The 70424-nt window shown below is 41.0% G+C and overlaps 8 protein-coding genes across 9 annotated transcripts; 4 read left to right on the forward strand and 4 right to left on the reverse strand.

Moving 5' to 3' along the window:
- The first annotated feature begins 5484 nt into the window (after nt 1-5484).
- LOC135639527 (cyclin-D6-1-like) lies at nt 5485-7118 on the forward strand. The gene is made up of 6 exons (XM_065153306.1): nt 5485-5773; nt 5866-5952; nt 6033-6128; nt 6239-6440; nt 6552-6682; nt 6806-7118. The coding sequence occupies exons 1-6, from the start codon at nt 5612-5614 to the stop codon at nt 7040-7042; spliced, it is 915 nt and encodes a 304-aa protein (XP_065009378.1). The 5' UTR covers nt 5485-5611; the 3' UTR covers nt 7043-7118.
- A 5108-nt stretch (nt 7119-12226) lies between these two features.
- On the forward strand, nt 12227-13617 carry LOC103988986 (uncharacterized). The gene is made up of 3 exons (XM_009407689.3): nt 12227-12985; nt 13085-13180; nt 13275-13617. The coding sequence occupies exons 1-3, from the start codon at nt 12251-12253 to the stop codon at nt 13485-13487; spliced, it is 1044 nt and encodes a 347-aa protein (XP_009405964.3). The 5' UTR covers nt 12227-12250; the 3' UTR covers nt 13488-13617.
- A 1472-nt stretch (nt 13618-15089) lies between these two features.
- LOC135639846 (transcription factor bHLH112-like) lies at nt 15090-17039 on the reverse strand. Its single transcript, XM_065153812.1, has 6 exons — nt 16618-17039; nt 16008-16527; nt 15807-15923; nt 15636-15701; nt 15482-15547; nt 15090-15390 (listed from the first exon to the last, which is right to left on the reverse strand). The coding sequence occupies exons 1-6, from the start codon at nt 16926-16928 to the stop codon at nt 15217-15219; spliced, it is 1254 nt and encodes a 417-aa protein (XP_065009884.1). The 5' UTR covers nt 16929-17039; the 3' UTR covers nt 15090-15216.
- Nucleotides 17040-29155: 12116 nt separating this feature from the next.
- On the forward strand, nt 29156-30501 carry LOC135640218 (uncharacterized). The gene is made up of 2 exons (XM_065154455.1): nt 29156-29713; nt 30233-30501. Exons 1-2 carry the CDS (start codon nt 29221-29223, stop codon nt 30271-30273), a joined length of 534 nt encoding a protein of 177 aa, XP_065010527.1. The 5' UTR covers nt 29156-29220; the 3' UTR covers nt 30274-30501.
- Nucleotides 30502-31942: 1441 nt separating this feature from the next.
- On the reverse strand, nt 31943-33807 carry LOC135640005 (scarecrow-like protein 32). Its single transcript, XM_065154079.1, has one exon. It carries the CDS (start codon nt 33540-33542, stop codon nt 32211-32213), a length of 1332 nt encoding a protein of 443 aa, XP_065010151.1. The 5' UTR covers nt 33543-33807; the 3' UTR covers nt 31943-32210.
- Nucleotides 33808-36973: 3166 nt separating this feature from the next.
- Nucleotides 36974-38190, forward strand: LOC135639898 (histone H1-like). The gene is made up of 2 exons (XM_065153893.1): nt 36974-37391; nt 37752-38190. The coding sequence occupies exons 1-2, from the start codon at nt 37078-37080 to the stop codon at nt 37798-37800; spliced, it is 363 nt and encodes a 120-aa protein (XP_065009965.1). The 5' UTR covers nt 36974-37077; the 3' UTR covers nt 37801-38190.
- Nucleotides 38191-38456: 266 nt separating this feature from the next.
- On the reverse strand, nt 38457-43474 carry LOC135639897 (chitin-inducible gibberellin-responsive protein 1-like). Its single transcript, XM_065153892.1, has 2 exons — nt 43387-43474; nt 38457-40458 (listed from the first exon to the last, which is right to left on the reverse strand). The coding sequence occupies exon 2, from the start codon at nt 40421-40423 to the stop codon at nt 38705-38707; it is 1719 nt and encodes a 572-aa protein (XP_065009964.1). The 5' UTR covers nt 40424-40458; nt 43387-43474; the 3' UTR covers nt 38457-38704.
- Nucleotides 43475-49511: 6037 nt separating this feature from the next.
- LOC135585277 (uncharacterized) lies at nt 49512-51552 on the reverse strand. 2 transcript variants are annotated; one of them, XM_065153589.1, is made up of 2 exons: nt 50550-51552; nt 49512-50329 (listed from the first exon to the last, which is right to left on the reverse strand). In XM_065153589.1, exons 1-2 carry the CDS (start codon nt 51220-51222, stop codon nt 49692-49694), a joined length of 1311 nt encoding a protein of 436 aa, XP_065009661.1. In that variant the 5' UTR covers nt 51223-51552; the 3' UTR covers nt 49512-49691. The 2 variants fall into 2 exon arrangements, 1 of the variants encoding a protein (XP_065009661.1); XR_010497020.1 differs by having other exon boundaries at nt 50197-50457; nt 50550-50688.
- Nucleotides 51553-70424: the final 18872 nt, after the last annotated feature.

A 70424-nucleotide genomic window follows, 5' to 3' on the forward strand; every position in this document is an offset into this window, starting at 1 on the left:
ATGGGACGTACCGAGGAATATCTTGGTACGGGTTTTGGGTGGCGCGTAGGAGTGCTCCTAATGCTGATCTGGCGGTGGCATGGCCAGAACCCAAAATATATCTTATCAGAACTCACTCGACATATTAGACCTCCGAATCATTTATCTCTCATGAGTATCTTGTCAACTCTCCATGTTTCAAATTCCTACTCAAATAGATGTAAAAAATACTTTCTTACATGGTAATCTTCACTATATATATATATATATATATATATATATATATATATATATATATATATATATATATATATATATATATATATATATATATATATATATGTTTTCCTCCAAGAGTATAATCAGATTCAAAAACTCACGTTTGTCGTCTACAATGTTCTCTTTAAGGGTTGAAATATGTTCCCTGTTCATGGTCTAAAAAATTTAGTCAAAAGCTTCATGAGTTGAGTTTGAATGATCCTTTTATGTTTCTTTATGATTTAGTTACCGGCATCATTATTATTCTAGTTTATATAGATGATATTATTATTAGTGGGTCCGACTCATGTGGTATAAAGCCACTATAATATTCTTTGTATTTTTCTTTCTATGTAAAGGATGTTGGAATTCTTATTGTTTAGGATTGGAAGTTAATCGTTCAACTCAAGGTACATTCATTAATGAGCATAAATATATCAAAGATTTGATTGCTTTGGTTGGAGAACTACTTTCTAAACCTATTATATATCAACAGCTTGTCGGAAGCCTGATTTATTTAATAATTACTTGATCGGATATTTCTTATACAGTGAACCTAATGAGTCAGTTCATGCATCAGCTTAGATATTTATATAAAGTAGCAGTGAAAAAGATAATTGGCTATTTACTTGAGACTTGTAATCGTGGATTATTTTACAAGGTTGGATCTTCACTGACCCTCCAAGCTTACAGCGATGTTGATTGGGCAAGGTGTCCGAATTTTGTGTCGGAGTTAGTATATGTATCCTGGTGATGCTCTTATTTCAAGAAAATACAAAAAACATGAGAGGGAGTATCTAAATCTTCTACTCAAGTTGAATATAGAGCTATGTCCTCAGCTTATTCTGAAATTGTTTGGCTTCAATGAGTTTTCTTTGAGTTGGGTTTTTGCAGATAACATGAGTGCCATTCGAATTGCTGTTAATCCTATGTTCACGAAAGAACAACATATATAGAGGTGGATTATCACTATATTCAAGATGCATAGTCTGATTATATCATCACATTACCTCATGTCTCAAGAAAATTTCAATCTATAGATATTTTTAGGGTCATTGACGAAGACACGGCATCAAATTCTTAGTCAACAAATTTATGCTTATTGATTTAGCACCAACATCAACTTGAGGGAGGATGTCAAATCTAACCAAATGGCGAGATTTCAACAATCAATTAGCAGATTCTCAGCGATTACAATACTAATAATAATAATAATAATTTGTGATTGACTGTAAATACTCGGTCATTGGGATTCTTTGTAACAGTTTGTTCGTAGGGAAACTTTGCAGATGATTACGTACAGATCCATCTCTGATAGGAGGGACTAAGTTTTGTCAGAAAACCAAGTTGCTACTTTCTTTGACATCAATCACATTTCTAAGAAATTGTACATGATACCGAGGGCTTTGATCCAAGTGAAGTCTCGGGTTCTTCCAGCAGGGTGGATGCCGATGAAGTATCGGGTTTGTCAGGTTTCAGCACCGAGGCCAACAAGCTAGGAATTCACGTCAAAGTTGGGGTTGGGGTTGGGGTTGGGGTTGGCGTTACCTCCCTTGCAAGGCTTTCAGCAAGGACCTAATAGGTACTCCCTTGCAGTCAACCAACAAAAAGTGCAGGACTATGGTGTCATTGATACAGGATGTGCCAGCTCCCTTGAGTACAAATTCTTCTCGACATGAACTTGGGTCATTTAATTCCATTACTTCATGTTGCATATGTTGCTTTTAACGATGTGGAAATGAAGTTGGGATGATGGAATGAACATGTTGAGAATATTATTCATGTGTGAGAGCTGAAAGGAGATGAATAAAATGATGGTTTCATGTTGTTAAGGATCAAAATAATCTAATTATATCTTAGATAATGGCTCATAACCTATAGGCTTAAACTTTTAAATTAAATTGAGAACAAACATAATCTTCTTGATATGGACTTTTATTATTTGATTTGTCGTTTCATGTTGAATACGTTGCTCTTAAGGATGAAATAAGAGGATAGTTTTGTATCATCGCTAAGGATCGAAATAATCTAATTACATCCCACGACCTATAATAATATAGGCTTGAACTTTTAAGTTGAATCGGTGTCCAATATAATTTATCCAGTTTAATTTGAACTTTTTATTAGTCAATTTTTGATATGATATCATAGTTGGTGAGCAAAAATTTGATGTGTCAAAAACAAAAATTTAAAAGATCGAGTTAGATTAGCAAGTATGGTCGAGCTACGACTAAATGAAGATAAATCATACAACTTGGTAGTATAAGAAAATGAAATAAAAAAAGATAATCTCACGTAATTACCAATTTGGCTTAAAATTTATTATTATTATTATTATTATTATTATTATTATTATTATTATTATTATTATCATTATATGTATATACTTAATGCTTTTCACTTATCATTTGTTTCGACACATAGACAGACCATACACAACAAGCACCAATAGGTACAATTCTACGTACGTGCATTATGGTCCGTCCACAGGCGTACAAGGCTGAGATCAGTACGGTCCTATGACTAACGGTAGCATCTGTGTGTCCATCCGGTGCGGGAAAGCCATAGGCATGGTGTAATAATTTTGCTGCCGGTCTGCGTGGGGCGAAGGCGTGAGAACATGCGCTTCCACGCACTCATATTTCCTGACCGCTTACGACGGAAAATAATGGCTGCCCACCACCCCGTATCATTCCCGGCGTGCAAAGCCTGCCTCTTTTTGACTCCCAGAATTGGCCCTGGCAATGCCACTCTGCTAAAGAAAGACACATCCTTCAGCTGGAATTTAATAAGCACGCAAACAAAGGAAGAAAGAAAGAAATGAACGAGATAAAGCAGCAAAATCAAAAAGCTTCTTCCCTCCCATTCAAACGCAGCGGCGATGGAGATTTCTCGCTTTGCCCTTTTCCTCTTTCTCTTGCATCGATGCATGCAGCAGAGAACCCACAAAAGAGATGTTCGTAAGGAGATGAGCATCTATCTATAACACGTAAAGAAATATTAAGCCTCTTTGCCACTTGGGATGCCTTGTCGAGGAGCAACCAGCAGTAAGCAGGATTTCCTCTCCTATATATATATATCGTCGAGAGGACACATGAAACCCAAACATCATAATTAGCATGTTGTAATAACTGCAGTTCGTGAACGAGGAAGACAAAAACGATTGAATCGGGGTTTCGTGTACGTCGCTCATATATTTTGGGATTCGTTGGAGATCATGAAAACAACATAAAGAGGATTTGGGGACCCATATAAAGAGGAAAAGCTACGTGGAAGGTTCTCTGGGGCCGAGACGTTTGCTCTTGTTGAAACAGTAATCAGTGTGATTCCTCGATGGGATGGGACACCCGCGACAGTTTTCATTTGGCATCCTCCAAACTACACATGTTGTTGGATCATATCAAAGGACGTGGGTTTTCCGAGAGGTATAATAGCATGCTTGAATAAGGAAAGATGGCATGGTCTCTGTCGACAGCGAAATGATCCTCCATCATGCGTGGTAAAACATGAACACGCTATCCAGTGCGAGGACTAATGAGAACCAGAGGCTAATCATCTTCTATTTCTGACGAAAACCAAGTCTTGAAGATAATTACAGGTTCACGACGATGAGGACAAAAATTCACGGATGTGGATGACCAGACTCCTAATCTTTTTCTTCATCTACCTAGAAAATGAAATGACAAGTGGCTTCTCGACAAGTGCTTTCAGGAGGTACCATCCTAGTCAGCGCATAGGATAATAGAATAGGACCATTCTTGTTGTTAACCTTGAATAAAAATTAGGGAGGGGAAAAGATCAAGAGGTTCTCATCGATTCCTAAATGTTCTTTTTCCGATTTGCATACAGAAGAGAGGAGGACAGTTCTACAAGATGTGTTACTTGAGAAACATAAGAAAAGGATGTGTATATATAGCAATTCCAGTTCACTACACCTAACCTACGCGTGGGCAGACGAACTTAGGGTCGATAGCCACAGAGCAAGCAGAGGATTCGGCGCAGGCGACACGGCCCTGGAAACAGAGTACGTACCGCGGTGGTCGTCGTTAGCAAATATTAACAGGTGACGTAGGGTAACTGTGATGGAGACGGAGGCTTTAAAAGCATCGGGTCGGTAAATCTACTGGTTGAGGGCTTCGTGGGAGAGGGCGAAGATAGTTTACGCGGCCCAAAGATTCAGGCTGGAAATTTTCCGGAAATTAAGGGGAAAAAAAAAAAGGAGGTGAAAAATTAGGAGGTCAACCACGTGAGCGTGAGTGGACCTCCATGCCAGTTGTCTGTACTCCGTGGATCACCTCACCGCATTTATTGGTGCTTCTGATGTTGCCGGTTTTGGGTTTTTTCCTCTTCTTTTTCGCGAGGATGGAAAGAGGGATGTCAGCGGCGAGTAGAGAGGCGGAGAAGGGCTTAATTGCGAATTGGAGAAACAGGTGCCGAGTGTATTGGAACGGAACGGAACGGAACGGGGTTCACCAAACCATCATCCAAGTCAAAACGGAGTCTGAAAGGAACAGTCCCCAATTTTCGGAGCCGTCCGATATCCTCATTTGTTAACGGCGATCGAGGTTTATCGCACCCTTAAAAGATCCAAGTCACGCTCGGTGATCACAACGGCAGGACCACATTATTCATTCAACGTCGCTGTCGACGTTCCTGAGTCCAAAAGATTTAACTACTCCCAACAAATCACACCAACGAGGGCGATCATAGGTAACCAAACCATCCCAACCATCGGTGAAGTAGCAGATTTGGTGATAGAAGAGAAATCAGCATCCGCCACTGAAGAGTTCAACCACCGGAGTTTGCTGTGGTTTCTGGCTGCACCTCTGCTGCTGCTACCGCGGCTTCCGCTGCCACTGCCGCTGCGCCTGCGGGCCCCACCATGCGACAGTGACATCTGGGCCCTTGTCCGACATCTCTCATTGTCCCCTCTTCCCTACGTGATGCCAACTCCCGCTGTTCTCTCCCCCCTCTCTCTCGTATCGCTTCGTTTCTGCTTCTCTCTTCCTTAACTCTTCTCGACCTTTTACGTGCCCTGACTCTCTTCCCCACGACACCAGACGAGTAAAACAACAACAGTAATAATAATAGTTCTGATAACAAAACTATAACAGAGGAACTTGGTATTTGAAGAAGAGTGAAGCGGAAGGCTCCCTCTCGCTTTCTCTTTCTCTTTCTCTTTCCCTCTTTACCGTCTTTTCACCTATAAAGCACACGCCACCGCCATCCCCCTCTGTCTCGTGAATCTCTTATATTTAAATCGCCAATGGCTTCTTCTCGCCTCTGCTCACGCTAAAAATTCCACCTTTAGCTTTCCTTTCTCCCCCTGCGACCGATAGGACACACGGCAGAAAATACTAGTCGAAGGGTAGGTATGGAGTTCGATCTCGAGAACCCGCTGACGAGCGGCGAAGACGAGCAGCAGCGCCGGGACTCCATCTCGGACCTCTTCGCCGCCGAGTCCGACCACATGATCTCCACCGTTGGAACCATCGATCTCCATGCCCGGCGAAACGCCGAGTCTCTCATCCTCCAGGTAAAGCTAGACATCGAAGCGAAAAAAGCCATCTTTTTTTCTCATCCCTTTCCATCGCTCTGTTCCACTGTGGTGTTTATCTCCGTGGGCAGGCGCAGTTCGACTACGGTCTGGATCCCCTCGTCGCATACCTCGCAATAAACTACGTCGATCGATTCCTATCGAAACGCAAGATCCCGGTACGAATCTCAAGGATCGAATGAATAGTAGAAGACCAAGGAATACGTTTATCTGACAGCACTGATCTCTCTGGTTGCAGAGAGGGACGTCGTGGATCGTTCGTCTGCTCTCCATCTCCTGCCTCTCCCTTGCCTCCAAGATGAGGAAGACCAGCTTCGCCCTCGCGGATATTCAGGTACCCCATAAAAACAAGCAAAGCAGGGAGGAAAAAAAAAAAGATTTCTTTTTTAGCATGCATATTCAAGCTAAAATGATCAATTTCACTGTTTCATTTGGATTTCGCAGGGAGAGGAAGGATGCATATTCGACGCTCAAACGATTCGGAGGATGGAGCTTCTGGTGCTTGGAGCGTTGGATTGGCGGATGCGATCCGTCACCCCTTTCTCCTTCCTCCGATTCTTCATCTCCTTCTTCTCTCCCGCCCAACCCCCTCTGCTCCGAGCACTCAGAGCCCGTGCCACTCAGATCCTCCTCAAAGCCCAAAAAGGTAACTTCGATCATCCTTGCAATTGAAATAAACCGTAAAAATATTTTTTTTCGTGGATTTACCATTTTCAGGGAAATTTGATGATATCTCGTGACTAATAAAATACTGCAGAGATAAAGATGATGGAGTTCCAACCTTCGGTGGTAGCCGCCTCCGCGCTGCTCTCTGCTGCCTACGAGCTCTTCCCAATTCAGTATCCGGCCTTCCGCGCCGCCGTCTCCTCCTGCGAGCTTGTAAATAATGTACTCTCTCCTCCCTCCAAAAAAAATCGACTTTTACCATTTCTGCTGTACCTTACAATAATATAATTACATTATTAGAGGGCCTAAGAGGCAATTTGTTCCGTGGTTGTATTTTGTGTTTAGGACAAGTTGTTGGATTGCAGCAGCGCCATGGGAGATGCGGAAGCAGCGGCGACGGACGGTTGCGATGATTTGGCAACGATGGGGATGGCGTCGAGCTCCTTGACGCCGGTGACCGTCCTCGGCCACCACTGCTCGAGCTTCGAGAGCGAGCCTGCCGCTGGGTCCTCGTCGGACGTCCGCGAGCTCAAGAAGCGCCGGATCTCCGCCATCCACGCCTCCTGCGACCACAACGGATAAAAAAGCAAATAACGAGAGATTCGTTTAATATTTTAATGATGAGAAAGCAAAAAAGAAAAAAAAAACTTTTTCTTTCCGGAGTTTGGATACTGACAGAAGGATAATTCTAATTAATATCTAATTTTAAAATAAATCCTATTTTTGCCCAAATTAAAAAAACGAAGAGGCAAATTTTATATTCGCCTCAAAGAAGGAACGGAACGTGATACGTGTCGGGCAGGAGGGAACCACAGTGGCGCAGTCCGATGGTCCTTTGGTCCGGATTGTTGCAACGCACGACGGCCTACGCGCGTACATTGCATGCATGCATGGGATACTTGTATTAAAGTTCCCAATATATCCTTCGACGATGCTGGCGCTCAAAAGTGCGCATCATGCTCGACGACCATGTGACCAAAGAGACCCAAACAACACGGAACCACCAAAGTGGAAGCTTTGCTCTGTGATGAAGTCACGATCCACGACGATGTAAGTTCAAAATAATTTCTTAGACCGTAAGGGGCTATTCGTACATCATCTAAACGATGTTTTAGAACATTGTTTATTAGAAAATAAAAAAAAATTCAAACAAGGTGGGCGAAGGCAACATATTTGGCTAAGAAAGAAAGGAAAGGAAAGGAGGATAATATCATAGTTGATGGTGAGCCTGGCGGGATAAAAGTGAGTTGAACGAGAGAGCGAACCTACTATAGATTATGACTTCCTGAACCAGTACGCCTAGGCAGGTAGCTCCATTAGCATGTTTCTAATCCTTAGGCCATGCAAGAGAGTTCGTATGTATGTATGTATGTAAGGTATTCCACTGGAAAATGTTCTCTCAGTTGTCGACGTAGCTTCTTAATCCTTCGTTTCTACAACCAGTCAGTCATTTTGCAGCGATGGAGTCGATTCTTGAAGTGCTCATGTTGTTTTGCTGCGGTTGTCATTCCCTGTTCAACCAATGGGGTGATCAAGAGCTGCACGAAACGAATGGGAGGTGAGTTCACGTGGCCAACACGAGAAAGAAGAATCTAAACAGTGATGCTACTGACACTGACATGTCCCGTCGGGGTAAGGACGTCCAATGAGATTACAAAATTCCTCCTCGGTAACACATAATTTCACTGATTAAATGCCCCGCTGCACCACTCACAGCTTTTGTACTTACTGCAGCCCAAGCTCCGCTTTCCATCTGTTCCAGCCTTTTTGTAATGATGGTAAGGCATGCCTGTTGCTCTTCTCAATCATCCCGGCCCACTGACGTGAATTTTTCTTTCTTTTTTACTGCCGAATGTACTACGCGTGTAATGCTGTTCTGAGCAAGCACTCTCGGCGGATCACAAGTGAATTGACTTCGATTCCTGAGCAGGTTATAGGATGGTTGGGACATGGAATCTTTAGTACCGCTACTTCTCGGACCACCTTAGCAGTAGACTCTAGGAGTAAATAGCGATCTTAATAAATGCTGCGACTCTTTTTCATTTGAACTCAGCAAGATATTTCCCAATCTAAAAACTCTTACCTTATGGTATATGCATGATTAATGTGTACATCGGAACCGACCTCATCATCGTTTTTTCTCCAAAAACTTTAATCAGAGAATTGCTTTGTAAGCATCGCCATCATGAGGCAGCTGCTAAGGGAGACGCCTTATTAAAAAGAGAACCTTCGAAACTTGATGATGGTGGGCAGTGAAGCTTAGGCAAGAGGGAAAAGCTGCACCTTCTAGTTGATGCTGTGTCCTGGATCTACCAGTCCATGCAGCCAAATAAACCACCATCTCCCTTGAAGCAGACAGTGCATTTATGTTACCATGCTCGACCTAACTCGACGTTACGTTACTTTTTAAAGTTGTGATGAACTTGTGATGATCTTCTGTATCTCATGAAACTCCAACTGTAGATCCTCATTAAGTTTCACATGGTTGTTCCACGATGTTCAGACAAGTGGCTTGAATGTCTTTGGTTCGTGGCTGAGGAGAGCCTTAACTTGGGCAACCTTTTTGGTTCACGTTCTTATGGCTCAAACAGTAAACCAGCACAGGACTAGTTTCAGAGGCGAGCAATCGATCTTGAGGGAGTCGGGACCGCAATTTAAGACCGAAGAGAGTAATCAGGATGCTTGTGGCTTTGTCATTCTGCAGCACTATCACTCTGTTGGATGCATGCCGCCAGGACTGTACGGATCTGGATCTTGTGCTTCGCAAGACAGCTAGTCTTAGGCAATGCCAGCATCAGACACTCCAGAGATCCAACGTGTGTGTGTGTGTCTGGGCTCTGGCGGCGAGGCACTCGGAAGCTTGCATGGTTGTCTTAGTACTACTTGCTTATACCATACGTGTGCATACACTTGCATAGGAACATATAAGATGAAGTAAACACGGGAATTGCTCTTGCTCTCGTGTTAACTACTCTGTGCCACTCAGATGCATATCCTGTTTGTTGTTTCTTGGAGGGTTTGATTTCCCAGACAACATCTTTCTTCCTCTTCTTTCAACCCAATGAAACCCCTCAAATCTGTAGGTGTTGGTGCACCGGGCATGCATGAAACAAAAGAAGAACCCCAGCTTGGCCTTCCTCCTGTCTGTCCCTTTGCACTTACGTACCTATCTTCTTGTGACTACTCAAAATTTCCTAACTAACCATGTCCTTTCTATGTCTTAATTCCAATTGGACATTACCTGCCAACCGTAGCTACCAAATGCATCAGTCAATCCCTCAATCGGCAGAACCAATCGCAGAGGTTTGAAGTTACATAACCTCGAAACAAATGCAGCATCTTATCAATACCTGAAGCAGCTAACTAAGTAAGAAGCGTTGAAGTTATCCGACTCCAAAGCAAATGCAGCATCTCCAAGAGGTAAACGCACCGCTTGTGTTAGAGGAGGTCCAAGTTCTACCATTCAAGATGAGGTAGTAGCCAGTCCTGATGATTCATTTGAATCCTGCTGATATTCCTGACGACTTCCTTCGACTGGAGGCTCCATTGAAGCTTGCGTCTAATGTTGGTAAGTGCAACATCCAGACTACAAAGTTGCAAGTGGATAAATTTCATCACACAGGTTCGTTCTTCTTCAAGTTAACCTTATGGGCCTACGGTGGCATCTTCGCAGGGGTTGCTTGTCATCGAAGGATATCTCTCAAAAGGCTGTGGACCCTGAACAGAGAAAGGCAGTCGGTACATGTGGAGACGAAAAGGAGAGCAGAACCGCATTGAACGACAAGGAAGTGGCTCGATGGGCTACGAGGCATGTTGGCCAACCTCACACACCACAGGCTAGCTGTCTTCTCCGTTCCCAAACAAATAAAACAAAAAGACAATGTCAAAGTGGAGTAACACGTGAAGACAGCTTTCGCTTGGACAAACATATGCGTCTCGGAGATGATGCTACACACATCTCTTTCGTTGCAAGCAGCCATATGATGCAACTGTCAGTTCATTCTCGCTAAAACTATATTCCTCTTAGATATACAGTACGCTCATGTGACACACAAAGTTCCAAGCTGCTCGTTTCATCCATATGTCTTGCCAGTATGGATGAATGAGAAGGCTCAGGTAATTCACCTATTCAGTAGTGTTTCTCGGCTGCTTGTCCTTTAGGACCGATTAGTCCAATCGTGTATACAGCAACCTTCTAGCTCAGGTCGATGCTCGGAGATGTCACTCTGCTGTCATCTCGAGATCCTACCTTCCCGGTAATGATATTTGCAGCAATGCTGTATCGGGACAACGTGTTTTGTCCATATATGGGCCACCCCTTTTATCTCACTTACAACATAGCAGTTCAAGTGTGTGAAAACCCGACCTCGAGGATTCAAGCTGCACTTCCACCCAACACCTAGGCTGCATACAGTGCAGGTGAGTGGCACATACACCTGAACTTGTCCTGCCTAAAACTACTACTTGGAAGGGCCTCCGGTGTAATCGATAGGATACAGAGGTCAATGCTGAAATGAGGTATTTAGGCCCAGGCCTAGTACCCAGAATGGGCCTGTATCTTCTTCAACTCCATGAAAAATGAGTTGCAAACATATAGAAACAGCATCACATACGAAGACAAGAGCAGGATCATCGGTGCAGAACCCTACGCATTCTGGAACTCGATATCTTATATACTACACAAGATTTGTTAACCTTTCGATCCAAGAAACTTATCCGCAAGTGCAGAACTATCTTCAGAAACATTAACTCGGATGTGAGATAATTGGAGCATCACATTGACTCGGAATCCTCCTTGATTACCACTCTTAAATGACTCCAACTGCAATGATAACAAGAGCTTGGAGCACCCTTGTTGTGCGCGCGACATCCAATATTGTGGGAGTGGGTAACAGCAGTTAATTTTGTGTTGGTGGACATTGGATTTAATCCGTGGAAAACTCTTCCGTAGAGGTACATCGAAGAATTCATGACTCGTTGATCTACATGGTTGTCAGATGCGGATGAATCTCGGCGCCATCACGGTCTAGGAAGCATGATTAGTGGTGGTGCGACCTGGCTTTGACGCAGTGATAATTATATAGCAACTTATGAGTTGAACCTCGAATTGCTGGGGAATGGATTTGGGGCATTGCAGCTCCGCCTTGTGGTAGACGGCGACTTTTTCGCACGAACCAAAGACTCTGCATGGCCGTGCAACTGGCGCCCGGTCTGTACTGGACGAGGCAGCTGCTGCCTCGCAGTACTGGTTCCGTGTGCCCGGCTCGCCATATACATATCTCTCTCTCTCTCTCTCTCTGATGGTCCCGTTGGGTTGGGTTTTGGGATCCCTCTGAGACTCCGTCAGTAATGTTACCAGGTTAAAGGAGTAACGCTCAATGACACGGTGCAAAGCTGGACCAGACCAATCGTCAACTTCTTTGGGACCAAACGAAAAGAATTCCAGAAGAGAGAGCGGGAATACCCACTCGATCTTTCTCCTTATCGAAGTGTCATCACCATATCCACCGTAGACCGTCCCGTTCAGTCCAATCGCCTCTCGCAAACTCTTAGCCCCCGCCTTTCTTCCATGACCCCACAACCTCCTCCCTGGCTTGGTGAATGCCCGTTCCAGCACCGTGTGCACACACATGGATGAATCTCTAACGTTCCTATCGGACGACTCTAACCATCCCGGGCACTGCCAGTCTACACCTCGTACATGAGACGGCTATGCGCCTTCCATATCATTTCGGATACTCCACCCCTGTGTCTGCCCTACTAGTGGGGACCACACTCAAGAATTCAGTTATGAGACTGGCCGCTCCCTCGCGCATCCACCGTACCGTCGTTCCCGCGGTTGCCTCCCTCCCTCTTGTGGTTTTCTGGATCCTTCTCTTCTCGTCCTCCTATATATACCCACCTACTCCCCCGATCCTTGTTCCCTCTCGCCCTCTGTTTAGACCGTCGACGATGGCGACGTCCTTCTTCCTCTGGCCCTCCGACCAGCACAAAGCCGACGACGGAGGAGGAGGAACCACCGCAGAGGCAAAAGTGGAAGCCCCCACGGGCAACGTAAAGGGTCGCAAGGGTTGCGGAGCCAAGGCGGTCTTGCCAAAGCGCCCGCCGCAGAGGGGCCTCGGTGTTGCTCAGCTCGAACGGATCCGCCTCCAGGAGCGCTGGAACAAGTTGACCGCGCTCGACCGCGGTCCCTTCCGCGACGACGCCCATCTCCTCCTGCCCCACCCCCTCCCCGGGTCCAAAAGCTACGGCAATCTCGTTCACCATCAACTCACCCCTCTGCCCGCGGCTGCCGTATACGGCGCTCCCATCGCCCTCTCCGGAAGCCACCCCACCGACGACTACCTTCCAAGTTACTGTTCGATCGTCCAGGCACCCTTGACGTTTGGCGGAACTGCTGCTGCTGCTGCCTCCGCCATCCAAGCTGTGCACAGGGATCGATGTCTTCAAGCCAGATTCCGGGTCGGGAGTCCGTCTCTAGAGGTCCCTTCATGCCAAAATCCTCAGTGCGAGTTTTGCGCCCGAGTAAGCCCCTCATTCCGTCTTCCCAAACCCCACCACGTCCGGTTCCCATCTTTCTTTAGCTTCTCATCCACTTATCTTTGATGAAACTTGATCCATTAGAAGAAACGTCTTTTCGGCAACGATCTAGGGGACGATGTGGCCAATGGCGCGGATTACTTAGACATGGATCTCGCTGCTGTCATGGCCGTCGATTTGGTGATTCCCACTCCCTTCGATTCCATCGCTCCGTCACGGTCGCACCCCACTCCTCTCCTTCCTGTTGATTCGGTGCTTTCTCTTTGGAATGCAGAACCGTGGCTGCACGCAGTGGAAGGCTAAATTGAACAACGACAGGGAGCTGACGATCAAGGAGTTCGACTTCTTTCCGCCGAACAGCCGCAGCGCATCCAACGACGGCAGTTCCTCCAAGCTTGTCAATAGGGAGGCTTGTGACGCCATCTCAACCTCCTCCGCTGCGGCCTCCTCGACTTGTCCCGATCTCTCGCTCAAGCTATCCCTCTGAGACGAGAAAAAACACAAGCGTCGACAAAGCGCCAAAGCCCTCTGAGTATGTCTCCAATTATTGATGTCTTTTTAAGTGTTTGGGGGAACCTTTATATTAGTCACGTATGTGTAGATTTCAGCGTTCCTCGTCTTAATCCCGTATCATATGGAATTAAAAGCACATGTGGATATGGTAAAGTGACACGCTTAAGAGTTGACCACCCGGCAACGTTTATTACTCGGAGCCGGAGGCATATACTGCACGTTTCCTGAATCGCTGATGTCTTTTTGCTCTGATCCTGATATTGCCTAAAGGGAGTCATTTTAGGGGTTGGAAGTACGTACGACAGAAGGAGCATCAATTGGTTTACATATACCATAATGCAATGGGAGGGCCATTAAGAAAGCTCAGGACCACATACAGACATGCTGTCGTTCGAGAGAGCGAGCGAGAGTGATGTTGCAACAGTGCAGCAGAATACGGAGGGCGCATGAGCAGCGACCTGGGAATAGTTGCTAATGCCTCTTCCCTTTGCTGGTGTGTTCCATTGGGATAGGCGAACTGAACTTTGATCTCTCTTCGGAACAGAAGAAAAGCTGTGAGACTTTGAATACCAAGGTTTAATCCTCTGATGCAAATGGAGGCGACAAATCCCTAAAACACCGCTTCTTCTGGTCTCGCTCTGTCGAGCTGGGCCACGCGGGGCACCGATGCGCTGCGAGCTGAACGCCTGGGCTGGGCTAGCCGACGAGACGCGGTCCGGCCGCGACAGTGTCTCGCACACATTTAGCAGGTGTTTTATTCCACAGCCATTTGCAGGTTCACATTCTTTTGTGGCTGTGCCATTTATGAGCTTCGTCAGTAATCAGTAAAATCCAAGGGATTTGTCTCTGACCACGGCTTTCGGTGATAAGCCCTGTGCTGTTGAGACTGCCTTTGCATACATAATATATACAGAAGAAGAAGGAAGTAAAAAAAACGGAGTTGTAAGGTTTTGCCGAGATGACTGACATCCAATAGTTGGAATGCTACGTTCTGCAAAAGCACTAGAGGAGTCGTCGTCGTCGTCGTCCATCTTCCAAGCAGGCCACGCTCTGAGTCCCACTAACATCATCACAGAATATAAATAGACCAAAAGTAAAGATCCCAAAACGAAATGGGGGCAGGCTGCTGCTGCATGTGTCCCCATCCCTGAAGGCGGCATTTGAACGGCATCCAGTGAGGTGGTCGGGCTTGGGGTCTGCACAAGTAATTTGTTTGAATCTCTTACCATAATAAATATGATGACCATCGAAGAGCATAACAAAAGAAGGGAATAGAAAAAAAATACTCCAATTTTATATTAAATATAATAATTTATAATATTTCAAATCTCTCCACCTCTTTTCATTCTATAGCATCTCTTTTTATCAATTATATATATATAATATTACATGAGTCTAAATTAAACTTAAGATGATATCTCATCATCAAGTTTAATTTAATACTCGATTATTCCGTACCACTGTTAAAATTTATTTTTATTTTATTTTATTTTTTTAATGAAAAGAAGGGGTACAGTGGGGCTGATGGCAGTATATATGTATATTATTTTTATTATAATAAAAATTCATAAGAACATGCGGTACATATTCCTTTGCTCCTAATCTAAAATATCATTTCTTCGGCTTACATTCTGCAACATCGTGGGGTTCAGACAAATGCTCCATCATCCCTATTCCCTCACTGGACGGTGTAATCATCATCTCTATCTGAAGATTCCTCCGAATGTGGGGTGCCAGAAGTCTGCTGTGGTCTCCCTTGCCACCGGGTGCGTGCTTGCGACGGGAACCAAACACAGTCCCCGGCTTCTTAGATCTTGATTCGGTTCACTGCAATCCTTCGACTTGTCGGACATCTTCAAGTATGGACTGCTTAGAACCTGCAGTTCAGACGGGGTTAGCGGTGCAAGAATTTTTCTGTGACGAGAAACATAACGATAGCTGGACGAAAACATGGATGAAGAAGCTTACACCAACTTGATCCTGCAAGAACTTAATGTATTCGATGGCTTCTTGGAGAACCGATGCAGTGTCAGTCTGAAAATATAACCATCAAATAGTTCGTTTGCTAGCGTAGTTAACAATGCTCTTCGAGACGAAGACAAATAAAACAAACAGCACTGACCTTTCCAAAAGGCGAAACTATCTGCTGGAGAGCAGTGATTCTGTCCCCTAATTTTTCTTTCCTCACCTGCAAACATGTAATGCGAACGCTAACATAACATGAAAAGTGACGGGCAACAGAAGCAAAAGACCAAATATCATCGATCCAAAATCTCGACTGGTCTAACCGTACCTTAAAGGTTGGTAGTGGCGAAGGTGTCTCGGTCCGGAGCTTTTTAGTTGCCGCCGGCTCGCTTCCGGTTTTCATGGTCGAGGAAGAACACGAATCATGAATTCCTTCCTGATTCATCTGCACAGTCAAGCGTCCCAAAAGACACTCATGTTCCAAAACTTCAATGGTCAGAATGAAGATACACGAATCGATGATGGGTACCTTAGCTGTGAGATTACGGTAGATAGTTCTGGGCTGCAAGTCAAATTGCGAAGTCGCCGGAGAACACAAGGCCGGCCTTATCTCACCAACTGAGAAAGCCGCAGATGCATTCCAAAAGGGAGTGTTGTTGGTGAACTGCAGCTGGTTATTCGACTGCTGCTTTGGATGAGAGGATTTAAGGAACTGATGAGAGAATTTAGCCCATGAAGGTTGCCACAGCTCGTTCGAGCTTCCCTGATAGGAGGTCGTCGGAGACTGGTAGCCATTCATCAGTCGATTGCCATACATGAACTGATAGCTGCCAACACCAGCATCGCTGGACTCGTGACCTGAGCTGAAATGGTGTTGTTCTACCAAGAGATTCTGGTTCATGTCGCTAGACGGATTCGCGGTCCAACTTTCAGCGCCGGTACGAGCTTGATTTGAAACAGCCGGCGTGTCCTGCCTGATATAAGGTCTTGAGCCGAGATCCTCTTGGAGCATAGCATGAAGGCCGCTGCTCTCAGGTCTTCCACCATACCTATTTCATTAAATTTCGGATGGCTCAAACCTGTGATCTCTGACTACACGAAAATACTAAGATTTAAGCAAGCATATACTAGAGACATACGATAACGGTCGAGTCCAGTTCATGGAGGAAGAGACGAGGCCGAAGCTTGGGATGGCCGAATCGATCAACAAAGGGCGAATATCCGAGTGTTGGAGCATACGATTACTTTCTTGAAAAGCGATGGAGCTACCACCGGCCGATCCTGCGGAGTCATCGCCCGACGCAGCGCTCCAACAGAATGCTCTTCCTCCGATCATATCAGCCATTGCAGTCGAGCATGACATGGAGGTTGGCGCATCAAAGCTGCCGCTTCCTTCAGGGTTCCACCAGCTCCCTCCACTGCATATCCCGGTCTGGAGATCTTCTGCCATCGCTCACGACCCCTCCCCCCCTCTCTCTCGTGTCCTCTTGTTCTTCTATTGACTTTGGTATGGCTTCTTAAGGTTTGGGTTGAATGGAAAGAACAAAAAAACAAGGACTCGAGGGTATCCTATATCTTACAAGCACTGTTGGGCTGTGGAAGTCATCCACCTTTGACCTACAAGGGGAGGATGGAGAGCTGAGAGGAATTGGTAAGCTTCTCCGAGTTAAGATGTCTGTCGTTTTGGGACTTGGGACTAGTATCTTACGAAAACACTCACCGGGGTAGCCAAAGGTCATTGTGTGAATAACGCTACTCCAGTTGTTCATCATCTACTGTGAAAAGGATGACAATCTCGTGAAGATATGTAATCTAAATCCAAAATAAAAGCACCATTAGAGGAATTACTAAGATTAAATGCTAAGGAAGTGAGATATTGTAATTGAGGCAGAGGTAGCACAATGATAGGGGCAATGAGTTTTCTGTGCTGTAGAGTGGTGAATCAAGTTGACAATATTTTAATGGAAGTCCACGCTGCTTTCAAAGGTTTATAGAGATGTAGGGATGCCAACAACAGACTGCATACTCGAGTCTTTCGGTAGGATAGAACCAACACACTTGTTTAATGCTAGCATCGATCGTATAGAATTGAAAAGTTGGAGAGCCGATAAATTGCTTTCCAGATTCTTCAACCACTCGATTCTTCTTAGTGGCTCAATTTACTTTGTCCAAATTCTAAACTAATATTACCTATCGAAAAGGGCACGACTTGAGAACATGTCATCTTCTGTTTTCACAACATGGTATAACTCGTGTTAAAACTGCATGGATCCTCCAAGGGAATGTAATCATGCACAATAATATATATATATCTCTCTCTCTCTCTCTCTTCAAGTGATACATTTTAGTGGTGGCAGCCTTATGTTTGTGTGGGCTCAGCAATTACAGATTTAGCTGTAAGAACTTTAACAGTAAATTTGTTCAGTAACTCTGCTTCCATCTAAATTTTTTTGAGGTTACGATCTAAACTTCACTAAGATTCTCAAACTTCCAATCATACAATCCAATGAATGACCTATATTGGCCAAATCCGTCAATTCATTGGATACAAGATATTCCAAATTCCAAAGGTAATTGTCTGCTGAAAGAGACAGACATAGGAACGAGGAGGAGAGGAGAGGAGAGGAGAGAGGACACGAGGAGGCAAGGGTGATGGCATGCTCATGACCAGGCTGTTGTAGGTCAACGTGGGTCCCACTTGGCGTGCGGCGGGCACTAAGACCCGCGCGGGGCCCACTCCCTTCTTCCACTACCATCGAAAAAGCCTGAAAATTTTGCACTTACCTCCCTAATGGGTTGCTGATTCACATCGCCTGCTCGGCCTTCTCTCTCTCTCTCTCTGTCTCCGTCTCCTCTTTTCATTTGCCAAGGTCTTCTCTTCTGTGTCTAAGCCTCTCCCTCAGTCAGTCACAGATCTCTAGTTCCCTTTTTCAACTTTTTAGTGTCGACGCCGGTCCTCTAAAACGAATCTCAGAGATCTACAGTTTGTCCAATGCGTTGCAATCAAAATTGCGTAGCTACATAATACCTGAATTTAATTAGTGCATATATAGGTCGATTTTTGCAGTAGTGTATATGGATGTATTGCCGTGTGTGCCTTTGTCGCTCCAGTTCCCGGTTTCGTCTATCAGCCATGGAAATTAGTTTTCTAAGATCAAGCGTAAAGCTACACAGAAAATGTAAACATATTCTTAGTCGACCTAAAGAAAAAGCCGGTGATACTACTAAATTTCTTAGTCGACGTTACTGTGACAAGCTTTCATTTAAAGACGAAAGAGAATTCTGTCTAAGCAAAAAATATTGATAGATTAGTGATAGCATGGATATTGATGATGTCTGGGTCAATTAGACTTGATTCAAAGTAAGGTGTGTCACCAGAAGAGGGACTGAGTGCTCATTTGGAGGCAAAGGTAGAGATTTAGGTGTGTGCTCAAACGACTTGCATGAGGACTAAGGTTAGAATAGATTTTTAGATACGATTCCTTCAACGTTCAGTAGTCAATAAAGATAAAAAGTTATTTTCATGAATAATCACCGGTCTCGATTACCATGTCTAAAAGTAACTTTTAATAGTGAGTTAATTGAGAAAAATATTTGAAGGTATGGATGGAATGTTACTAGTCCCATATTTTGAATTGATATCCATGTGATCTGGATGTTGATTAAGTCCTTTGTCGAGTTGCTATTAGATATTTGTCTTATCAATTATGCAACAAATACACATATTATCAAAGTTAAGAGACACTTGAACAGATTTTTCCTTCATAATACATGGTATGGTATGAATAATCAAAGATCATTTTGATTGTTTTCCGGATTCGGCATCGTGGAGAGTCTCATTTCATTTATATATGTGGAAAGGTTGTATAAAAAGTTAGTAAGCTTGAAAGATGAGGGGTTGAACGAGCAATGACTCACCATACATTCAACATTGACTTTTGTTGTGGTGTGCACTTGGTGACCAACAATGAGTAAAGGTTTGACTTGTACAACACCTTTGTCGACGTCGCTTCTGGTCTTCTCAATGGAAGTTAGGTCATAGCCATCCACCACTCAGGATATATATATATATATATATATATATATATATATATATACAACAAAACCTTTGAGCAAAAAACTCGTATGCAAGAACAAGGGCTGGCCGTGCTGTGTCACCACCCACTCTTTTAATAATGCTCACAGAGATATCTTTGGAGCTCGAATTGGAATGCCACGTGCTCCATCCATTAGAATACAACTCTCCCCATTTGAATTTGAATTGCTAGGTCTTCACCTGTGAGGCTAAGACTTTTTTTTTCCCTCAAAACAAAGAGAGAAAATTATATTGGAGTAAAGTAATTACAATTAGTATAATCCACAACTATAACTTATATTTATAAAGGCATTTACTCATTTGAGCATAGAGAATTAACCCATTTGACAGTTTGATTCCCCTCCCTCACATGTGAAGAATTATTGATAGTATTTCGAATGATGCTCAAGATAGACGAGGAAGTAGATTTGTCACTAATAAATATATTTAGCTCCACATGCACCCGAGTCATCTTACGCTTGAAAACGACATAAAAATCCTCTAAGATTATCAATGTTTCATATTTTATCTCTAAATATCCAATAAAAACGTACGTTCAACAAAAAAACAAATAGCAATATTACTTCATAGAATGAATTATCCTCGAGATCTTACTGTTTTGATGGCTACGGATGCTAGAGGCATGGGTTACAATCATCGTTTTCTGAAGTAATGACTTTTTTTTACCATAAAAAAAAATTAAACTCAGTCCTCAATCCTCATCTTGGATTTTCATTATAGTTTAATTTAACCTACCCAAAAACAAGATCAATCCACCTAATAATGGATCGACATTTTTCAATAATTTTCTCTTATACGAAGGAAGTCAAGGAAAAATGAATAGCAACTATTACTTTAATAAAAATAATGTGAGAGATAGAGGTCTAGATTTGTTAGACAAAAAATCATTTCTCATCTTCCAAATCAATCATAAAAATATTAACAATAAAAGTATGACGAGTGGTGTTCATAAAACCGGTATCATTGTGTTCCTTTGGGAGCCAATCCATCCCCACCCAAAAATGAACTCATTGCCAACCAAAAAAGTTGGCAAAGGGGCTAATTGAGTCTAAGGCTTCAAAAGAAAGTTTTTTTTATATGTAGTCAGTCATCCACATATATACATACTATAGCTTCTGACATGACAATTAATTATTATTATCATCCACATACACACCATGACTAGAGAAGAAATGTTTCACATGCTATAATCGTAGCTTTTTCTATTTCTCGTGTGGAATCGCATGTCATGTGGAGGCAATTAGAGATAAGCATGCAAGTTGACCTCCTTCGCTGCTTCCCTGTGAAAATAATGGTGGTTTTGACGAGGGAAGATGATTTTTTTCCTATGCTACCACTTTCGGCCATTGTGATTCGATTGTAGCAAGTCAAACGTCATCATAATCGAGATGCTGAATCTTATACACTTAACTCAGTAAGAAGAACTCCAACCGGACTTTTCATGTCACTCTGGCAGATGAATCAAAGGATAAATGTAATTTTTTTTTTTTTTTTGTAATAAAAGTTTGGTAGTCTTAATAAAACTCTTCTGAGATCATAATCATCGATCTAAGATGCATTCATCAAGTTTTTATTAGAATATCTTTATCACTTCAACAGTAAAACTAGATTGGCGTGTCCATTATGAAAGCATAAAATTGATTCATAAAAGTTTATCTTTTCATACAAGTATCTTATCTCTATCTTCATTTTTTCTAAGCGTATGTATCGTGACATTTTATCTCTATCTTCATTCAAGTAACTTTTTTTTTTTATTTCAAATGATAAATAGCGAAGGTGGTGGGATTTGAGTCCAAAACCTCACGATAAACTATCGAGACCAGCTAAACTAATTGGAGGACCTTTATAAGATTTATATTAAGTTGTTGCTTGTTCATTGGTTGGAGCAGATTTATATATATGCCAAGACTACAACTTTGCTTGATCGAGACTTATTTCATGTTTGGTGCAACAGTGAAGTCACACGAAGACTTGGCCTTAGAGACGGGTCACCCTTTGGTGCAACAGTGAAGTCCGTCCCTCTCCTTTGTTATATATGCTGCAGCTAAAGGTTTATTGCATTCAGGAAACCGAATTACTCGACATAGGGATTTCTTGGACCGACGGGCACTGACATCCCCACTGCTCTTCCAACATGTTTGAGAATTGCCATGGTGAGACTCTTCCGATCGATTCCCCATAACACACAACGAGAGAGAGAGAGAGAGAGAGAGAGAGAGAGAGAGATGAGGATTTAAGCTAAGGGTTGATTCATGCATTTCTTTGAAATGATGAATGGGACCCTGAGAATAATCAAATAGAAAATATTCTTGACAAAGGCAAAGGCACAATAATTATCACAGGGCAATCAACTTCTCTAGCGGAGTGAAGAAAACGCGGCATATAAACATTTTTCTCCTTTTGATAAACCTGGATAAGGGAGATCGGATATAAAAATATTTTTCTACATATTATTATGTACCTTTGCATAAGAAAAAAATATATATAAAGGTGAACTTTATATATAAATATGTAACTTTGCCAGCAAATCATTATAGAACAAATAAGGAAAGCAACTGCCACCAAACCAAACAAAACTGCATCTGGTCGATCCATGCAAGAGACAGTCTTAGTTGGATGATCAACATAATCTTAAGTTGGCAGTGATAAAAATAATAGAAGATAAGAATAATAATTGAAGAAGCTTTATTGTAGAAATAAAATAGTTTTAGCTTGAATATATTAACATGTTCCCTCTCCTATTTATACAGATTAGGAGGAAGGATTAACAGAATAAACAAAATAAAGAGATTTCCTCTAGTTGGAGAAATCTTATCTTCTATCGAAAATCTTATCTTCTATCAAGTTGAGAAAATCTTATCTTCTATCATGCAGGACTTCAAGTACTTAAGATCATCATGTTATTACGAAAGCCATCGGCATACAAGAGACAGAATTAGTTGAATTTAGAACATCAAAATTCCAAAAGCATCGTAAGGAAGGAAGTTTCAACTGCTCTGGTCGGCAAAGCAGAACCTTTTCCTCCATGGCTTGTGCAGCTAGCTAATCTTCCGGCCTAACATTCTCTCGACGAGATAAAGTCACCTATTTCTCGGAGCATGGTGTCCTGACGGTCTTTAGGACGACAAATATCTCTGCATACTTGGAGCAGCCTTCCCCCAAATCTTTCACAAGTTTGTGGACGTCATAAATCATAGACAGCCGTTTCAGTTTAATGCCAGATTAACGTCGGAATCTTGTTCTCTTTACAATTGCGATCCTCCTTGTGCAGTGTAGGGTTTCGGAAACGGAAGATTATGTTCTTAGAGATACCACACTGATGGGGTGGATGTGGCCGGCTCTCCTACCAGTGATCTTCTTTCACGCGTGTCACCTCCGAGGGTTGACTTTTGGGACCTTAGCTTTTAAGAAGATTCGATCAGGAAGAACATGTGCTTCATGCATGTTTCTTCTGATGTGCTTTTTGCCCAAACTGGTGCTTGAAAGCAAGTCACACGATAAAATGCCAAAATGAGAGGAGTGATGCACTGGATGGAGTCGGCAAGATCAAGAGCATCTTTAGGCGCATGTAGCGAACATAGAGTTCAGAGATGAGAAGATACAAATCTCAGCAGGACCACTGACAGTGTTATGATTCGGGTAGTCTGTCTGTGGGCTTGGAAAGAAGATGGATGTGCTAAAAAGAAGACAAACCTGCTCTAGTTTCCAATTCTCAATCTTTTTCTTTTTGTTTTTTTTTTCTGATTTAAGAGAAAAAAATTTTATTGACGAAAATATACAATCATAAACAAACAAAAAAAATCTAAGTATGGAAGAAATAAATTTCTCCAAAGACCAAAAAAGTTTGCTGACCCTATCATGGTTGGCCAGCCAGCTAGTAACATGATTTCTTTCACAAAATACATATGTTATTTTACAATCATTAATGACAGATCTAACTCTTTCTCCTGCTTTTTCCTGTGAAAACAAATGAACTCGAAGGCTGAGGCATGAATTTGCTTCTTGATGGTGTTTAGCTTTTTAGGTTGTAAAGCAAAAAAAAAAAAAAGAACAGAACAGATACACATTGTTGCTTTCTTCTCGTCTTCTTCTTCCCTGTTAACGAAGGATAGTAATTTGTATTTTCCGTTTCTCCAGCTTGGGTTCCACAGTGACCTGTGTCAAGGATCTGATTGCAACACAATAAACTACACAACGGACTCCGAAGGAAAGCTGACAGAGTGTGGTTAAGCAAGCAAATGTCCTTTTGCCCAACAGTGTGAAATCATAGACTTGGACTAATTTTTATAAGCCACAACAAATGTTTAGGTTAGCTTTGTGGTGCTTAATTTGGTTCTTTCAGAGTATCCACTCCAAGTTCTTGAGGTATGTATCTGGTCACATTGCTTTTACTGAAAGAAGAAGCACATGTGAGGAAGAAAGCCCATTCCATGGCTTATCGGGTAATGTCCCCAAATCATTAGATTGAATCCCATCAACTAATACTCAAAGTTGATGATGTTGTACCTCAATTGGGCAAGCTAGCCTTTTGGAAACGAGGGTTTGGGAATCCACAGAGCATTCTAAGCTCCAAGTTTTGAAAGGTCCAAGTGCAAAAATGCAAGAAAGTATAAGAAAACCCAAAGAGACCCCATATTTATAAGGGTCGAATGACCCTTGAGGACCACCATCAGACCCTTTGATTGTCCAATGGTCCATTTAGACAAACGACATGGTAGCCTGGTAGTGTTGGTCAGGAGAGATTGATCACTAAGATTGCAATCTCCTTTAATCCCAAACGATTTAGTTGGAGGCTGATGTGGAACTCTACTATTGGGCTACGTGGGATGTCAAGAATCAAATCAAGTCAGATAGGATGTCATAGCCTAAGCAGCATGCCTAAGGAAAACCGATGTAACGATGATGATGATTTGATCTGATCGATTGGAGAGTTTGCTAGCAAGTTAAAATCCAAAGCAACAATAGTACCGGGGGGGCGTGCATGGCATAAGCTAGCCACCTCAATACAATACAATTGTATTTGCCAACAAGTATCTCTTATCGACGATACAATTAAATTAGCCAAGGAACATCACGATTACATATGATCGAATCAATCAAAAAACATCTCTCGATGATGACATAACCAAATCGATCAAAAAAAAGTCTCTTGATAATGATGTGAGCAAATCAACTAAGCATCTCTCAATAATAATATAATTGAATTAGTTAGGAAGCATCTCCTGACGATAATAAGATTGTATTAAAAAATGAGATGTCCTTTGATAATATAAACAACTTTGCCGAGGAAGAACACTTAGCATACCATCAATATAGTTAGTAATCTACTAAGCAAAACATTATGTCTCGACTCCTAGTATATGCCAAGACATGATGAGGGTAAATAAAATAAGGGAATGACGTGTAAGTGATCGCAAACACATCACACTTATTCAATCGAGATGTTAGATGAAACTCAATCCTATGAGGTTGGTGACATAAATAACAATGAGAGTGCTGACTCGGGTCGACAAGGTTAGTAATATAGCATTGATGACGAAACTAGTTTTAAAAAGTCATTACCAACTGTATTATAAAAAACCCTGGCATGTGCCTTTTGGCTCTTTTTTTCATTGGACACTTGTTAACTTAGACATTTGACTAAATCAAATCGTTTAATCTGATGTGAGCATCAAAGAGATCTTATAGGTATAGGCTCATTAACTTTTTGATACCTTGGACTCATAAATGAACCCAACTAATGTGTTGAATAATCATAATCTTAGTTAATAAACATAAATTAAGGATACTTGAAATTGACAAAAAAAAAAAATAGAGAGAGAGAGAGAGAGAGAGAGAGAGGAATGTTCTTAGTAACAATCAAAACAAACACACTCGATTTGGTTTGATGTAGATTAGCTGATTGATCAGGTGATCGGTGAACAGGGCGATGCCATTACTTTTTTAAGCCAATCCAGCATTGCAAAACATGCAAAGAGTCCTCATTTGCTGCCTCCCCGGAAGATAGATAGGTGCAGGATGGGTGTCTTATATGGAGCGTATAAAGCAAAGAATAGGTGCATGATGGCTTTCACACTCCAAGAACACATCGATCGAAGCTCACCCGCGAAGAGGATGAAAGAGCCCAGAATCCAGTCATCGATGCTAACGACAGTATCATGGAGGAATCATGATCCGAAGAGAGAAAGGTTTCTCCCTGTTTAAATGTGGAACCTGAAAGAATCTCCTCCACTGTTGCTCGGAGCTCCAAACCAAAGCTCAAAAAATTAATTGGTTTTGCAAGTGATGGTCATCTTCTAGAATCGTAATATCAGATAATTCTTTGGAGGATGTTCACATATATTAAGATCTCACAGCTCTAAAAGAAAGCCCATGCAAATCGTTTTGCAAAAAGGACGATCGCCTTCAAATCGCCAATTGCATCTTTTCCTCGGGTAAGTACTTCTAATGTCTATGGTATCATCATATATTTAATCTTCAAAATCATGAACAAGTAATATCATAAAATTAAAAAAATATTATAATGATAAAATTAAAAAAAATCTTACAAACAAAATAAATGACAAATGAGAATCGAAGAACATATATTTATAAGATAAAAAATATTTCTTTGGGAGATTTTTCTCAAAAAAAAAATCTCAAAAAGCGTCTTTTAGTGTTTTTTCAAATGATGTCTCTTAATTTGAATAATACCAAAAATACTCCTTACCAACTCCAATGATACTTTTTTCGTCAAACTTTTCACTGGTTTTGAATCATTACATTGTTTTTATTTGATTCATTTATAGTATTTTTACTGAGGTGTTGCAAACACTGTATTATGCTTTTCTAATTGTCAATAGACGATCACAATATTATATTTTTAGATTTGTTGTTAGTTTGGTTAAAACTAAGACTCCATTTGGGTCATTTATGATATTATTTTTATATGGTTTTTATTGCGATAACCAAAACACTATAATAAACCAATGTTTGATCCCTATTTGGGTGATGTTATTCATAAACTACTGTAAATATCTATTTGAATCATATTATGATATATCAAATAGTTTGTAGTATGTTTTGATTTCATTTGTCTCGCTTATAGTGTTTTCTAATGGCTTTATAGTGTTTTTATTATGGGTGTTGAAAATACTATAAAACTACTGAAAAATACTATTGGTTGTTATTGCTCATACACCATTATGGTATCATATTTTAGGTTTCAAGTTTATTTGGTTGAGGTTACGTAACAATTTATATGATTATAGTATTTTTAAGTAGGTTTTATAGTGTTTTTGTTGTGATAACTTAAACACTATAATGGACGAGAAAAATACTATTGAAATTGATGAGGGGTATTTTGAACATTATACAAAATGAGATCATCATTAAAAATAAAAAAGTAAAAATAGGAGATATTTTTGGAAAAAAATTTTTTTTTTCAAACAAATCATCCTCTTTCTTTCTCATTATCCTTCTTAGTGATAGATAATCCTAGTATAGAGTACGAGTTTGGTCTGACAACGTTTCTATAAGAACGTCTACATCCTACTAATCACTTAATCATAAAAATGCATTAACTTCGCTTTGGAAATTTTAGTAGGAACAACCTCTCATTTCATTCCAAAACCTTTTTTTCCTTGATATAAAGACTTTGCGGTTCTCATTAGATTTTTTGGTTCGTTTGAATTCACGTTATTTTCAGTTAACATAAGTCCGAAAAATAATAATAATATGCTATTTTATAATTCCAATGCCTATCGACATCCCAAATCCAACCCTAAACTTATCCTATAAAAAATAAATTTATTTTTGAAAACCTTATAACTATCGATCCATCTTCAAAAAACCCACCCAAAAGGGTGATTTTTCTATAGAAGATCCTTGTATTTTCAAACAACATTCTCTTTTAGTTTTTTATTTTTCCAAAATAACCCTAATCAACTCTTTCTGTCAGTTTTTTTACACATTTTGAATTATTACAGTGTTTTCATTTAACATTTATAGTGTTTTTATTAAAATACTAAAAATATTGTTAGTGACATTATATTATGTCCTTTTGATTGTTATTAATTGTAGACTCTTAAAATTTCATACTATTTGGATGATGTTGTTCCTAAATTATTATAAATCCATATTTAAAAACTAATATGATATAACAATTTATAGTGCATTTGTTTCCAACAAGGTTTTATAAATTCAATTTTGAAAACCTAGTAATCATCCATCTTCAAATAGCCTACCAAAATGGGTGATTTTTCTATAAAAGATCCTCCTATTTTCAAACAGCATTCTCTTTTAGGATTTTTCCAAAATATCCCTAATCAACTCTTTCTGTCTGTTTTTTTTATACATTTTGAATTATTACAGTGTCTTTATCTGACTCATTTATAGTATTTTTTTAATAACATTTATAGTATTTTTATTAAAATTCTAAAAATAATATAAATTATTATTAATGACATTATATTATGTCTCTTTGATTGTTATTATTTGTGGACTCTTACAATATTTGGGTGATGCTATTCCTAAACTATTATAAATAAATAAATAAATATATATATATATATATATATATATATATATATATATATATATATTTAAAAACTAATATGATATAATGGTTTATAGTGTATTTTGATTCCATTTGGCTCATGTATAGTGTTTTCAAGTAGGTTTCGTAAATTCAGTTTTGGAAACCTAGTAATCATCCATCTTCAAATAGCCCACCAAAAAGGGTGATTTTTCTATAAAAAAGATCCTCAGTTAGGGTTTTTTTTTTTTTTTTTCAAATAACATTCCCTTTTGGTTTTTTTTTTAAATACCCCTCACCAACTTTTTTTTGTCAGTTTTTTTTTCACCCATTTTGAATTATTACAATGTTTTCATTTGACTCATTTGCAGTATTTTTTAATAATAATAATAATAATATTTTTTTTATTAAAACATAAAAAATATTTAAAAAATACTATAAGTAATATCATATTATGCCCCTTTGATTGTTAGTAAACTATTACAGTATCATATTTTTAGACATATAGTTAGTTAGATTGATGTTATGAGTCCATTTAGATTATTTAAATTGTCTCAAAATAGATTTTGTGATTTTTTATTATGGTGGTCAAAACACTATAGCAAGCTAATTTTTTATACCTATTTGGGTTATGTTGTTCTTATACTATTATAAATGCATATTTGAAAACTAATATAATATGAAAATGATATATAATTGTTTTTTTATTTCATTTGGCTCATATATAATGTTTTCAAATAAGTCTTATAATGTTTTTATTATAGTAATCAAAATAATATAATAAATTTAAAAAAAGTGTAATCGCCCAAAATATTATAACTGATAGAAAAAGTATAATTAATTTTTTAAAGAGATAATTTAAGTATTTTTTTTGAATTATGGATACTGTTTGGAAAAAAATTAAAAGGGGAGTTTGGGAAAAACAAAAAAATCTTTTGCAAGAAATCGCCCCACCCAAAATTCAAATATAATTTTCTTGAAATTTCCTTTTGTGGGCCCACGACAATCCGCGTATATAAGCAATGTCAATCTCTCCCTCTCTCTATCTTTCTCTCTCTCTCTCTCGCTCGCTCGCTCTCGTTAGAAACTAAACCCCTTGTAGAAACACTTTCTCCGTTTTCTCTCTCTTCAATGGCAAAGCTCTCACCTTTCCCTGCCTTTATATCACGTAGAGAACTCTTTGTTGTTCTCCCATGCTTCTTTTTCTTTCTCTCCTCCTCGTTGGCAGCATCTGGTGGCGGCTCCATCCGGGACCTTCTTCGGAACTACGGCCTCCCGGGCGGGCTCCTCCCCAACTCTGTGGAGTCCTTCGCCCACGACCCTTCCTCCGGCCTCCTTGAGGTCCGCCTCGATTACCCCTGTTACGCCCGGTACGGCGATGGGCTCGCTTACTTCGAGAGCGAGGTGCGGGGCAACCTCAGCTACGGCGCTCTCTCCGGGGTGGTCGGATGGTCGGAGGAGGAGCTCTTCCTATGGCTGCCCGTCAAGGGGATCGTCGTCACCGACCCGACCTCGGGCGTCATCCTCGTCGACATCGGCGTCGCCCACAAGCGGCTCCCTGTCTCGGTCTTCGAGGAGCCGCCGGAGTGCCGGCCCCCAGGGGAAGAAGTGCCGGCCAGAGTCGGTTAGTTATGTAACTTAAAAGAAAAGAACGATCTTTGCGGGCGTTTCACATCTTTATGGCGTTATATGGAAGCTTCACATTCTGTTTCCGTTTCGAAAACGAATGATTGGTCATTTGCAGAGGCACATTTATTTTCGCAGGCTGAAAGTTGAGATTCTTGAGCTTCTTTAATTTTATCTCAATTCTTATTCTTTTTTCCTTCTGCAATTGTCCTTTTCTTATTCTATTTGCACGTTTTCTTTCCTTCAATTCTAAAATGACAATGATTTCTTTGTTGTTTTTTTTTTCTCTTTACTTTCTTCTGCTCACAATATCTGCTAATAATTTTGGTGCCGCCCGTCTCGCGTTTCACGTTGGTCCTGCTTTGCGTTTATTGCGCGCTAACCCCCCCCCCCCGTGCTTGCGTTGGTTGTGCAGTCCTTTTCTGGAGTTTTGTTCCTTTCCTGCGCTTGTGGTTTCGGTGAATGATCTTTCGGCACTCGCTTAGCTAATGGAGTAAGTTTTCTGGTTTGGTTGCAGGGCTGTTTGGCAGAAGAGAATGGTTTCCGCAACCGAGATAATAATTACGACTGGACAAAAAGACACACTTCCCTGTATTCGATAGTCATCCCTCCCTCTCTCTCTTCTTAACCTCGATGAACCCTAAAATATTTGTGCTTGAAATGGAGTGTGGTCACTGTTCTCGAAACCACCACCTAATCGTCTCTTTATCTCTGTAACCCATCCATCGAAGGCTTGATAACAACGGTGAGCAGTGCCAGTTTGGCAACCTTGGTAGCTGATGACTACGTATCGGCTGTCATTCTTCTTTGTCATGTTGCATGTTATCTGTGCTGCTTCGCTCCAACTCGTGTGATGTGACGTAAACATTGGATCTACGAAATACTAAACTTATAGCGACTTGTATTTTGCGGTCGTTGAACCAAAAATTTTGTACATCTCTGTGAAGAACCATATTTGGCCTCATAAAAGCCGTTTCAACATATCTAATCATATTCAAACTCAATTCAAACCAATAATTCTCGTCGCTATATCAGACTGTCAATTTTTGAGTCGAAATATGACATTTTCTTTTTTAACTGTGGAAATGATTTTTCACAGTTCATTTTCATTGTTTTGATATGTTAATCCAAAAGACGGTTTGAGTAATAATTACAAGCGTAGATTCTAAATCTGAGAAGAGTAGAGGTGGAGTAGCCAATTGGTGACTGGGCAGTGGGAAAGGAAGATGGGATGGGATGATCTCCCCCACGATGTACAGTACCGGTGCACGTCGCACAGGCAGACCTGCGTCGGCTGATATCAGACTTCTACATATGGACCCCCGCCGCCAGATGGTGGAGGCGCCTGCATTATTTCGGCGGCTACGTTCCAGAAGGGGACCGGGCCCCGCCCGCCCACCATCGTGTGCTCGAGTTCGCCGTGCGGCGTCGCGCTAAGGAGCCGTGGCCGCCATCCGCTTCCCCTACTCCATGTACCGAATCGTGGAAGACCCGAGTGTACGTAGCATCCCGGTAAAAGTCGCAACAGCCAGAGCCAGCTGAAGGGTTTTCTAGCTTCCTCGCCAGTGTTTACCACCATCTCTAGATCTTAGATGTGTGTCGGTGCTCTTTGTCGAATGCCATCCCAGCATGTTCAATTGATCATGATCAGTTTTCAACCACATCTTGAAAGAAGCGTCCTGATTGGAGGATTTCCAAATTACCAGTGGTGGCCACAATAACACGCGCTGGAACCATTATGCATGGATTCTCTTCCTGGAGATTATAAAAGATGGGCTGAAGTCCTCTCGTAAGATTAGTCTTTGTTAATTATGGATTCTCTTTTTAATTAAAGGCTTTAAAAATATTCTTTGTTCTGTCTCCCTTAAATGTTTTCTTTCCTAACCATTCGTGATTAGCTTGAAGATGTGCGCACTTGCATTTGTTTGCCTTTCTGTGGTCAATTTTGATGGAGTTTTTTTCCCGTAAAAGGAAAAACAAATTAATTGGCGTTCGCACCTATCAAAAATAGTTTCTGTTCTTTGAGAGATGCGTCTTTGGAATTCAGATCAGTGGTATATCGTAGTTGTTTCGCATTGCCCTCAAGTAAATCTCCGGAAGCACTCACTCACCAGAGATTTTGGTGGACGAGTGCATTCTAAAAGATGTGTGAGACTCCATGTCACAAGAAGGGGATCCATTATGCTCCAGGCATGGAAAAATAAAATACCAAGAAATTTAATGGGGAGACCAGAATTAATCTGCGGCGGCTCGTAAGCAGAGGATGAATGGAACGCTCATACAAGTAAGGAAGATATACCATTCTCCCTGCCACATGAAATGGTAGATAGACAGCATCATTGGCGGCCCTGCATGGCTTGCTCCCGGATGGACGCCAGTATGGAGTTGCGGAAGGCTCAGAAAAGCTGTGCATCTGTCGGCAACATGTTGTTGTCATCTTTCTTGCTCAGGACCACCGAGGAGCTGGTGCTGCTCCCACCATAAGACGAGCGATTTCATCCATCATATCCGCTTGGGACCCAAGCTGTTGTGAAGACTGAATTGTGGCCCTTCCATGTGAGCACCAACGTGTCCTCCTCCCTCTTCAGTCCCCATGCACTCGCATGTTCATCGACAAGAAGCTTCACCTCGCTCACAGTCTCCTCGTCGAAGGGAAAGCTTTCGAACCCCGCCCTTGTCATCCGTTGACTAAACCTGGCACCCGATTCCAACCTCTCCATCCGTTCCTCCCCCTCGAACCCGATGATGTTCTCGATCTTCTGCCCGATGTCCGCCTCGTACGCCAACCTCTGAGGGCTGTCTTTGGGCAAGAAAGTCTCCAGCGCATCAAATGGTATCCATAGGTAGTTGAAGCATGACATGATCCTGGAGGTCAGCCTTGCGGAGTCCAAGTCTGCGTCCTCGTCGGTCACAGTAACAAGGCAAGGGTTAAGCCTATGAATTAATTCCATGAATGCATCCCTCGAGGATAGGTCGTCAGTAGCTCTCCCTGACCCCTCCGGCAGATACCGTAACCAGCTCTGGCAGTTGACGACGAGGGCCTCTCCCTCCCTTAAGCCTAGCGAGGAAGGATCCAACAGACATGACGCGAACTCTTGGAGGAAGTTTGAGTGTCCGTTGAGAGCATCACTGGAGCAGCTCCAAGTGGCCTTGACGACATGGAACTCGAGTGGCACATCCCTAGACTTGGCAAAGTTTGCCAATTTCAGCCCGATCTCCTCCGTGGAAACATTCAGATGAGGTGGAACCGGTGGCCGAGCGGAGGGCATGGTGATTCGGAGCAATGGTGGCCCTTCGGGCCTTCCAGAAAGCGCATCGATGAGGGTAGGCCATTGCATGCAGTAGTATATGCTGAAGTCGAGCACATGGACCTTCCGCCTCCCCTGCACCATCTTGAGGATGGCGCCATTAGCTGCCGTGAATCCGAAGCGGTGCCATGGAGTGAGGTCAACATAGCCAACGAGCTCGGTTGCGGTCATCGGCCGGGCCCTGGTGAGCCCGGTCGTGGCGGAAGGGATGGCGGTTGGGCAGAATTGGGAGGCGCGGGTGACGAGCGCCCTAAGGAACCAGGAGGTGAGCCTCTGGTTGGGGTCGCCATGCGAGGAGGCGATGTTGTTCAGAACCCACATGACCTGCTGAACCAGGGTGGCGTCGTTGGCCTCGACAGCGGTGGCGCAGTGGAGGAGGAGCTTCTCGATGCCTGCACCATCCAGGCTTCCGAGGCACCCCTTGAGAGCGCCGGAGAGTGACCCATGGGGGGTGTCAAAGGGGTTAGGATCAGGCACGGAGACATGGCCCGGAGTGCTGCCCCTGAGCTCAGCCCTCATGTCTCTGTGGAGAAGGGCGAGAACATGGAAGCTGGGGTATGCTAGCTAGGGTTTCCCCATTTCACTCACGTGCATGGAAGTGGTTTCTATGGTGATGAGCAGGCCACATGGCAGATGGTAATAGGGTGGGTGACGATTATAGAGGGTAGGGTTGGATCCTTGAGGGGCTTATGAGAGGGAGGTTCAGAGGAGATGATATGTGTTGCAATTCTCAAGGAGATATGGATTGTAATCGATTCCGGAAAGGTTGCTGAGAGTGAGATGAGGAGGGGTTGGGGATGGGTCGTGTTTGGTGTCTTCCATAGCTTTAGGACTATATATATATAAATATATAATAGAACGGATTGGAAGTGTTCGTGGACAGGACAATGGAATAAGATTTAATGAGATCGAGATGGGGATAAGGCCTATTATCAATTTTATATATCTATACGAATCCAATGGTTTGGCTGAACCGAGAAAGAATACCAATCGTCTTACTTATCGACAACTCAGACGTAGATACCTTCTAACATATAAACATATTTACCACAAAGAGTGCTTTCAAGAGAAGTAGTATCTTTACCTGTAAAAATTGATATTGATCAATAAGGTAGAATTTTATTTATTTATTTTTATAAATTATTTTATATTTATTTATATAGTTATACTTTTTATATATTTAAATATTTTTATAAAATTGTATTTATTTATTTAAATAAAAAATATTTATTAAAAATGTTAAAATAATACATTTATCAAATAATATTCAACAAATATTTAAAATATAATTTTACCAAATAACACATGCTTCGATGCACATTCAAAATAGTTTATCAAATTTTTACTCAAATTAAAGCATCCACAATTATATTCACTTAAATTTTTTCTTCAATTATATATCAAAATATAAATATAGTTTTTATTCATTCAAACACAGTTTTAATCTTACACTCACACATCACTTGCACACAATGCAGTAATTCTGATACATTCCTGAAGCCTCCAAAGCACTACTGATGCTGAGTAAAAAATTGCCACAGAAACAGCCTTATAGCCGGCCACAATTTTGTCCGGTGCTACATCAAGACAAAGACAGCATTTAGATTGCTGATTTGTTACATCAGCTCCTTTGGGCATTCAAATTGAAATATCATATCCCCTTTCCCCTTCTAATAAACTTCATGACAACAACATTAAATAGATCTCTAGTCATGTTAGTCCACTGCAAAGGACAACTCAACTCCAAAGGACAAATCAGCTCCTTTGCGTTAAAGCTAAAATATATAGAGAGGACAAATATACTCCTTTGTTTTAAAGCTAAATTATATAGATGGTAAATAAATAAGGAATTTGATTGGCGGGTTAGGAATATTTTTAGTTTTAACAATCCAGATACTTAAAAATTATTATTTTAAATACATCTCTTTAGTCTCATGTTCACGTTTGTTTGTTGAAAAATCATTCAATATATAATTCGTAAAAGAATTATATGATTCTATCTAATTAAGTAAAATATTATGAATATGATTAAATTTTGATTATGGTTATCAGTAAATAAAAATAAAATCTAATTATGATAAGATTCCTTAGAAGATGATTTTGATACGAGAGACTCTCATAATTACTTTTCTTAAATTCTCTGCTCTCGTCTATAAATAAATATGATCTTCTAGAGTCTACAACATAATGTGTATGCGAATATGCGAGTATACAGATATAAGAGATTATAGATCTTCTTTTATTTTTCTTTAGTCACGTAAACTAATCAATAAGAGATTATAGATCTTCTCTTAATTTTTTTTTCTCCCTAAATTCATCACTTATAATAATCCTACAAAAGATAGAAAGAGAAGAAAAATACGATCTTAATTCTTTTTGTAGATCGGTGTTACTAAAACTTTCGGATCTGACGATAATATGTTTACATATCAATTAAAGGTTTTCTAAATAGTATTTAAAATGTATGAATCATAATATTTAGGTCTATTATTATTTAGTTTTAGATTTTTGATTAAAAAAAAGTCTTGTATCGTATAAAAATAATGATTTTTATACTCACATAAATATATGATGAACTAGTTAGAATGGAAGGTGAAGTTAGGTTTGGATGGAAAGAAAAGCGATGTCAACCATGAAAGATAATTGAGAAAAGGGAAGTTTAAATAGATTTTATAGACAAATCAGTAGCTATCCTTAATAAATATAAGCATGCCGTTTGCATGCTACCATCTGGCGATTTTAATGTATCGCGAGAAGCATATGTAAAAATACTCAATGGGCAATCAGGCCTTGTGCATATCAATACTCAACGTACTACCAAACATGAGCGAGTCATATACTTTGAATGCCTTAGTTAACTCTGTCGATAAATTTTTTTAACAATATATTTATAAATAATATAAAAAAAAACATGCTTATAAATATTTTTAACAATATATTTATGTTTATAATAACAAGCATGCCATTTGCATGCTACCTTTTACATTAAAAGAGAGAGTGAGAGAGAGAGAGAGAGAGAGAGAGAGAGAGAGAGCCTTTGTGACCTTAACTCATCTTAATATCTCACTCCACCAAAAGTTTGGTGGAGCAGTGAGTCAGCAACTACTGTTTCCCATAAATGTGTTCCTTCGTGGACGGCCACTGAGTGTGTTTTTTTAAGGGGAAAACACCTGTGGGATTAGGATTAGATAGCTGATGATGATGATGATCCGGTTTGACTTCGAGATCAAATACTCGCAACACATTTATTGGAAGATACCAGCTGTCAGAGGACGTAGAACAAATACTTCCTCTCACCGAAACACCAATGGACTTGAATCTTCTACTGGGAATATTAATTCTAGGTACTGCATCATGCAAGATATTTTTATCTTTTTGATTTTACTTCTTTAATAATATCATAATTAGTTTATTAATTAAGTGATTGTTAATGATGTACAGATAGAAAACCTACCAACGATTATATTAGCCTTAAAACAAGGAAAACGTAATAACAGATTATTTGGGGATTAGCTTGCGTGCTTGGAAAAGTCAAAAGGGTGTAACTATACGTTCCCCATTAAAATGATTTTATTTGCTGATTAGCAAATAATTATTGGATTTAATATGTTGAGATAATTGATCTATTAATTTTAATTCTAACCCTTTTTTTATATGTGGCTTATCAAAATATTACACCCTTCCTACCTACTAAATGGTTGCCAAAGAGTAATAACATATTTATTTAATTATCATACCAATAAAACTATATATATATATATATTATTCCGCCAGCTAAACTGCATCCGCTCCCAGCTGTCCTTTTTATTATTATTATTTTTAATTGCGCAAAACGTCACTGAGGACCACTTCGTTATATCCATGGAGTAGTCAGTCAGAAGCAATGACTACTTTATCGAAGACTTTCAAGTCAACCGACGAGGAAATGGTTATATAGACAGACCAAATCGCCGGGAGTGGTGAGGTACCAAGTCGTCTTCTCACGACTGGCCGATGCCTGCGATGGCAGCCTTGTAATCCAAATTATTCTGCGTTGGGAGGTGCTGAGGGATCGATGAGGCTACTGGAATTCCCTTGCGGCCGTCGAGCTTCCCTGCCGGAGGAGACGACGCCAACGCCGACGGCGGAAGCTGGGGAGACGAAGCCAGCGGCGGAGACTGCGCCGCCGGAGAAGCTTCTTCGTAGGGCGACGCGCGGGTGGGTGCCGCCGTGGCGGCCGTCTCTGCTGTCGATCTCGGAGGACGGTGCCTCTGTGGGGACTCCGAGGCAGCCGGCGACGGTGGCGAAGAGCGGAGGATCGGTGAAGGCGAAGGCGAAGGCGAAACCGGCTGTTAGAGCAGTGCCTCGTGCTACCAAATACGACTACCAGTACGTAAATGTGTGTTTTATCTACTGCTGCTGTTTCCTTGTGCTACTTTTTCGCTCTAATATATATGAAGGTTTATGGAAGACAGTTGAGACTGTGTGTACGTGTGACAGTCAGGATTCGCTTTAGAGATACAACTTAGGTACTTGGAGATGCCAAGGAACATGAAATAAAAGCTTTTAGCTAACTTTTTTGGATGAAATAAAACCAGAGGAGTTGAGAGTAAAAAGATGTAGGCATCATTGATACTTTATTGGAGCAAAGGTGGTCGATGAAGTGCTTAGGAATAGTCTAATTAAGAAAAAAACTATATTTTCGAATAAGCAAGTTTAATAAGGTCTCTATTCATTTGCTTCTGTCAGGCACTACGCCGTCGTGCCCGCATTTGCTCCGATGGTCTTCCTATTCTAAGCATCATGGCAGTGAGTGAGTATGAAGAAATGTTTCGGAAGCAAAACCGAATGCATGCCTGTAATTTCATGTTGGTGCTGTCGATGATGATAGATGTTGGTGACTATATTTTTCTTGTCCTTTCTTTCGTCATTTTGATTAAGTTTGGAAATATATGTACATACTTGATTGATTAAAATTGAAGGTGGTTCATTTCACCATGTGATTTGATGGATTACTCTTTATCTTGAGTATTCGTAAAGAGGAAGAAGGGAATTAAAAGCTTTCACACAAAATGATGGCATTACCATCGGTTGCGGTACGCTTCAACATCGATCCTATACTCGATAGTTGCACCCTCTTCGTGAAGACGACGTATATAAGATCCCAACAGGGTCATTTGCATGCATGTGAACAGGAGCTGCATAGAGAGAGAGAGAGATCCGAGTAGCTTATTGTCTTCTAGCTTGGAAAGTGAACACGTCCTCTGCTCATCTCGCAAATCATAAGTTGACCCAGCAAGCAACGCAAGGATAGAAGTCAACTACTGCATACGAGAACTGACAAGACGTCAACGAGCCGCGGTACGTGTTATTGATCGCAACAAATTACAATTCCAATGAGTAGATGATACCGCAACCCTCCTATCAAACAATATTCTCACATCGATAACCCGATCAGACCCGACCCATTTGATTTCGGGCCCAAAAAATTGGTTAGAAGAAAACAGAATCGAATACATACGATTGTCAAGCTCCCAAGTAGTTTGGTATCACAGAAGACTCTGATCACAACAACAGACGCAGCACTCGGGTAGCGGGCAACAGAACAACGAGATACATCACAAGATTCGTACGTGGATGTTCTGCATTCAGCGATCTGACCTTTATTCCTTGGAGGCTTCTCTCTAATGGGCAATTACTGATCAGTGCCAAGCAGAAGCCGAGACGAGGTTCCTATTCTTCCAACCCAGCAGCAACGCACCATCTTTCTCCATCAACGTATATTTATCTGAGTAATAACCCAACAGAGTCTTTATCACTGAGTTCACATACGGGCTAAGCGGGTAAGGTCTAAAACCTGCCATGCTGAGCCTGGATCTCCACTTGCTCAGCAGCTCGTGCCTCTCGATCCTATCCTTCCCTTCGCAGGCAATGATGTTAACCATGTCCTTTGCCAGACAATGCTGCTCGACGTTTATCCTATCCTTGCTCTCCTTGGGCAGCGTCACATCAACCGATTCAAACATGGCAGAGTAGTAATCTAGTGTCTCGACAAATCTCGACGTGAATGGTGTCGTGTTGGTGTTGGACTCCTGCTCCACCAAAGTCATCACTTTCGGGGACAAACCCTTCACCAACCTGAGCAATCCATCACCAGGGTTGTTTACGTCGACACTCTCGTCGGGCGTGTGGTGGAGCTGGAGACTGAAGTTGACGGCAAGGGCTTCCCCAAGCCGAACATCCAACATTTCTTTTGTAACCTCAGGCTCACATACAGGGAGGCCTTTAAACTCAAGCGGAATATTGAATTTCTTGGACATGTCCAGCAACATCTTCCCGACTACATGCAATCCATCTCCTCGAGTATACTCTGCCACTGGATCATCAATCCCTGTTATTCGCACATGTGGTGGACCCCCAGGTCTTGCAGCTAATGCTTGAATAAGAGTGACCCATCGGGTCCCTTGAGCAATCTGGAAGTCTATAATGTGGATCCTGTCCTCGTTCTTTAGCGCATCAGCTATTGCTCCATTCGCTGCCATATACCCAAACTTGAAGTAGGGGCATGTGTCATACAAAATCCTCATGTAGGAAAGAAGCTCCTTACTTTCTGGCTCACGGCACCTCAAGGCACGATGGATGTTGGTGCCAGAAGACTTGTGCCTTGCCACCAGCCCTTCCAGCATATAAGCACCAAGTCGCTGGATAGGTACTCCAGTAATAGAAACAACACTTCGGGCTTTTTCAACTAATAATTCAAATTCCTTTATCTTGTTCTTGGATAGAGTTTCAGCACACTTGATTAGAAGCTGTTTCACATCATTACCTGATGGTTTCCTCATTTCTCTGAGACGTTTCTCCGGACGAACTTCATGACTTGGATTCAAATATCTACCGGAGAGGTAACAAGGATGGACTAGAGAAGGAGATTCTAACTGGATTTCATGGGTCCATGTTCTTGACCGCTGCTTTGGCAGCTGAGTTTGCTTGTTCTCCTTCAACTCGGGATCAGTGCCGGTTGTTGGTTCATCTGTATCCGGTGCCATGAGAGCAGTTTCAATCTCCTGTAACGCGTGCTTCATGCTCTGACTGGAAGCTGCAGAAAGTGAATTGGATTGTATCTGGATACCCTCTGGAAGTTGAACTTGCGACGGTTTGAATCTGCTGTCGGTGTCCAACGGAGAGTACCCAGAGAGGCTAACCCCTGGGATGGTATCTGTGGAGCTGTGCTGATCCTGAATATTGCTTGGCACAGACAAATTGTCACACTCAAACTGGCTAGAAAGAGGGGAGCTGGGTGAGTTGCCAAGAGCTGATTTTGTGGAATCAAGTGTCCATTCAATAAGCACTAGATTTCTTGGAGAAGGGTGTTCACACGATAAATTTGCACCAGTCATTCCATATAACTGATGAGAGTCCATGCTAGAAGGATGAGCATCAACTATGCATGAGATATCTGTGCATGAAAGAGGAAAGGAACACAGCCTCAATCAAATATCACATAAAAGCATGCTTGTCAATGAAAACCAAATGAGGCTACAGCTGACTTAAAAGGAGATCGTTACTGCAAGATGCATATAATTACTGGAAAAAGAAAGGAGGAAGAGAATGAAGGCAATAACATCTCAGTCAATTTAAAACCAATGAATCACATAGCTACCCAAGTCTTGAAAGAGACTATTGTCTATGCAGTTTAGGGAGCCAGATTATTTATATACTTATCTTTTAAGCTAGTGGCCAAAGGCACTGAGAAAATTTTAGGGTCTCAAAGGTGGATCAGGCAAAACTCCTGGGTCCTACAGTATCTCTCATTCATTCTTAAGCAGTTCTGTAATTGTAGAGGATAGCAGTAGTGCAGACAGCAACTTAATTTGAAATTGTTCTCACACATAGCATATGTACATACTCTATGTTCATAATTCTTACATAAAACATTAGTGCAGAAACTGAAGAGCTTGAGGCAAACATTACATTCTTCTAAATGGCACTTACCAAAGCCTAACAACCACATCGATGATACTTTAATGATCAAAAGCAATAGAAAGAAAAGATTCATTGGCACAATTGACCAGATTCTCTCATAACATAACCGACAAGTTTACATATATATGGCAATATGTTGCCTAGTCACCGACTGGCATTGGGCTTTCACAATTCCTTAGTAATTTATGGATGGTAGTTCTAATCCAATATTCTAGGTTATACAGAATGAATTATGCTGAGGATTTCCTCTTTCATTGCACAGATGATGAGCCCTCGTACTAGCAAAACCTTCTTTGTTCATTGGATGTCTTAATGCAGAAATTAAGAGCTTCACATGTGGTAATGAAGAATTTTAACAGCTTCTGAGGTGACAAAAATAACATTGCCTAGGAGAGTACAAGCACATGGCTTTTTAATTTTTTATATCAGTGAAACTACAGTGATATGCCCATCGAGAATATACCAGTTCGGGGGCTAATTTAATTTTCACACTGGTTAAAAGTATTGCATGAACATAAAAAAGACAGCATAAACTCTGGGAGGGAGGGAGATCAAAACAATCAAGCGTATCACGACAAGATCATACAACCACCAATAATGACCATGATTCATTGACAGAAATAATGGACATGATTTTTCAGAGTGTAACTATTCTTGCCATTTCTTCCTTTGAGATTCATTGAATAACTTATTTTTAATATGAGCTCAAGTAGACTGTAAGTAGTATGACATAATTTTAGGATAAAGCATCCCGCCTATACCCCTCTGAGAATTCTAATCAGTCTCCCATCCCAGAACTTCATGCATCCTGCCTCTGTCACCTTACCAAGTATCCATCCTAGAAGAACAAAAACAGATAACTATGATAGGTCTTATTGAAAAATAACCAACATTTATTGCCAGATTGTATCAAGTGCACCAACAATGATCCATCATTCTGAACAATTGATATCAAACTCCAACTCTAGCATTGTTAGGTGTAAGCCTTTTATATATAGCAAATTGAAGATTTCCTTCCTGGTGTTGTTTTCGAGCATCCCAGTATTATTAATTGTCTCTGTAATTAGAATATCTTCATCTCTAGACTAATCACCATAAAATTCTGTGTTACTTATTTTGTTTTGTTCCAAAATTGATTTATGCAAGACATGAACTAAAATACAATGTCTCATTTAAAAAAGCAAAACTTGATAAGGTCCTAATGTGGTAGGCTGCCGAGAAATATGGTAGAAAACTGTATGTTACTGGAAACTTGAGACCAACCGTAGCTAGTCAAGCCTCCACTTTTTTTAACCATATGAATAACTATTTGACAAAATCCTTTTCTACACAAAATATTTTCTAGATCCTTGAAGTAGGCCAAAATCTTTGGATCATCCAAGAGTGGTTTTCCAAAGATTCCCGACTTATGAAATATTTTGTAGGTTAGTCCTCACTTGCAAATCCTGAAATTACTACGATGGATGTCATTTAACTTCACATTAGATAACTGTAATTACACTGATAAATAATAAATATTGCTAAAATGACAAGATTATATCAAATAAGAAACCAATGTAGTTCCATACAGGAAGAATTAATCAGTGCACAAATGTAACATATGTGAAAAACCCAATTCATTTCCACTGATATTTCTTGGTTGTGCATTGAACATGTGGATTAGGCTATATGCATAGAAGATGGTGAAGAGCAGTGAAGGCTGATAAAGAGAATCATCCTAGTGACAAGTTTTTCTTTTCTTTTATATAGAGGTAAGCAATGCAGAATATTGATGATATTGGAAGAAAGCATCAGGGGAACACTGAGCATGAGTGATTTGCATCAAAGGTTTGCAAAAAACTTTATGCGTCACTGCAGAACTTAATGAGAGGGTAGTCATTTCCCTCTTCATCTTTTCATGTAAGATTGTTAATTTCTATTCACAAACAATGAACAGATAATCAATATCTCTCAGAAAGAACACGATTTAAGGAAACATAAAAAAAATCAAACGGAAAAATAAGTCATACGATCCTATTTTTTACGTCATATTAACCTTAAACACCAAACCCACTCAAGCCTAACAACGGATAACATACACCCATCCAACTCCAAAAGGTAAAAGCAAAGACAAAGCGAAGACTTTTTTGCTTTTTATCAACAATCAAAGTTTGCAACTTGTTTCCCTAACGAATCATAGCTTGTAAGAAGAAACGCCTGATCAACCTCGTATACGAGCCTCAATCACCATAAAATACAGAAAGATTACTCAAAACCAGCAGAATTCAACAGATTTCGCGAAAATCTTTGGGAACCCCCACACGAATCAACGGAACAAAAATTAGACCTTAGGTGTAAAAATTTGCCATGCAAACCAACTAGAGACACGCATAAAAATAAACCTTGAGGTCACCGATCCTACCTTCTTAAAGAATCTCTTCGCCTCGCTCGTCCTCCCCTCTCCTCTCTAGTGGAAAAAGTTGCTGCTCTGCTCACGGCGTCCCATTAGCTGCGCCTTTATAGGGGACACCGAGAAAGCGAGATTTAACCGTACCATTTGACAGCGTTTCCGACTGGGCGACCCTCAGATCAATCTGACCGCGAACTCGACGGACCTGACGGCGTTAACCCTGCCGACCTGAGATTCCAACCAGCACTAGCCGTTCGATTGAGATCTCGCGGTGCTCAGGCTCCTGACATCAACGTGCGCAGCCACTGTCGACAGTTCCGCCCCCGTGGCCCACCGCGCCTCGTCACGTGACCCTCGGGTTCCTACCGCGTGACACGCCTGCGGTGTGGATCCCATATGCCACTCGACACGCGGGAGCGTCAAGTTTGACCTCTCGGTGTCTCGTTGGCGCCAGATTTGCCCGTCCGATGTAGATCAGACGGATGGGATCTTCCCTCTGGCGTCGCATTTGACCGGTCAGACTTCGTCCGGGCCGTCAAAAGAGTCAGTTGCATGAAGAATATTAGTGGCAACAGGGGAACATCTCGATCGAGTACCAGTGAGACCCAATGTTGAAGGGTGTTGTGCAGGCTGGTTAGTGGTTCGAAGCAACAACTACACGGAGAAGACCATGTGATACATGGTTATCTTATGTGTGAATATAAATGCACATGCCGAAAATGTTCGGCTTCATTAATGACATGATGTTGATCGGTGACCAAAGTGGGAATAGATAACAAGGTGACTCGGTGAGCAGCAGTGGGAGGAGGGTCCATGAACCAAAAAATCCAAGTGCATAGGGATGTGAATCTTGCCAAGGTCAAGTGCTACTATAAACATTGGTGTTTGTGTGATTTCCACCGTCAAATTAACAAGGGATAGGTAGTGTCTCAGCTGAGGGTCGAGAATCATTATAAGACGTGTGGAGAATTTAACCAAAGAAAACAAGAATTCGTGTCTACGTCTCCAAAGAGTCTTAATTTATTATTTGTAAGGCCTTGACCTAATTGGTGCATTATGTCCAAAGGATAGGACAGATAGATAGGTCCATTGGCCTAATTGTGGGGTCAGACCTTCAATTTATTGAGTCAAGACAAAGAGAACAAACAGAGAGATAGTCAATTCTTTGCGTTGACCTCCGATCATCATTTAGTAATATTGCTGTTCGGGTATTATTGGTGTCAGATGGTGCTTATGATGCATCTACGGATAAGAATAAAATTAGATTTTTAATCAAAGGTAGTATTAAAAGTTGTATTTTTGCAGGCTGCAAGTCGATGACAATTTGGATGCAAAGCTCAATGAAGCATTGGCAATCAAAGGAAGCTTTGTTTTAGCTATTAAGAAATAATAACTAATTTAAAAATTGAAAGAGATGATCTAAATCTCATAAACTGAAGAAAGAAGTTTCTTCACATTGGCTACTTAAAAATTGCGTTAACAATATTGAAAACCTCATATCTAAGTTTGAACGTACTAATTTACTATACATATAAAGAAATGTAAATAAGACGGCCCATTTGCTGCTTCTGCAAAAATTGAAGAATCAAATATATTTTTTTTCTAAGATTGAACTGGCCTCAATTCTTATATATTATTTTAAGCTTTGGCGAGCAGAATTTTTGTAATCTTGTCTCAAGTTAATAATATTTTATTTTTTAAACATGTTATCATTTAGTAATTACTTGTTAAAATAATTCATATAGCAATCATTTTCTAGGAATTCCATATTATATCCTCGCAATATGATTAGAGTAATAAAATGTATATCTTTTTTTTAAATTGAATAAATAATAAAATACTAAAAAATAGTCATTGAATTCAATTTTTTAATTTGAATTAAAGATTCTTATGCAAGAGAATCCTAAATAGTAAATGTCTCAAGTTTCTTATTAATCAATAACTCAAAAAAGTTTATAAAATTGACTTTCTAGTAATCATATTCGAGTTATTTATAAAATTGATCCGGGTACAGAAGAATAATCTATCATACTCTTAATTATATTCATAAGATTATGATTTCACCTTTAAGTGTTATTGTGGCACATCTAATAAAATATACCAAACAAAAATATCCTATTTTTTTAAGAATTTAATAAAAAAACTAAAATTATGATTAGGCTCATCGTAAGTATCATAAAATTTATCACCTCATATTAGATCCGATAATTTTTAACTTTTTTATCTAATTATCTTTGGACTTCATTTATATATACTTAAAGTTGTTAATAGATTGAGACCTTAGATAGTTATATCTTAATATGTAATTTATAAAAGTGATAAAATATTTTTCTTTCCACTGAAATAAAGAATATGGCGTGACCTATAAATATAAGCATATATAATATTAAGGAGTTTATGACATTATATTTTATTCTAATATTTGATTATAGGATCATTATAAACTTAAGATTCACATTAATTATGTATAGACCTCGTATAGAATTTAAAAGTTAACTTTTGTTGAATCATAACTATATTGAGCTTACAACCACTAAAGAAAAATAATATATTGACAATTTTAGTTAAAAAAACTAAAATTCTAAAATTATGCATACATACTCAAGATCTATCAAATGAATTGTTACTATGTATAAGCAATAAGTCCCAACTAGTATCGCTTTTGCTTGAAGATAAATCTTACTAGGCGTAGGGGATAAATATTTCTTACGCTTTTGATTTTCATGTTAAAATGAATCCTTATTATTGGTAACATAAATTAAAGCTTCAGAATCAATCCATCAAGTATTAAAAAATAACTTTTATAATGTTTGATTCAAAACATATAAAAGTCAAACTAATACATTTTTCTTTTGAACCAAAACCTCGTAGTCCTTCTTCACGTAACTTTTTTTATCATAAAAGTAATACTTTACCTATGAAGATTTTTCTTTTATAAGTTTATATAGCATTTAAAAACATGAGTGATTTACATTTCAACTTTCTTTTATTATTACTCACTCTTTTAGTAGTACCTAAAATATTATAAGTCTTTTCTATTTGAATCTTAATTTTTTTCTAAATATACATACTAGTTAGCTTATTTAAATTTCATTTATCCTTAATTTTATTATAGTAAATTTTAAATAAGCCAAACTAAAAAAATAAAATAAAAAAAGAATTATACAAGAAAAAACTCAATTACATTCATGCTTAATATTCTTGGACTTATAACTTTTTCAGTCATATTGATGATATAATTTTAAAATTTTCAAATATCATTATATTCAATTTTAGTTAGTTCTTTTATTAATATGTCGATCAATGATCTTAATGACTTGACAATAAATTTAAATTGATCTTTAAAATATTATAATGTATTAGTTGTAAACTATAATAAAGTTTAAATATTATTAGTAATTATCATAAAATTGAATCTTTTAGACCATTCTTGATTATTTATCTTAATTATTTATTTTATAAAACTTTAAGTAGTTATGTTTGTGATTCTTTCAACTAGTCTGATCAAAGTCTAATATATCTAGTGTAAATTGTATATACTCAAATCAGTTATAATAATTTAATATAAAAAAATATAAGAATATTTACAAGAATACAATGATGAAAGTACCACTATAATAAAATAATATAATATTAAATACTTTGAATTTATCAATAAATGTTGAACTATTAATATCATCTCTATTTCATAATGAAATATTGATATCTCTAGTATTTACTCAAAATTATTTATAGAAGACTGATATCATCTTTGTGGAATAATGTTGATATCTTTGGGTATACAACCCTAAACTATAAAGATATTTAAGACTATATCATTATATCCCATCACATAATTATTCGAAGCAAATTCTCCTTTGGAATTACCTAAATCTCCTAATTATATGTGCTATTGTGAATATTATTTTTCTTAATATCATTTAGGACTAATTCTTTGATGTAATTTTATAAGTTTTTAGTTTAGATCACTTTAATGACTACAAGACCAATACAATAATATAAAATATAATTTAAAATATCTTATAAATAATAAAATATTTATTATAATTTATATCCCATAAGCTTATCATCCTAGACTATTTTGATGTTTACTAGTCAGATAACACCTAGGGACATGAGTTACAAATAATATTTATCAAAATTTTTCAATCTAATCTATGTCAAAATAATTCAATAATAATAAAATAATAACCTTAATAATTATTGAATATTAATCAATATAAAAAACTTATATAATAACTAATAATAAATCATAAATCATACCTTTTATATAAAAATAAATATTATTTTAAAATTTTAAATATATGTATCTAAATAACCAAATAAATTTATAAGAACAATAATTAAATTTTTTATTCATCATACACCAAATTTTATCAATATGTCATATGAAAAAACTATAAAAGAAAATCATAATTTATATTTTTTAAAATTCCACTTAGAAACCTAAATTAGACCTATCCATCTTTTTTAATTGGGCAAGCCTAGAATTGGTCCAATTAGACTCATAGATTTTAGTGAACTATTTACTCAATTAAGCCCATCAACATTAAAGTTGAACAAAGTAAATAATTAATTAATATTTAATTTTTTTCAAATTTGATCAAAACTTAATTTATCGAATTTAAATCCAGTCAAGCAATCAAAATACAAACATAATCAAGTCCGATCAAAATAGTTGATTAAAATAAATCAAACTAATCAATTTTATAATTGAGGACATAAGTAAAAAATTTTAAATTTTAAAGGACAAAACTATAATTTTGCTTGGGATATATAATGAAATTATATATTTTTGAAGGGTAGAACTATTAATAGGATATAAGTTAGAATTAAAAGATTTATAAGAGTAAAAATATAATTTTAATAAATGAAACCGTAACCCTCGCCCTTATGTTCCAACGTGCCCACGCGCACATGTCAGTGGTATAGCAGTCGTTTGTCACTTGTGCGCCACCTGCGGTGGTGCACATCTTCTTACGTGATCGACTAGTGACCTCACTGATCGTTGTGCTATGCTATCATATTCCTCATCGGTAGAACATCTTCACAATGCGTCGCTATCATATTCCTCATCGGTAGAACATCTTCACAATGCGTCGCTAACCTAGTGCCGCTAATGGATCGTCCCATCGTGCGACTATGCACATGCGTCGATCGACAACCACACCGTCATAGTGGTGCCTAATACTTATGAGTTCGCCATGCATTAATTGGATACCGTAGCCTTCAACATCCAATTGATGCCAACTATAACTAGCAATGCTACAGTACATTGTTGTAGTCACTACAAAGTAGCAATGCTGTTGTTGTCACTACACGCAGTGACACTACTACAGTCACCTATTTATATAATAGTGAAGAAGAAAATTATACTAATAAAATACTAGTATTGTTGTTGCAAAATGGTGAAGAAGAAAAGCTAAAGTGACATAAAAATCATAATTATGCCACTTTTAGATAGAAAACTTGAATATTAGAAACTAAAGTCAAATAATAATAGATTAAATATACGATACACATCTTTCTATGCTACTCAGAAAGTCTTTGTCTTATCTACGCGCACCATTATTGGATTTAGAAGTTACAACGATACCGATCTATAAGATCTATAGAAGATCTATAAGAGTAAAGAATCTTGTCATCTCAATAAAATTATCTCCTAAGAAATATATTATTTATCTAAAGCCACTTTTCCACCTTCTTAGAGGTGCATATCTATCCCCACCTGTAGCGGGAACTGCAGACAGAGCTTTTATACAGGCTATGGGGGACCTCTTATCAGACCAACCATGATCCAACAGTCCCGGGAACACTACCCAGTGATTAGCCAGTCAGGATGAACGAATCCTACCTGTTGCAAAATGGTGAAGAAGAAAAGCTAAATTCACCAAACCGAATCATTCTGTAGTGTTTATCTTCACAAAAAGCAAGAACAAGAAAACATTTTTTTCATCAAATTCCAGTTGTAATGAATGCTAATAAAAAGAAATGGAAGCAGTGGCCAGCTGAAGGTTAAGTGCACAGAATGCTTTATAAATCAGAGCAACGACTACGAAGTAAAAGCAACGCATATCAATACGTATGATCTTTCTATGCTACAGTAAAAACGTCACGTGAGAGCATGCAACCCAAAATGCAGATGTGAAGCCATTCACGCCCGAGAGACAGACATCTCAGTATGATTTTGACATCTCTGACGCAGAGACAAGGCACTGAATGTGGAGGTGGGATTCATCGACCAAGACGACGACCCAATTACTGTTTGTCGAGGAAGGAAAGTTCAATATCAAAGTCTATGAGAGGCGTAGTGGAAGTTACTTGAGGGTTTTACATATTACCACAAAGCATGGAAGTAGAGCTTTTGGGTTGAGCAAATAGAGCTCCTCAATATTTGCGTAAAGACCAACCTTCCCCGCCAACGAATCGAAGGCACACTGACCTACTAGCTCTTGGTAGTTGTCCAAAGGCTTATGAACCCTCCCAGCGATGACTCTGCACACCAACAGCGCTTTCTTCACGGAAGTATCATCTTCATCCGTCTCGATTGATTCCAGTGCTCTACCGCTAGTGGAAGTCGTAAAAACGCCGATCCCTCCCTTGGTTTCCTCGTTGCCGGTGAATCCGTGTCTGATGATCTGACAAACACTGCATTTCTCCGACGCGCAAAGCCCAGACGAGCCGTTCATGCCGAGAGAACAGGCAATTGTGGTGCCATGGAACCTCAGAAGCTCATTGCCGTCGGCCAGGCATCTAGGGTGCTTCTTTGGCAGCTTGCTGGCTTTCATCTTAACCGTTTCCCTGTACTCCTCAAAGAGAGTAAGAGTTTTCTGCATATTATGGACCTTGAGGACCCTCTCGATCCGTCCGCAGCTGCCGTCGGTCTTGGACCACCCTGTTCTGCATATCATTTCTACTATCTTCCTAGAGGAGTCACCTTCCACAAGTTCGCTAACTACATGCGTAAGAGAAGCACAAGTCAGTCCCTCACCTCCAACCGAAGAAGATTGTGATGTAGGAAAACAAGAAACAGCAGTAGCGCTGCAAGACATTGGCGACCACTAATCCTCTGGTACGCATATGCTTCGTCGGATGGATGCGAAGGAAAGAAATAAACATGAGACACTAAACAATTCCAGGAAATCCACTAAAAGCAGCAAAGATCGACATGGTACCTGCATGCTTGGTTAGGTGGTGCGCCTCCAAGGTCTCCCACTTCACAAACTTCTCCCCACATTTGTGGCAGGTCACAGCCGCAGAGCACTTCTGCAAATGCATCTCATGAGAGAACCTTGGTGTTGAAGCGGCGTGATGGGTTCCGACAACACCATGGCCAAGCAAAACGGTAGCGAGAGATGAACCCCCGGGGCCATGGTCTTCTCCGTCACCGGGGAAGCTAGGGCATTTTCTTGCTGGAGTGCTACTAGCTCCGCCACATGGAGGAGGGTTATATTGAAGTGGTGAGGGGTGGCCTCCTGGTCCAGGCGTCCCAGGCCTAAGGGTGCCAACGCAGGGAGAATCCAATCCTGCCTCGCCCTCATGGCAGGCTCCCAATCCAGATATCCTCAGCTCGCACCTGGAATTGTTAAGAATAACATCATGGGTGATTGGGTTTATGAACTCACTACTCCCGATGGACCTCGGGCTGCAACTCGGTGGCTTCTCAATGTGCCTCTTGCTTCCATGGATGACATCTCTGAGATTGGCTATGGATCTAGAGCACCCAGACCTTCCTGTTTTCCTTGTCAAGATGGATCCAAGATGCCCCCTGGCCTTTGGATCATGAACCTCCGACGGCTCAGACTTGCAGTGGAGAGATCTCTTCAAGGCAAACCAAACTGTTGGCATCTCTTCTTCTTCCTCCTCCTCCCCCCCGTTCTCCTTGATCTGTAATCCACTCTCTCTGTCTCTCTTGCTTCACTTCTTCATGGGCTCTCTGCATATCACCCTAATTCTGGAGACAATAGATTCGACTACTTATGTCTTTGCCTGCGCTGAATTTGCACCAGAACTCCTTATTCCCTTCCTTATTCATCTCATCTATCAGCATGGAAAAAACAGGACTAAATTAAGCTCAACAGCCATTAAGAACATACTCAAAACCACTGCAAATTTAAGGGACACTTAGGAAGCCTCGTAGATTCAAGGCTTTGTGGTCAGGAAATCGATTCAAGATTAAAATATATCTCATCTTTTTTCTTGAATAGTTACCGGGAAGAGAAAAGATTGTGGATGTACCGCAGAAGGAAACATATGGGTTGGACCTTTTGGTTTGTCGTGGGACCAGAAAAGCTCAAGGCCACTCTGTAATGAATGTGATGTAGCCTTTAGTGTGGGAGGGGTACCCCAGAATGAATGTGGTGCAATGCTTAAAACAGCTGCCAATATGGGGTCATATTTATCAGAGTCGTCCGCGTGATTGCCTGCCTGCTTGCTTTGAGTGGCTTGACGCACACGAATCTCAGCAGGAGCTGACCTGAAAGAGATAGCACAGTCCCCATGTCTAACCCAATCCTGCTGATCCACCCCCAATCTTTCAGTCTCTTTACTAATTGTACTCTTCTCAATCGGAATGCTCATGCTTGTCCCCGCCTGGCAGAACACGAATCCAACTAGTCTGAAGCACTGGGAAACACATCATACAAGTAATTGATCAGATCTCTCTCTCTCTCTCTTTCTCTCTCTCTGCGGCAGAAGACATGTATTGTGTAATGTTTACTGGAGCGAACTCCTTGGCAACAGGACAGCAGCCTTTTTCATTGATGGAAGTCCCACTGTCTTAAGGTTTCCAGTGGGGGCCGACCAAATGAATTCGAGTGATCCAGACTTCAGGGATGTTTGGCGAGTTTGCTTGCATAAATTAGTAATATACGGGCACTAATTCCCCTGAAACAAACATTTGTAACCATAAGCAAAGACACAAAAGTGGCGTGGTTAAGCATCTAATATATAATATATAATATATATGTTGATAATATGAGTACCAAATGATGTGTATCGATTTGGAATGCTAAATTTGATCATATAAATTTTATCAAATTGAAGACCGCGAGAGAAGAGTTTTATTAATGGATTTCTCAAACTATGGATCATCACTCATCTTCTTCCTCGTTTGTCTCTATTACTATTTTTATTGTTACACTGATGATAGAGCAAAGTAATAGGGGTCATACAAAAAATAAATTATTCTAATATTAACAAGGTTAAAAAGAATAATTGTTAAACCATTTGATCAACAAGATGAAGATATTAAGCATACTTGTTTTGATGAAACAAATATTCCTCTCAAAAGAATAATTATTAAATTAATTAGGTATCGAGATGGAGATATTGAATACCCACCCAAATTCAAACCCAGGTCATCAAAATAAAAAATCTAAAGTAATAACTTATACACCATGAAGCACAATCATATCTTAACTTTTTATTTTTATTTTTTTTTATAGTTGTTTGGAATCCAATCGTCCTATTCAATTTTAGTTCAATTTAAAATCATAAAACCATTGATTTATTCTGGTTTTGATAGGCTTAATCTAGTTGGAATCGGATGTATGTAGAGAAAGGGACTATCATATTGAAAAATACTATCTTAAATAGTAGCAACTTAAAATCTACTAACTTAAAATCTAACAAAGTAGAAGATTAAAAAAAAATGATAGAATTTAAAAAGAAAAAAAACTATATTAAACTTCTTAAGATAAAAAATACTTATAGATTTAACTATTTAATACTTGGATAATCTATACATCTAGGTACCATGTCTATTTGCAGGTGTTGAATAGCAACTTAAACCAAGATAACTTTATCAGATCTTTTATTTTAATTAACTAAAACTCTACCTAGTCTATATATCTAAACAAACAAGACTCTTAAAATCCTTCAAATAATATAACTTTTAATTTTAACACTCCCTTTAAATTATATTTTGAAAAATAAGTCCTGGCTTACTTCAATAACTCCATCAAGCTCATTTTACCAAATAAAATGATATTTAATTTTTAATATAGTTAATTTTCATAACAAATTAAATTTTTAGTCAATTTTTGGATATTTTAATTCATACTATAAAATAGTTAGTTTGTTAGTTTGATGGTAAACATCCTCGATCAAATACATTTAACCATATATAATCTTAAACAACAAGTGAGAAAGCATTGTATTTTGTTTTAGTTGTGGAAAGAGAGATTTATTATTATTTTTTATTATACCATAAGGCTAATTATAGATTACCATATAATTAGTTACCTTTAGCATTCTGATCTATATACTTTCAAAAATTATATTGAAATCCTTATACTTACAAAAGTAAAATCATTTGACCTCGTTGCTCCAACAAAACCTTTCTCTCTCTTGATTTTTAACCCAGTAAAATTATCTTTTAAAACCTTATAGGAATCTCAATATTTCACTTTTATAAGTATAGAGATCTCAATATAACTTTTGAAAGTGTAGGGATCGGGGTGCTAAATATAATTAATTACAAAGGGTAATTTATAATTAATCCTATACCAAAGCAAAACTATATAAAGAGACATAACCAAATGTGGATATATGATTATCTAAATCACTACCTAGATTAGAATCATGCAATTTAGAATTAATATTTTTTTATATAATAATCTCAAATCAAGTGTAAAATTCACATAAGATTTTCTTTGTTGCATCAAAATGTGGCTTCCTCAAAGATCGTAAAAAATGACTTATATAACCAACTGATAATATAATATCTGATCTTATAATTGTTAAGTAGATGAGACTACCAATAAGTGCACAAAAGGATCGAAGATAAGAAAAATCTTATTATTGTTACAACTCAGTTTTGTATTTGTGGAGTATAAACATTCTTACTTTTGCTAATTCTAAACTTTTTAATATTTCTTTTACATATCTTGTTTTAAAGATAAATATACCTTCATTTTATTCATCACCTCGAGACCAAGAAAAATATTATGCTCTTCTAAAACTTTGGTTTCAAACCGAAGAGAAAGGTTGAAGCCTTGAAATCTCTGCTTCATTATTACCAGTAATTATCATATTATCCACATACAGATGACTAATAACATATAGGTTTTCTTGCCTTTTGAAAAATAAATTAGGATATGAATGAAAAGAAAAATGGCCACACAAATATAAGTATTAAATAATTTTTAGTAGGAGCTTATTTTAACTCATAAAAATCTTCTAGAGCTTGCAAACATAACTTGATTTAAAAATAGAAATATACTTTTGTGGTTGCTTCATATAAATATCATCATCAATTTTACCGTATAGAAGACATTTTTCATATTAAGTTTTCAAATCTTCTAACCAAGATTAACTGCTAGAGCAATCACCACTCGAACAAATTTTATCTTGACTATAGGACTAAAAGTTTCCTTATAATCTTCTTCATATTTTTGAAAAAACTCTATTGCAATAAAGTCTTTACTTATATCGATCTATACATTATCTGATTTATGTTTCACCTTGTAAACCCATTTGCAATTAATTATATCGACATTTGTAAGCTTTGGCAGTACAAATCTTCTTATTGTTCATTCTAAACTTTTCAATATTTTTTTACATATCTTGTTTCAGAGATAAATATAGCTTTATTCGTATTCATCACCTCCAAAAAAAAAAAAAAAAAAAAGTTCTTCTAAAACTTTTATTTCAAACCGAAGAGAAAGATTAAAGCCTTGAAATCTCCACTTCATTATTACTAGCAATTATCATATATCCACATATAGATGAATAATAATATAGGCTTATTTGCTTTTTGACAAATAAATTAGGATTTGAATGAAAAGAAAAATTACCACACAAATATAAGTTTTAAATAATTTTTTCATACTAAGCTACGGGAGCTTATTTTAATTCATAAAAGATCTTTTAGAGCTTACAAATATAACTTGGTTTAGAAATAGAAATATACCATGGTGGTTGCTCCATATAAATATCCTACCTACGACGTAACTCCGAAGGAGAACTGATCGCCCCGAGATGCCACTCTCGAAGCCCCCTCTTCCAACCTTAAATGCTTCTCGTACTGCAATCTTTCTCCAGATAAGGGAGAAGGGACTCCTGCGAAAACCCAACTGTTAGGACCCTTTTTCTGAGCTTTTGAATAATGTTTAGTTATTTATTGAGTTTGTTTAGTTCAATTAGAGTCAAAGAAACGTTTATTTAATATTTATTTATTATTAAGAGTCCAAGTCCTGATGGACTCTAGGTGGAACTCTATAAATAGTGATGTAACCCTTTCTTTTGGAATCAATCAATCAATGAAATGTTATTCCACTTTGTGGACAAACCCTAGGAGGCCGTAGGTCGATCCCCTCGAAGTGATAAAGGATGGCTGATCCCCTCGAAGCGATCAAGGAGGCTGATCCCTTTGAAGCGATCATTATCATTCCCTTTTCTCTCCTCTCTTCTACGATAAGACCTTAGAGTTTTATCATTTGGTATCAGAGCGACGATAATACTTTAGAGTCTTATCATTTGGTATTAGAGCCTTATCATTTCTTTCATTTCTTTTACGAGTGACGATAAGACTTTAGAGTTTTATCATTTGGTATCAGAGCATCCCCATTTCTTCTATTTCTTCTACGATAAGACCTTAGGGTCTTATCATTTGGTATCAGAACGACGATAAGACTTTAAGGTTTTATATTTGGTATCAGAACCTTATCATTTCTTTCATTTCTTTTACAATAAGATTTTAGGGTCTTATCATTTGGTATCAGAGCAGCGATCCTTGGTGTTCTCATTGTAGTTTGTCATCTCAAAAAAAAAAAAAAAAAAAAGTAAAAAAGAGAAAGAAGAAGAGAGAAGGCCGGCAGCCCGCATCCCTTGCTTCCGGCCAGCCCACCCGCCGCTGTTGCTTCCCGGTCGACGGACCACCACTGCTGCCGTTGCTGCCCAACCAGTAGCTGTCACCACCGCCGCTGCCCCCTTGCTGCAGTTATCTTCATCTTCGGGAAAAAAAAAGAAAGAAAGAAGAAGAAGAAGAAGAAGAAGAAGAAGAAGCCACAGCCACCCCTGCTTCCCCAGCCGGACCCCTGCTTCAGGCCAGCCCACCCGCTGCCGCTGCTTCCCGGCCGAGGGACCACTACTGCCGCCATTATTGCCCAGCCATCAGCCACCGCCGCCGCCACTGCCCCCACCCGGCTAGCGACCTCTCCTCCTCGCTTCCCCATCTCACTCGAGCGAGAAGGACTGTCAGCGCCGTTTCCCAGCCAGCGGATCACCCCATCGCTGCTTATACCGTCGGCGACGCTGCCCTAGTCCGCATCGTGCACCTCCACAAACCCCAACCCCCCCGGGTCGCAGTCCGCAGCCCCTCCTTGCAGCGGTTGCAGAAACAGAGCTTCTTCTGTTGCCACAACCCCTCATCGATCGCAGCCACGCCTCCTCCAACATTCCTCTTCCCCTCGAGCGCCGTCGCCACCCAGCCGACCCACCACCGCTACCAGCCACCGTGCGACGATCGCCGCTTCTACTGTCGCCACTTCTTCCCAGCCAACGGACCACCCCATCGCCGCTTCTACCGTTGGCGACACTGCCCTAGTCCACCATCGTACCGCCTGCCCCCCTTGGGTCGTAGTCGCAGCCGCCGGTTGTCGCAGCCCCTCCTTGCAACGGTTGCAGAAACAGAGCTTCCTCTGTTGCCACAGCCCCTCGTCGATCGCAGCCATGCCTCCACCAGCCACGCCTCCTCCAGCATTCCTCTTCCCCTCGAGCGTTGTCGCCACCCAGTCGATCCACCACCGCTACCAGCCACCGTGCGACGATCGCCGCTCGCCTCCCAGCCGTCGTTCTCCCTTGCTCTGCATCTTTTGTAACCAAAATAGAGTAGGCACAGGCAACTCACCTTGCTGTACTTGTTTCCAACTGCACCATAGTCGCGGGTCCCCTTGCTGCTGCGAACGTCGGCTGCCGCGACCGTCGCTGCTACTGCCCAGCCAGTGACGACGCTGCTCACCGCCCAATCGTAATCCTCGTAGCCTCTCCCTTTCTTTGTTGATAGAAACAGGGAAAATCACTGATTGCCCTTGTTCTGCAGTGCCACCATGGATTCCTATTCTCCACTGCAACCTCAACCCCAGCCACTTCAACGCTGCCATTCCCTTGCTCTGCCTCCACTACCGCAGCCGTCGGATGCCATCATCGCAGCCTCACCTGACTATTTAGCGATCGCTCTCGTGAGTCTCAACAGTTGCAATCGTCACCTTCCAGCCCCCGACACTCTCATCTCACGCAGCGACTGAAACATAGGGCATCACCTCTTCCTCTTTGGTAGCTTTACAGCCACAATGATTGATGCCCTTGACCGACACCAAAAATAGGAGTTGAGATTACAGATTTGCAGTCTTACACAATGGCCACCGATAACTCAGCGAAAGCACAAATGGAAGCATTGGAAATCAGAATTGAGAATCGACTGTAAGAAATACTTAATGATTTCAAAAAGAGCCTACTGGAGAGCCTCAGCAAATTTCAACAAGATGAGAGCTCAAGTTCTATGTTGAACAGATTGGGAGGTATAGGAAAAGAGCCCTAGGATGGTGACACACACTATTCACGTATTAGGGTAGAATTTCCACGATGGGAATATGAGGATCAGACTAGTTGGATCTCTAAGGCGGAAAAATATTTTTATTTTCATAGAAACCTAGAAGAATCTAAGGTAGAAGTGACCTCAATCCAGCTCGAGGGAGATGCATTCCAATGATACGATTGGTATGAAACTGTTTTCATAATTCCTTCGTGGGAGAAGTTCAAAAGTGGGCTTCTTATTCGATTTGGCCCATCCAAATATGAGAATGTTGATAGCCAACTCGCCAAAATTTGTCAAACTTCTACAGTATTGGAATATCAGAGTAGGTTTGAAAGATTATCAAATCAAGCTAGAGATTGGTCGTGGATACATTTATTAAAGGGCTTAATCCAGAGATTCGGTGTGAAGTTACGGCTCGCCAACGCCGCACCATGATAGCTGCGATTTCATTTGTATGCCTGTATGAGGAAAAAATCAGCATGGAATATCATCGAAATAGAGGTGTCAATAAACAGGTGATCAGCAAGCAGCACACCCCATCTACTCCCAATCAAAATCCTATCACTTGCAGACTAACCCAAGAAGAACTTAAAGAAAGATCAGCGAAGGATTTGTGCTGGCATTAGGATGAAAAGTGGAGTAAGGAGCACCGATGCAAACAAGGGCAACTTATGATGATTGAACCAATTGGAGAGGAATCGAAAGCTAAGAATATGGACTCTGATCATGAAGGTATAAATTCTAATGAAGATATTGGACCTACCATACATACAATGCATGCATTAACTTACTACTCTAACCTGCAAACTATGGAAGTTGGTGGAACTCTGGAACATTAGCCTATTATAGTTTTGATTGATACTGGTAGCACTAACAATTTTTTGGACAATGAGACTGTTGACTGATTGGCCCACCACATTGAAGACCATGACAAATTCCAAGTAAAGATCGTTGATGGACAGATTTTTTACTTGTGATAGCAAAAGTTCAAAGATAAAGTTGATTATACAGGGCCAAAAGTTTCTTGTAACTGTTACTACACTGAAAGACCGACTAGTTGCTTACACTATCAAAAAGTGGATACCATACTTACTTGATCAACGGGTTATGATGCGTTGCAGGTAGTCTATGATTAAAGTGCTGAAAGAGAAGCTCCCCGAGATTGATGCTGCTCAACCTTGAGGACAAGGCTGATTTGAAGAGGGAGGAACTGTTAGGACCCTTTTTATGAGCTTTTGAATAATGTTTATTGAGTCTATTAGTTTAGTTATTTATTGAGTCTGTTTAATTCAGTTAGAGTCAAGTAGAGGTTTATTTAATATTTATTTATTATTAAGAGTCCAAGTCCTGGTGGACTCTAGGTAGAACTCTATAAATAGTGATGTAACCCTTTCTTTTGGAATCAATCAATCAATCAATGAAATGTTATTCCACTTTGTGGACAAACCCTAGGAGGCCGATCCTCTTGAAGTGATCAAGGGGGGCCGATCCCCTCGAAGTGATCAAGGACGGCCGATCCCCTCGAAGCGATCAAGGAGGCCGATCCCCTCGAAGCGATCATTACCATTCCCTTTTCTCCCCTTTCTTCTACGATAAGACCTTAGAGTCTTATCATTTGGTATCAGAGCGACGATAAGACTTTAGGGTCTTATCATTTGGTATCAGAGCCTTATCATTTCTTTCATTTCTTTTACGATAAGTCTTTAGGGTCTTATTATTTGGTATCAAAGCGACGATAAGACTTTAGGGTCTTATCATTTGGTATCAAAGCATCCCCATTTCTTCTATTTCTTCTACGATAAACCTTAGGGTCATATCATTTGGTATCAGAGCGACGTTAAGACTTTAGAGTCTTATTATTTTGTATCAAAACCTTATTATTTCTTTCATTTCTTTTATGATAAGACTTTAGGGTCTTATCACCAACCCAGTAAAAACTACTCATAATGATCAGTCTAAATATTGCAGGTTTCACCGAGACTACGGTCATGACACGAAAGAGTGTCGCAACCTCTGGAACCAGATTGAAGAGCTAATCCAGAGAGGACACCTCGGGCGCTACCTCAGAAAATCGAGAGAGGCATCTCCCCAACCCAGCGGCCCGTTCGAGAAGTAGATCGATGTCATTGTCGGCGGGCCAGCCTCCGAAGGTAGCAACGACACAGCGCAAAAGGCCTATGTATGCAGCACGGTGGAAAAACGATCGAGATCGGAGCCCGGGCCCCATATCACCTTCAGAGCAGAAGAGGCTGAGTTCCCAAACCACAATGACACCTTGGTGGTCTCGATCTGTATCACCAACGCACAGGTAAAGAGAGTAATGGTTGACACTAAAAGCTCCACCGACATGCTATACTTCAAAGCTTTCAAAAGGCTCAGTCTCGTGGAAGGAGATCTCTCTCCACTAGCATCATTGCTCACAGGATTTATAGGGGATTCCATCTCCCCACTCGGGACTACCTTGCTTCCTGTTACCATCGAGGAGGAACCGAGGACCAAGACAATAATGACCATCTTCATAGTGGTCGATTTGCCTTCTGCATACAATGTCATCCTCGGCCGACCAACTCTCAACAGGCTGAAGGCGATCATCTCCACCTACCACCGTGCCCTGAAGTTCCCGACCTCCTCAGGGATCAGGGTGGTCCGAAGTGACTTGAAAGAATTTGACGGCGGTTACTATGCCGAAAAGGCTACGACCTACCCAGTCTCCCTCGACCTCCCACATTGACTTGAAAGTGGCAACACACCTGGAGCCAACGGAGCAACTGATCGAGGTACCCCTAAGAGAAGACCAACCCGACAAGGTCATTCAAGTCGGGACGACATTGCCAGAAGCAGACCAGATACAACTTGTCAATTTCTTGAAGAAAAACACCAACATATTCGCGTGGTGCCCGAAAGATATGCCCGGAGTCGACTCGATAGTCATGCAGCACCACGTTAGCATCCACTCCAAGGCCCATCCTATGAAGCAAAGGCCCAGAAAATTCGCTCCGGACCGGCGAAAGGCGATCGACGATGAAGTGGACCACCTCCTAAGTGTAGGGTTCATATCCGAGGTGAGGTATCCTTGGTGGTTGTCAAATGTAGTTCTCATTAAGAAACCAAATGGAAGCTGGAGGATGTGTGTCGACTATACTGATCTCAACCGAGCATGCCCCAAGGATAGCTATCCACTCCCAAGGATAGACCAGCTGGTCGACGCCACCGTGGGACACAAACTCCTCACGGTCATGGACACATTCTCTGGCTATAATCAAATTCAAATGGCACCACAAGACCGAGATCACACTGCCTTCATTACTAATAGAGGGGTATATTGTTACAAAGTAATGCCCTTCGGCTTGAAGAACGCTGGAGCGAAATACTAGAGAATGATTAACAAGATGTTCAAACAGCAACTCAGGAGAAATATGGAGGTCTATGTCGACGACATGATTGTCAAAAGCAGATTGGCGAGCACGCATCTAATCGACCTGGCCGAAACCTTCCAAACCCTCAAGGAATTCAACAAGCACCTTAACGCTTCAAAGTGCACCTTCAGGATTAGGTTCGGCAAGTTCGTTAGATTCATCATCCACCAAAGGGGAATATACACCAACCTAGAAAAAATCCGGGCCATAATGGAGATGCAGCCCCCGCGATCGGCCAAGGAAGTACAGTGGCTCACCGGAAGGCTAGCAGCACTCAACCGATTTATGTCACGCTTGGGAGACAAATGACTCCCCTTCTTCCGAGCCCTGCGCCATGAGAATTGGTTTTCATGGACCCCCAAGTGCGTGCTAGCCTTCGAGAATCTGAAGGCGCACCTCGGATGGCTATCGCACCTTGCCTCGCCCACATCGGGCGAGACCCTTGGCCTGTACTTGGCAGCCTCAAAGGAAGCTGTTAGCTTGATGCTGGTATGGGAAGGCCCGGAGGCATAGCAAGCCATCTACTATGTCAGCCACGTCCTCATCGAGCTCGAGGAGTGATATTCTCTGATCAAGAAGTTGGCATTGGCATTGATAAAAACAGCCCGGAAGCTACGACCATACTTCTAAGCTCACACAATAAAGGTGATATCCGACCAGCCGCTTCGGCAATTCCTCTCCAAATTCAATGCATCGGGTCGAATGCTCAGGTGGTCAGTTGAGCTTGGAGAATTCGACATCCAATACATACCCAGAGCCACCATAAAAGCACAGGTATTGGCCGAATTTAATTTCCGAGCTAACCCCCAACGAGTGCCTTGTTCGACAGGAACTCGTCGAGCGCCCTTGTCCCTGTACATAGATGGGTCCACGACCTCAGGAGGAGCAGGGGCGGGGTTCATTCTATAAAGTCCGCAGGGCAAAACATACAAACAGGCACTCCGGCTAGAGTTTAAGGCCACCAATAATGAAGCCGAATACGAGGAGCTACTCTCGGGACTATGACTCGCCCGAAAAATGCAGAACTAGTAGTAGGCCACATCAATGGCAACTACGAAGCCCGAGACCTGACCATGGCATTATACTTGGCCGAAGCAAAACGACTCGAGGGTCATTTCAATCGCCTCTCGGTTGAAAGAATACCGCGCGCCTAGAATGTACAAGACAACGCCCTAGCCCGACTAGCCTCCTCCCATATCTCGAGGGAACTCCTGCCGAGAACTGAAGTCCTCTCGGCCCCGACGATCTTGACCAAGACTGTCACTATAATTAAAGTCGCCCCAAACTGGATGGACAAGATCCTCCATTATAAAAGGGAAGGAGCGCAACTTGATGATCGAGCTGCCGCTCGCTGACTCTAATGCACCCAGGCATGGTACTGTGAAGTCAATGGGAAGCTATACCGAAGAGCCTTCTCTCAACCCCTCTTACACTGCTTGGTGTCGCCCGAGACCGAAATGGTCCTCGCTCAGGTCCATAAAGGCATCTACGGGGAACATGCCGACGGCAGAGCCTTAGCCTTCAAAGTCCTCAAGCAGGGGTATTACTGGCCGACCCTATGTCGAGACGCGCAGTCATATGTGCAACGATGCCAGCAATGCCAGAAGCATGCCCGAATACAACACCAGCCCACAATTCCTCTCACCTCGATGGGCGCCGCCTGGCCTTTTGCCTAATGGGGGCTCGACCTCCTCGGGCCCTTCCCCCCCGCATATGGACAAAGGAGATTCCTCATAGTTGGGATGGATTACTTCACAAAGTGGATCGAAGCTGAGCCACTAACATCCATCACTGAAAAGCAGGTGGAGGGATTCGTTTGAAGGAACATCATTACCTGGTTTAGGATCCCAAGGGCCATCGTCACCAATAATGGAGCCTAGTTCAACAATGCCAAATTTAAAGCTTACTGCTAGTCCTACGGGATATAGTTGAAGTTCAGCTCAGTCACACACCCCCAAACTAACGGTCAGGCCGAAGTCGCAAATCGTGCTATCCTGGAGAGCTTGAAAAAAAGGATAACTAGGGCTTATGGGGCATGGGTCGATGAGCTCCTGAGCGTTTTATGGGCATCCCAGACCACACCCAAAACATCCACGGAGGAATTCCCATTCAACTTAGCATACGAAACTGAGGCAGTCCTGCCGCTCGAAATGGTGTTCCCCACCCTACGCATTGAGAACTTCGAAGAAAACACCTTGGAGGAAGGCCTCCAGGAAAATCTCGACCTACTCAAAGAAAGAAGGGCTGAGGCACACCTTAGCATACAAAAAGGCCATGGCCCGACTCTACAACCGCAAAGTCCGGCCCTGACAAATAAAAGCCATAGACCTCGTTTTATGGAAGGCTGAAGTGAGCGACCTGACCCGAGTTAGAGGGAAATTGGCCCCAAACTGGGAAGGACCCTGGGGACTTCTTGTATTCAGAGATAGCCGCTTTCACCCTTTTAGGCGCCAACCGGCACTCCTCATCCAAAGCCTCTTCCACTGCCTGGGATGCAGACCGCGCAGCTTTAGCATTCCATGGAAGGGTCAATAGCTCATCATCCAGAGCCCGAACCTACCCCCGACTTTCCTTCAATTGACATTGGGAGTTGGCCAGCTCGGCCTTCGATCGTTCGACCTCGACTTCCAAGTCTGTGGCACGCTGCTCGACCACCGCCATGGTCGCTGAACTCGACCCACCTTTTAGCTCCTCGATCTCTCGGCAAAGGCCCGAGTTCATCTCGCCCATGCGTTCGATCACCCTATCGGCGTTATAAACTTGGTCGATCAAGGCCATGGTGTAATGTTGACCATGCGTAGGATTGACATCAGCACCAGCTTCCAAATAGTAAAAAAAAAAAAAAAACAACGTCGAACTCACCCAAACGAGGGACTTGGCCACCCGATCCATCAACACCACGGAGGGTGAACAATATCATTGCTTCGCCAGTGTCGAATGCAGCACCCCCCACGAGAACTCTTGGGCCGTTGACCCATCAGACCAGATCCTACTCTCAGCTTTGAGAGTTGGCCATCTGGTGTTGTAGGGAGACCCCGGCTCCTCCTCCATAAGGTCAGCCATACTAAGGGCCTGAAAAGGTTCCCCTTCAGAGTGAGCCCTGATGTGACACAAGTCCTGCATCAACTTCGGGTGAGCTATAGATCTCTCAGAAGGGCCTTCACCAGGAGAGCCGGCATGCCCCCTCTCTCGCACACATGTCGAACCCTCACCCTAGAGGCCACCACCTGACTCACCCCCCAGGGTCGCCACTCCACGGTTCGCCATGCCTTCCGACACCTTCCGGGTGCCGTCCTTGGCCTTCTCTTTGGGGGACCTACCTCCGGCTCCTTAGGTGACTTCGACCCATGCACTGGTGTGCCCTTTCTCGAAGGAGCCCCGGGGCCGGATCCTTCGTGCTCCCGGGTTAGTTGCACCATATCCGAAGGGCAAGGCATCCCATTCAGAATCTGGAGGTTCACCATTTTTGCGAAACAAAGGTTCGATTAGTAAAACGTCAAAAAAAAGGGGGGGAGAGCACTCTGGGCACAAATCTGATCGTACCCCTAGTGGTTGGGCTTAGCCCCGCTTCAACCAGCCACTCCTCGATCAGTCCCCTGATGACCCAAGAAGTGGATAGGATCTCTCTCAATCGCTCCATGTGCTCAGTCTCTTCATGTGAAAGAAATGGGGGAACGTTGTTAATAGCTCGGGAGGTCCACCCGACATAAAACTCCCATCCCCGATTACAACTCACGAAGAGATGACGGGTCTTCCACCCCTTGTTGTTGGAGGGTGCCCCGCTAATCTTAAAGCCACTTCGGGTGGTCAAGTAATACCCACCTCACCCCTTGCATAAGCAAAAGCAAACTAAGAAAAGGGTTTGGGTAGGTTTGATCCCTGGCCCCCGACACTCCCTGAGGAAAACCACTAGATAATGCTAGGAGTTCGGTGCCATATGGGATGGTGAGATACCCCACCAACGGAGGCATTCTTCGATAACTAGGTGCAGTGGGAAGCACAGCCCTACCTCCAGAGCATCCGTGGTCAGCCCAAACCCGTTGGGAAATGGATCATTAGGATGCTAAGCAGGACGCGGAGCATGAAGTCTGTAATTCTTTGGGATACTAGAACGATCCTGAATCAGACCTAAAAGGTTATCGGTCACAACCAAGTTGACATCATGCCACAACCTCATCACTTGAAGGGCCGCAAAGGCCTTTGAATCTGCCGAGGGTGAGTCATCCGATGAAGAACTGATAACCTTTACCCTAGAACTACCGGAACCCAAGTTGTTGATCTCGGAAACCGACCGACCCGAAGAGGGGGAAGATGAGGAAGACGAAGACATCTCGACCTCAAAATAATTAGAAGTTATCCGAGGCATGAGCAGAGAAAATGGCGACTGAACAATGCCACTGCATTCAGGGGCTTATAAAGAAGAAACACACTGCCACAAGTCGACGTTGGGACTCCCCAAGGCAAGAAGTAATGTCAGCATCCAATCTGGCATAACTTCCCAGATCCCCCAAATTCATCGAATTCTCGCCAAAAATTCATAAACCACCAAAAATTCCCACCAAAAATTCCTACCAGAAACATGTAATGAAGCACGAATGAGTCATGCAACTCAGCCAATAGTCGTATGAGTAGCGTCTCATCCAATCAGTCCATCCAGTGCCCGAGTCGAGTAGCTCAGCCAGCAAATTAGTCTTTGCCCAAGTCACGCAACTCAGCCAACAATCATACGAGCAACATCTCATCCAATCAGTCCATCCAGTGCCCGAGTCGAGTAGCTCAACTAGAAGGATCAATCTTTGCCCGAGTCATGCAACTCAGCCAATAGTCGTACGAGCAGCATCTCGTCCAATCAGTCCATCTAGTGCCAAAGTCGAGTAGCTCGACCAGAAGGATTAGTCTTTGCCCGAGTCACGCAACTCGGCTAACAGTCGTACGAGCAGTGTCTCATCCAATCAGTCCATCCAGTGCCCGAGTCGAGTAGCTCGACCAGTAGGGTCAGTCTTTGCCTGAGTCACACAACTCGGCTAATAGTCGTACGAGTAGCATCTCGTCCAATCAGTCCATCCAATGCCCAAGTCGAGTAGCTCAACCAGCAGGATCAGTCTTTGCCCAAGTCATGCAACTCGGCCAATAGTCATACAAGCAGCTTCTCGTCCAATCAGTCCATCCAGTGCCCGAGTCAAGTAGCTCGGCCAATAGGGTCAGTCTTTACCCAAGTCACGCAACTCGGCCAATAATCGTACGAGTAGCATCTCGTCCAATCAGTCCATCCAATGCCCAAGTCGAGTAGCTCAACCAGCAGGATCAGTCTTTGCCCAAGTCATGCAACTCGGCCAATAGTCATACAAGCAGCTTCTCGTCCAATCAGTCCATCCAGTGCCCGAGTCAAGTAGCTCGGCCAATAGGGTCAGTCTTTACCCAAGTCACGCAACTCGGCCAATAATCGTACGAGCAGCGTCTTGTCCACCATCCAGTGCCCAAATCGAGTAGCTCGGCCAGTAGGATCAATCTTTGCTCGAGTCATGCAACTCGGCTAATAGTCGTACGAGCAGTGTCTCGTCCAATCAATCCATCCAGTTCCCAAGTTGAGTATCTCGGCTAGAAGGATAAGTCTTTGCTCGAGTCATGCAACTTGGCCAACAGTCGTATGAGCAACGTCTCATCCAATTAGTCTTTGCTCGAGTGGCGTAACTCGACCGGTAGTCGCACGAGTAGCGTCTCGTCAAATCAGCCCTTCTAACGCACGGGTTAGATAGCTCGGCCAACAGAATCGGCCAAAGGACTCACAAGTAACGCCTCATCAATTGCCACCTGACTACCATTTTACCAACCTAGTCGTGCCCTCAGCTCCTCACAAGGACCCAGAGACACGACTTGATGGGGGGGGGGGGGGGGGGGGGGGGGGGGGGGAGGAGAAGTGATAGGACACATTATGGATCATCCTACAAGGAATTGACCCCCGCTATATCAGCTCGAGCACAAGACCTCGGGAGGGAGATACACCCACGATAGATGTGCCGTCAATAATCCGGGATGCTTGCATATTTCACCCCAAAACAAATGTAACTTTTATTGCAAATGTGGACATAAAGCTTATCATTGTCCATTTAAAAAATGTAGTCCACGTAAATTGATTTGGGTTCATAAAGGAATCGTAAATAACTCAACGCAATATGATAAGCAATTTAGATCGATTTTTGAGGCACTCAAGGTCAAATGGGTACCTAAAAATCATCCTCTTTTGTAGAAACATATACCATTACAAGCTATGAGCAAGAGATGGTACCTTGATAGTGGATGCTCAAGGTATGTGACCGAATATCCATCTTAATTCTCTAAGCTCACTAGCATAAACGAAGGATATGTCACCTTCGGAGATAACAACAAGGGTAAAATCATTGGTAAAGGAACTATAGGTAACAAATCCAACTTCTTTATTGAAGAATCAAATAAGTACCTCTAGACCTTTGCAATTGATCCATATGGATATTTTCAGACCAATTTTTACATCAAGCCTAGGAGATAGCAAATACGCTTTTGTCATTGTAGATGATTATAGTAGATACACATGGACTTATTTTTTGACACACAAAAGTGAATGCTTTAGATATTTCACCAAGTTTTGTAAACTTGTTCAAAATGAAAAAGGTTTTATGGTTTCATCAATTCGAAGTGATCATGGTGGTGAATTTAAAAACCATGATTTCCAAGAATTTTGTGAATCTAATAGATATAACCACAACTTCTCTACTCCAAGAAATCCTCAACAAAATGGAGTAGTAGAAAGAAAGAATAGAAACTTACAAGAAATGGTTAAAACTATGTAAAATGAACATAGCCTACCCAAATATTTTTTGGCCGAAGCCATAAATATGGCATGCTATATTATAAATAGGATTATAGGAAGACCTTTACTTTCCAAAACTCCTTATGAGTTGTGAAACAACAAAAAACCCAATGTTTTATATTTTAAAGTTTTTGGGTGTAAGTATTTTATCTTGAATAAAAAAGATGCTTTAGGAAAATTTGAGTGTGCAGGATTAACTATGATAGCTTGAAGACATAAAGCAAGTCTACCGGAGTTAAGTTTGATGGGTGTTCGAGAGTCCACTGAGAGTCCGAAGATTCGTCGGAAGTGCTGCTAGAACCAATTGAGAAGAAATCGGGGACTTGCCGAAGTTTTCGGAAGTCCACCGGAGAGATCATCGGAGGTTCGCGGAGATCATCGAGAAGGTTCGGCTACTTGCCAAAGACTCACTGAACTCGCCACAAGACCGGGAGCCTGCTGGGTGTATCGGAAGTCCGCTGGAAGTTCATCGAAAAGCTCGCCAGAAGGAAACTCGACATTGCCAGTTAAAAACTTACTTAGGACTATGTCTTAATTTCATAGTTTACATGTAATTAGGGTTAGGATTAAGGGTTAATCCTATAACCCGATTAGGGGCCAATTAGGCCCAAGTTCGGACTAGTTTGGGTCAAGTTTGGAGCCCAACCAGTGAGCCGAAATAGTCTAGGCGGTGGCACCGCCTAGAACCCGAGAGTTCCTTAAACTGCTGGACTAGGCGGTGGCATCACCCAGCAGTCGAAAGATTGGGTGGTGGCACTGCCCAGAACCTGAGAGGTCTAGCGGTGGCACCGCTAGTAGATTGTTAGTGTTAGACACTAACAGGCGGTGGTACCGCCAGCACCGGAAAATCCAAAAGCAATTCAAATTTGGAGCCCAAATTTGAATCCTCTTAGGGCCTAAAAATACCCCTCAATTCTCAGTAGAGAATAAAACTTTTGAGAAGTTAGAGATTAAGAAAAAGCCTTAGCAAAGTATTTAGCATGTCTTGTTTTCAATAGCTTAAGTGTTCACCTCCCTCTTTCTCTTTGAAAAATTTGTAAGAGTGTGAACCGCTTGTAAAAGGTTGTAAGAGGCATATTTGTCCTCCCTCTTCAAAGTGATTTGCTAGTGGAAGTTGAGAGCCTCATTGAAGAAGGCTTCGCAAGTGGATGTAGGTCATTTGACTGAACCACTTTAAATTGGTGTATTCTTTGAATGTGTGAGTGTTTACCTTTCTGAAACCTTTATTTACATAGCAGCAAGCTTTTGGTTTTCATCTCCTTACTTTACTCGAGCTACTTTTACTAAGTAATTATTTGTCGAATCGAAATCTCTACGCATTTACGAAATCGTTTTCAAACTTATGAGTTTTAATCCGCTGCACTAATTCAACCCCCCTCTTAGTGCCACTCCGATCCTAACAATTGGTATCAGAGCCTCGTTATTTCTCAGTTGGTTTAACACCCAAGAGAAATGACTCTTTATGGCCTTCAAGAGGGGCACTCTCTTATTTGTCCTCCCTTTTTTAATGGGATGGACTACACTTATTGGAAAACTCGAATGAGAGTTTTCTTACTTTCTTTGGATTTGAATTTATGGGACATAGTCGAAAATGGATTTGAAATGTCTTCTCTTCCAATGAACCATTGGAATGATTTAGAGAAGAAGATGTTTTTGATAAGACCCTAAGGTCTTATCGTAGAAGAAATGGAAGAAATGGGGATGCTCTAATACCAAATGATAAGACCCTAAAGTCTTATCATCGCTCTGATACCAAATGATAAGACGAAAGGGGAGAAATGAGGATGATAATGATCACTTCGAGGGGATCGGCCTCCTTGATCGCTTCGAGAGGATCGGCCCTCCTTGATCGCTTCGAGGGGATCGACCCTCTTTGATCGCTTCGAGGGGATCGGCCCTCCTTGATCGCTTCGAGGGGATCAGCCTCCTAGGGTTTGTCCAAAGACATAATAGTATTTTTCATAGATTACCGAAAAGAAGTAGTTACATCCCTATTTATAGAGTTCCACCCAGAGTCCATCAGGACTTGAACTCTAATAATAAATAAATATTAAATAAACCTCTACTTGACTCTAACTGAACCAAATCGACTCAATAAACAACTGGACTAAACAGACTCAATAAACATTATTCAAAAGCTCAGAAAAAGGGTTCTAACAGTTCCTCCCTCTTCAAATCAGCCTTGTCCTCAAGGCTGAGCAGCATCAATCTCGGGGAGCTTCTCTTTCAGCACTTTAGCCATAGACTA

Source organism: Musa acuminata, chromosome BXJ3-6, assembly GCF_036884655.1.
Source record: "Musa acuminata AAA Group cultivar baxijiao chromosome BXJ3-6, Cavendish_Baxijiao_AAA, whole genome shotgun sequence".
Classification (NCBI taxonomy): domain Eukaryota; kingdom Viridiplantae; phylum Streptophyta; class Magnoliopsida; order Zingiberales; family Musaceae; genus Musa; species Musa acuminata.

Bases quoted from the DNA above. Each gene is read 5' to 3' on its own strand.
- LOC135639898 (XM_065153893.1), top strand. From the start codon at position 37,078: ATGAGGCTACTGGAATTCCCTTGCGGCCGTCGAGCTTCCCTGCCGGAG. The intron at 37,392-37,751 runs GTACGTAAATGT...TGCTTCTGTCAG, and splicing joins GCTACCAAATACGACTACCA to GCACTACGCCGTCGTGCCCG.
- LOC135585277 (XM_065153589.1), bottom strand. From the start codon at position 51,222: ATGCCAACAGTTTGGTTTGCCTTGAAGAGATCTCTCCACTGCAAGTCT. The intron at 50,330-50,549 runs GTACCATGTCGA...TTACGCATGTAG, and splicing joins CCACCTAACCAAGCATGCAG to TTAGCGAACTTGTGGAAGGT.
- LOC135639527 (XM_065153306.1), top strand. From the start codon at position 5,612: ATGGAGTTCGATCTCGAGAACCCGCTGACGAGCGGCGAAGACGAGCAG. The intron at 5,774-5,865 runs GTAAAGCTAGAC...CTCCGTGGGCAG, and splicing joins CCGAGTCTCTCATCCTCCAG to GCGCAGTTCGACTACGGTCT. The intron at 5,953-6,032 runs GTACGAATCTCA...CTCTGGTTGCAG, and splicing joins TATCGAAACGCAAGATCCCG to AGAGGGACGTCGTGGATCGT.
- LOC103988986 (XM_009407689.3), top strand. From the start codon at position 12,251: ATGAGACTGGCCGCTCCCTCGCGCATCCACCGTACCGTCGTTCCCGCG. The intron at 12,986-13,084 runs GTAAGCCCCTCA...TTGATCCATTAG, and splicing joins AGTGCGAGTTTTGCGCCCGA to AAGAAACGTCTTTTCGGCAA. The intron at 13,181-13,274 runs GTGATTCCCACT...TTTGGAATGCAG, and splicing joins CTGTCATGGCCGTCGATTTG to AACCGTGGCTGCACGCAGTG.
- LOC135640218 (XM_065154455.1), top strand. From the start codon at position 29,221: ATGGCAAAGCTCTCACCTTTCCCTGCCTTTATATCACGTAGAGAACTC. The intron at 29,714-30,232 runs GTTAGTTATGTA...GTTTGGTTGCAG, and splicing joins AGAAGTGCCGGCCAGAGTCG to GGCTGTTTGGCAGAAGAGAA.
- LOC135640005 (XM_065154079.1), bottom strand. From the start codon at position 33,542: ATGAGGGCTGAGCTCAGGGGCAGCACTCCGGGCCATGTCTCCGTGCCT.
- LOC135639897 (XM_065153892.1), bottom strand. From the start codon at position 40,423: ATGGACTCTCATCAGTTATATGGAATGACTGGTGCAAATTTATCGTGT.
- LOC135639846 (XM_065153812.1), bottom strand. From the start codon at position 16,928: ATGGCAGAAGATCTCCAGACCGGGATATGCAGTGGAGGGAGCTGGTGG. The intron at 15,702-15,806 runs GTACGGTTAGAC...ACATGTTTGCAG, and splicing joins CGCCACTACCAACCTTTAAG to GTGAGGAAAGAAAAATTAGG. The intron at 15,548-15,635 runs GTCAGTGCTGTT...TTATATTTTCAG, and splicing joins TAGTTTCGCCTTTTGGAAAG to ACTGACACTGCATCGGTTCT.